This window comes from Lycium barbarum, chromosome 5 (assembly GCF_019175385.1).
Source record: "Lycium barbarum isolate Lr01 chromosome 5, ASM1917538v2, whole genome shotgun sequence".
Classification (NCBI taxonomy): domain Eukaryota; kingdom Viridiplantae; phylum Streptophyta; class Magnoliopsida; order Solanales; family Solanaceae; genus Lycium; species Lycium barbarum.
In genome coordinates, this window is record NC_083341.1 from 26,462,124 (window position 1) to 26,528,514 (window position 66,391).

General features: G+C 37.2%; 1 pseudogene; it reads right to left on the reverse strand.

Moving 5' to 3' along the window:
- Window positions 1-39,038: 39,038 nt before the first annotated feature.
- Window positions 39,039-59,943, reverse strand: LOC132639351 (crocetin glucosyltransferase, chloroplastic-like; annotated as a pseudogene).
- Window positions 59,944-66,391: the final 6,448 nt, after the last annotated feature.

Here is a 66,391-nt window from a genome sequence, read left to right on the forward strand (position 1 = left end):
GTACACCCTTAAGGGGGAAGCAGGTGAGAGAAATGTAGGTGTAAGATGGAAACATTAGACACTGAAATATAATTGATATATATGCTTAAACCTCAAGTGAGATCCCTTGCTGAAACAAGTTAGTAAGATTTGAAAGCCAGCAATAAATGGATAGAAGTCAGGATGGTATTTGAAACAGTGCTGAGAATCATTCTTAAAGATCTTGAATAATATGACATTAGAAAGTGGTTGCTTATAAAAATAAATAATACGACAAGAGAATGGAAATGAGTAACTTAAGAGATATTATAAAGGATAGCAATGCTATACTGGATTAGAGGCTACGATGTTGGCAATAGAGTTTGTTGCTAATGATATTATGACTTACAAGTAGCAAAGGAGAAGGGACAGAAAATCTCCTATAGTAGGATATGAAAAAATCAAGGGGTGAATAAAGGAAGGGAAAGGAGTATGACAAGATAGGCAACGAGTGAGTTTTAGTACAAATGAGATATGTAAAGCAGAATGAACCAGGAGAAGGAAAGACTGACTAAGATTGGATATACTTTATACAAGTTGTACAAGAATAGCTATGCAACCTAAAATATTTATATGTTAAGAATGAGACCAAGTGAGTACGTGATAAGAAGAATAAGGATTCAGTAATAACAATGTGGTTACAATATTTTGGGTACATTAAGGAAAGATGTAAAGATGGTTTAAGCCAAATTACCGAGATAGAATTAATACTAAGGGCAAATAGGACATGGCCATGGTTGAGCCAAAGATTTATCCCGATACCGACTGTAAGATAAGAGAGGAGAAGGCAAGGTAAAGCATGAAGACTACTGAGGCAACGCTAAGGTATTTCTTGGGCTAATTTGAGCACTTACGCATATTCTGATGCGTGATAGGAGAACTAAGAGCAAAATCTGAGTAAAGAGGCAATAGAAGAGTTTGAATTAAAGATAAAGAAACAACACGAGATAATATGCCTAAAGTGTTACAAGTTGGATTAAGGGAAATTGTGGAATGGTTTAAGCGAGACAACCAGAATGAGCTGGTTAAGACAGTGAATTTATATGTCAAATATCAAAAATTCTTTCAGAATTATACCAGTTAATGATAGACAGATTACAGAGTAGCTATGTAAAGTTATAATATGAGGGAACTCTAGTGCTACTTGATAGCCAACTCTAAAGATCGAGATTAAGAGCTAAAAAGTAAAGTGACAGTTAAAGTTTCTTAAAAACAAAAAGTTATACATGAGGCTGAAGATTCTAGAATATGGACTGGAATAGAAGAGCAATGTAAGGTTATTGAAGTAAAACAATGTTACACCTTGGGAATTGTTTTTTTATTCGTAGAGTTTGTAAAGGGTCTACAGGTTACCGAGAGGCATGAAATACTCCAAGGATTGTAAAGTCTAATGAGTCGACGAGGGACCCCTACGACAGGGTATCTCGGGTTGAATTTACCTAGACTCTACAGATGTGAATCATTACCATTATTACGGTCATATGGAAGAAACGAAGTGGGATATATTTGCAAACTATGGGAGACCTAATACCATTATTGAGCAAGAAAAAGGATCGACGAGTCCAAGTATCAAGGAGGGTCATATCAGGAAAGTGACGCACTTATACCTTTTGAAAGGATATTCCTGAGGAATCAAGGGAGTATTGCAACCGAGAGTCATTACTAAGAAGGAAACTCATTTTCAACTATTCAAAGGGAATATTATAGATAATGCATGTCAGAGGATTAAAATGATGACTCCAAGAAGGGGGTACGCTGTGGACTAGGCGACCTACATAAAGAGTGGAAGTAGAGCTATAGGAATTAGAAGAGAGAACAAGAGGAACAAATATGCAATGGTAAACCTACCCAAGGGAAAGACAGCTCCTATTTTACAGTGTTACTGAAAAGATGACTCCACAACAAGAAAAACTCGACTTAAGCTTCAAGTATAGATGGATATAGTAAGTCCAGTCAATTACGGAAGTAGCTAGAGTATGATCACTTTCTTTGAAAATTTAATATTAACTGGTGTCAAGTGGAGAATGGTATTAAGTTAAGAAAAAAGAGGCACAGCATAATAGATGAGTTCTAGTTTATACAGGACTAGTTTACATTCGAGGACGAATGTTCTAAAGGGGGGAAGGATGTTATATCCCGTACTTTTGTACATTGGACTAGTCGTAAGTTAATCGACATAAGTCCGAGGACAAGGTTAAATTTTGAGGTTATAAGTATTTATGTGATGCTTAACAAGTGATAAGTAGGTGTCGTGAAGGTTGGAGATTACACAAATCGAATAGTATAAGTTTCATCAATACTATACCGGTACCTTCGGACTATGATTCGAACCGTTTGCACCGGAGAATTTTTATCATATTCAAGTATGCAAACAAGAGATCGGTGTATAAAAGGATAAGCTGCTAAAGTAATTTAGGACTTAACAAGTGTGACGATGGTGATGGGGAATAATATTTGGTGCATGTATAAAGAGGCTATGGACTAGAGCTATACCACATGATTATGATATTGAAGGCATGAAGTGTGTTAAAAAATTATTGTTATTTAAGTGAATCGAGATTAAGTAATTAATTATGGGTATAATTTTTACGTGGGGAATTATAATGGAAGTCTAGGAATTAATTAAGGTTGTGGGCTAATTCTTTGACTGGCATGGTCAAGGTGAGTGGGGGTGAGGTTGCAGCAATGGATAAGTGTCATATTTATAGAATGGGTGGAAATATTCCATAATAAGTGTCATATGGGTGGGCGAAATAAACCTTACGTGTAAAACACAAGGGGAAAGCACTTTTACATAAATCATCTTAAGTGAATGTAATGCATTTTTTTGGGCAGAAAGTATTATGGGATCAGCAACGTTTTCATCTCCCTTTTGAAAATAAATTATATACTTTCCAACAAAATAATGGTACTACGTTCCACTATGGAGGAAACATGAAGAACAACGTAGAAGTTATGCCATATCGGTTATGTAATTCAACACCGATTGCTCTTTGGATTTAGCAAATCGAAGGGTTCTTCAAAGTGAAGTAAGGTGGAGGAAGATCATTTCTTGGCATATAAGGTAAGAAATCCTCTCTCCTAGATGTATTTGAGTTATCCGAGTCGTATCTACATTGCTAGATGAAAGAATTACGAAAACTATATCGGAAATCGGATAAATTGTTGTTGTTACCATGTGGAATGTTTGGGGGTTGTTATCAATTGTTTTGTGTGCTGGAATATCATGGGATTGGCTGTAGTTGTTTTTGTTGTGTTTGTTGTTATACTATGTATATATGAAAATAAATAATTGTATACATGCATCGGTATAGGAATGTATATTGGGTTGTTTTGGAGGTGACCTAAGAATGGATTTGATTCTATTTGGATATGTATTTGTTGATATTGTTATTGGTATTGTGATTGATATTTTGGCTTCTATATATATGTAAAGCTATCCCTTCTTTAATGTTGGCATGAATTACATAAATGAGCGAACGATGAACATACATGACTCCAATGAATTCTAGTTCTCAGCTGTACTTGACATGACAGTTGTCTTTGATTCTCAAGTGTCGGTTCATTCTAATCATTCTATTAAGTCCCAGATGATGATATTGTTTGCATATGGTTGCTCATGATATTCTACTCATGCATGCTGTTAATATATCTTTCACCGAGTCCCGAGCCGGGTATGTATTCGTGCACAGTTTCATTGCATTGTTCACAGAGTCCCTCACTAGAGGGCCGGGTACGGTATATATATGATTATTTCACCAAGTCCCTCACTAGAGGGCCGGGTACGGTATATATATGATTACTTCACCGAGTCCCTCACTAGAGGGCCGGGTACGGTATATATTTATATTTCATCGAGTCCCTTACTAAAGGGCCGGGTATGGTATATATTTACATTTCTAGTCATTGCCTTTTAGGCTACTTACATGGTTATTCTCTCCCTTCGGGGCTATTCATATTACAGGTGGTTTCTCATACTTTCATTATGGCTTATATCTCATTCTTTATGATTACTACTGCCTTACATACTCGGTACATTGTTCGTACTGACGTCCCTTTGCCTGGGGGCGCTGTGTTCATGCCACACAGTCCCAGATTGTTTTGCATGTAAAAGTATTCAGCTAGGATGGTTGGCTATCAGCTGGGATTGGCAAACTCCATTTTCTTCCTGGAGCAGTGTCGATTCATTATGGTTATCATATGTGTGTATGGGTACGTCGGGGCCCTGTCCCGACTCATATGATTCAGGTGTTTGCTCTTAGAGACTTTGCAGACAGTGTCCTGTGGTTAGTATGTTGAGATGTCATTTGTTGAGTAAAGCGACCATGTAGGCCGATATGTCAGTTTGACTTACTCGGTTTTTGATTAATTGAGTATCGTTCACAAATTTCTATGGTTTGACGGAAAGTAATTTATTATATTTTCGAAATTTTTCTATATGTCCAGTTTCAGTATGTGAATGCCAGAGGGTTTGCTCAACTCTAAGTAAGAGTTGGGTGTGCATCATGCCCTATCGGAATTGGGGGGTGACAATTATAGATAATTACACCAATGCGAAATCATCGCTCTACTCCCAGTTATTTCATCTCTCTTATTTACACAGTTATACCAGTTATCTAACTCGTTGAGAGTAGTCCTATTTCGAAATCCCTTTAGACCCAAGTTAATAAGTCTTATCTCTTTGTTACTCTAACGCCTACTACCTGGTTATTAGCCTTAGAGCTTCCTACCCAGTTCACTCGCTAGGGTATGACACATCTACGGAACATACTAACCACACCTCCACTAACCACTGGAACTCTCTAAGCTCATCAAACGAAATGCAGAACTCTAGAACTTAATAATTCACTCTTACACCAACACCTTACACAGCTTAATAATTCACTCTTACACCAACACCTTAATAATTCACTCTTACACCAACACCTTCATAATGATCAACACCTCAATAATGATCAACACCTCACACAGCACAACATAATTATAGGAGATGCACAATGCAATGTGATAGACTGGCAGCACATAAATATAAGGATATGAAAGTATGAAATGCAATGCAATGCAAATGCGGTGCGAAGACCAAATACACGTTGTACATACATGCTAACTGATGTCATTGCTCAGTAGTCATGACCTGCAGGGGACCAATGGCATCCATGTACCACTCGTTCTGGATGCACTCCTCGGACCCGAGTCACATTCAAGGCCACATCCTCACCCCGGTCAACTGTGCCTTTTCATATATGTAAATATATTTACGTTTACATCAGCTCTAATGCTAGATTATCAAGTAGTACCTCATATTCATCCCAACTCGGCCATAAGTCGGATAGCACAACTGATGCTTACTCAAACTTCCTGCTCCATGCATTACCTCGTAACTGCATGCAATATATGCAACGATGCCAATGAATGAAAACTATGTCATGAAATATGCCATTGATGGGCGTAGCACTATTATGCCTTCCCTTCAATTCACCCAATGCAATTCTCTTTATTGACAAGAATAAACAGACATATGAATATTTCAATTTACTTGACAATAAATGCAGAAATTAAATATGCCTGGGAATAATTACTCTGAACAACGGGATACCCACTTGTTAACAATGACAAACAATCACTTCCTATCTGTAATGAATAAACATCAACAATTGTAGAACTTAGTACCCAATTATATACTCGTTGTTACCCCAGTTATTATATACACATAAGACTTCCATTAAATTATAAACATATCCATCTAACTCCGAGTCCGAAGACCTAACCATGCATTCTCCCGTCAATTATATACGTATATAGATTCACTAATCAAAGTCTAACTCAAGTAAATCGTAACCTACCTCAATGACGAACAACTATTCGAATTTACATGAAGTGCTCGCCCTCCTAGCCCTTATTTGAATCCATGAGCGATGATAGTTGTAGGGAAAGATGTGGAGAATGTTGGAGAGGCCTGTTTTTCTCGGTGTCAAGGGTTTTTCTTCATGTAAAATCTAATAACAGCCTTAGACGGTCTTTTATTAAAAAGGAGGGTGAAATATAACATTAATATGCAAAATATGTGTATTCTTGTCCGGATGTCCGCTGTGGCGAACGATGGGTTCGCTATAGTGGGATTGTTGTGGCGATACCCTGGCCGCTATGGCGGACAAACTTCTGCCCGGGCTCAAGATTTTTAACTCCTTTCGAAACTAATTTTTCCCACTATTAATGATTTATACACCCCATAGGGCTTACCAATTAAGATCATAGGCCTAGATCGGGTACGGATTTTGTAAAATATTAATTAACGACCGGGCAGGTCATTACATGTATACTGCTCTTATGCTACTAAACTTGGCTAGGGTTAAGGATTAATTATGTATTATCATTGAATACTTAAGTTCATTTGCATCCCTTCTTGCTGGTGTTGTATTTGTCTGCTTAAATTACAAGCTTTACACTTTTGCATCCTGTTTGTGTTGACATAGTAAACCCCTGCACATGGCCCCTCTTGTTTGTCTTTCTTATGTTTGGTTCTCTGTATGAATATAGTATCTCTATCATTGTTTTGAAATAGTAGATACGTTTAATTGAACTTCCCTATGTATTGTTATGCAAACTGGTAGTGCTTGACGACCTGATGCTTAATTGGTTAGCCTAAGTGTGCCTTAGTTCTAGACTATTATCTTTAATTGAAAATTGAAAGATGATCAAGAAATTAATAAGTAAAGCATAGATAAGGTTTGGTCTAAGTTGAAAGAGAGATACACATGAATAAAGATGACAAGAATACATGTGCCCATACAGGGATGTGTACATGTAGGGTATATCACCAAGTATACTGCACGTATATAGAGGAATATGAGGCTTTGAGAATCATATGATGAAGGAAATAGAAATACACTTGGGCGTTAGTATGGGATTTTCCTTAAAAATTAGAACCTAATAGGATACTGGGCTTGGCCTATTTGAAAATCTTAAGGAATAAGTCCATGGGGCATACTTAGCCCAAACAGAAAACAAGAAGTAAAACTTACACAAATAACTACCTTTTAACAGCTTCTAACAAGTTATAGCTATAAGTTGAAGATTTACATTTCGTAGCTGCTTTTAGCTGTATTTCAGTTGTATCTCCCGTTTTTGAAATACAGTGAAATACAGCGAAATACAACGTGGCTGTTGTATAAAAAAAGGCTATATTTATGGAAACAAATATCTTTTTCAAATTATATGGTAATTTGTATTAATGGTTCCATGATTCACACAAATCTCATGAGGTTCCATTACAGCTAACGTCTCTCTATCAAAATCACTCCATTCAAAAGTTTTTTGCTGGTTTTTGTTGTATTCGGTTGTATTTCGCATTTTTGAAATACACGAAAATACAAAATTTGGATGAGTAAAAATAGGTTGTATTTATGGAACATATTCTCTTCTTTCATTTTAAATGGTAAGTCAAATTAAATCAACCATGTATCACGCATAACGGCTGAAGTTCCATAACAACTCACGTTTCTCTCTCCAAATTACTCCATTCCAAACTTTTAGAAATACTTCCAAATACAGAAAAATATACACTCGAATACAACGAAATATGGTTGATGGTTTAAGAAATATAAAATTGTAGTATGCGCATATACAATGGAATACAATGAAATGTATCAAAAACTGTTTCGTAAATTAGAAATACATTGAAATATAGCGAAATATACTGAAACAGTACACTGAAATATACAGAAAGATACTGAAACAGTACATTGAAATTGTTACACCTGGGAAAATTCCCCGTTAACGTATAGTGAATAAGCCAGCGAAGGACGCGACGTGTACGACGATTTGATAAGTAAGAAATAGTATTTGATGATCCTAATCGAGGTTCAAAGACATTAGACGTAAAGAAAGAAGTTTGACAAAGGAAGTGAAGGATATGTTATGTGTCGGGTAGGAATTATGGACGACGAATTAGTGATGCCGTAATGACTTCTTAGAGAAGAGTGGTAACATCCCTTAGATTGGTATTGATGTGCTAAACAAGTGTCAAGAAACTTTCATAAGAATTGGAGATCAAACGAGTCGACGAGAACGAAAACGGAACAGCTGGGTACTATACGGCCCAACATACGGACCGTATAAAATATACTCGCCGTATGTTAGGCTGTATATTTAGCCAAGAGGGACACCACCTACTGGACCAAACATACGGCCACACAGACGGTTCACATAAAATGTACGGACCGTATGTTGGTCCATATAAGTTGGTCGGGACAACTTTCATGATTTAATATAAAGGACCCTTTCTCATTTCATTTTCACTCCACAAGTCAAGAAACCTCTGGAACACTCTCTAATATTCATCCACAAGAAAATCAAAGGAAATCCATGATCAACTACTTCAATCCATGAAAACAAGTGTATGAAACCGAGTGAAAGTCATCTAAGCCAAGAAATCCCAAGAGAAGTAAATGAAGATTGTTGTTTGCGATATTGTGAATGTTGTTATGAACGTTTGGGAGTTGATATAGAATATGGGAAAAGTAGTAGAAACAAAGGAAATGCTGCCCAATTTTCCCTAGAAGTAGTAACACTTCTTATAGCCGATTAACTATCGTTAACGCGAATTCTCTTGAAGGTAGAAACGTGGGTATTGAAGGAGAACGAGCAAGCGATAGAGTAGTTAAACGAAAAAGGTATGTGAGGCTAGTCCTTTCTTTCTATGGCATGAATCCTAAAGTATGACTTTCCTTCCCCTTTATGAATTTCTAACATTTCGGAAAAGTTATAAGCCTATGTTCGTGAATAGTTATATGAGGTAAGAGATATGTTATGAGCCCAATAATGATGATGACGAGTTAAAGTATAAAGATTATAGAGTTCATGATATGATGTTCCCATAACGTTAATGATGTCATTTATTGCTTACACTCACCCTATTTATTATTTCCTTCAAGGTGAGATATGATGGTAATGATTACTCCATAATATAGTTGGGGGCTCACGACCCTATGTCACCCCAACATAGCCATAGTTGCCTTCAAAGTCTAATGTATGCTCTCAATGATAAATGTATCATAATGCTAAGCCATGATATGTCTATGATACGATCAATAACGTAAGATTATGTTATGCCTATGAGATGTGTAAAAATAATGAACTTATGATTGATTATGTGATGATGTGATTCCACCGTGCCAAAATGGTCGGGCATGTCACCGCTAAGGCGGGCTGCATATGATTCCACCGTGCCTCAGTGGTCGGGCATGTCACCGCTAAGGCGGGCTGCTATGTTTACACCGAGCCTAGAGGGTCGGGCATGATCACCACTAGTGGCCGACATATGATGGTTACCCGGATGCGGGTTAACGATGAGGATTATGATGTGATGGCATGACATATGTACTATAGTTATATAAATATACGATATGTGTATGAAATGTATTCATCTATGAAACTCAGGCAGGTTATATCTTCCTCTTATGGCTCATTATCCTTCTATTATATTTATTTCATTCTTGCCTTACATACTCAGTACAATGTTCGTACTGACGTCCGTTTTCTTTGGACGCTATGTTCATGCCCACAGGTAGACAAGGAGGTGAGCTTGATCCAGACTTGTAGGAGCTGTTAGCTGATTTAGAGCACTCCTTTGTTCCAGAGGTGCTTGATTATTCTTTTGTGTACATTTGTATATGTTGGGCACGACGGGGTCCTGTCCCGTCCATATGTCTAGTGCTCTAGTAGAGGCTCATAGATATGCAGTGTGGGTCATATGGTCTCACAAGGTTACTACTGTATGTATATTATCATTTTGATAGCCGAGAGGCTTATGTATATAAAAATATTTATGTTCTCAAATGGAAACTGATTTTCTTATAAATTGAGTATAAATTTGATAAAAGAGCATTAAATGAGTATGATGAGCAATAGAATGAGCGGTGCTCGGTGGTTAGCCCCGGGTACCCGTCGCGGCCCCCAGTCGCGTCGTGACAGAAGTGGTATCAGAGCAGTTCAGTCCTAGGGAGTGTCTACGAGCCGTGTCTAGTAGAGTCTTTTTTATGGTGTGTTGCGCGCCACATCAATAAACAAGAGGCTACAGGGCATTTAGGAAAAACGACTACCTTTCTTCATATGAGATCGTGCGATAGAGCCGTGTATAAGATTTTATCCTCCCTAATAGTGTGTTGTGATTTCAGAATGCCGCCAAGGGAAAAGCTACAGCTGCCCAGAGGGGCAAGACTACGACAAAAAGACAGGTATAAAGAGAGTCGCCCATGAATGTAGAAGAGGGCGAGTCACATAATGAGGCTCTGTCTAATACTTCCTCTACCCCATCCAAGGTAGAAGAACAAGGAGGAGCTTCAGCTCCAATTCCTCCACCGGTTGCTTCGGGTTAACAAGTGACCGAGGCCATTCATTTATTAACATAGTTGGTTGCCGCCCAGGCACAGCGACAGAATGTGAGTTCAAGTGATCGAGCAACTAGTACAAGAGCCCGTGATTTTATGAGTTTGAATCCTCCGGAGTATTTCGGGTCAAAGCCGGATGAAGACCAGTAAGGTTACATTGATGAGATGTTGAGGACATTGAAGATTATTCATGCTTCCGAGACTGAATCCGTGGAGTTGGCATCGTATCGACTCCGAGATGTGGCGGTATTGCGGTATAATAATTGGATAGCATCGAGAAAAGAGAATGCGCCTCCTCCCGTGTAGCAAGAATTTGTAGATGCTTTCATCCGTCACTATTTGTCACCCGAGGTCCGCCGAGCTAGAGCGGATAGATTTTTAAATCTAAAGCAAGGAAGTATGAGTGCTCGGGAATATAGCCTTCCATTTAACTCATTGGCCAGGTATGCCCCTTTCTATGGTGGCCGACATGGGAAATAGAGTGCATCGCTTTGTGAGTGGCATAGGGCCACATTTATTTAAAGATTGTCTGATGGCTTCATTTCAAAAAGGGATGGATATTTCCCGAATACAAGCACATGCCCAGAATTTAGAGGGACGACAACAACCACAAAGGGGTGATCGCGACATTGATAGAAGGCAAAGCAAGAGGGCCAGATCTATGGGGGCAGGTAGCGACTATAGAGGGGGATCGAGGCAGACTTATTCCCGACATTCAGGACAGTCAGTGACTAGTGCGCCTCCACGTTTTGCAGATAGGAGATTTTATCGCTCCTTTCCTTAAGGACAGAGTCAGAGTTCGAGAGCTTTGTGTTCTCAGTTTGGGGGTGATTATAGTCACAGGAGACCACGAGTTCCACGATGTAGCCGGTGCCAAAAATTACACTCAGGGCCATGACGCCAGGACACATATGCTTGTTATGTTTGTGGACAGACTGGGCATTTGATGCGAGATTGCCCATCGATCAGTGGTATAGTTGGGGTTCAGCCCATAGGATCAGTGGCTGGTTCATCCTCAGTACGCCCGGTAGGGTAGACTTCCCAGATTTCAGCAGGTCGAGGTAGAGGCAGGGGGTAGCACCTACTTCAGGTGCCACTCAGCCCCGTGTGTATGCTTTAGCCGGATGACAGGATCTTGAGTCCTCCCCGAATGTGGTTACAAGTACATTGTCCATATTTTCCCATGATGTGTATGCATTGGTAGATCCGGGTTCTACTTTCTCTTATATTACTCCATATGTTGCTGGTCGTATTAGGGTGAAACCTGAGCTAATCAAACCTTTTGAGGTATCTACTCTGGTTGGTGATCCCGTGATAGCGAGACAAGTGTATAAAAATTGTGTACTTGTGATACGTGATCGCCAGACCAAAGCTGAATTAATTGAGCTGGAAATGTTGTGTTTTGATGTGATTATGGGTATGGATTGGTTGGCATCATGTAATGCTAGTGTTAATTGCTGAATGAAAGTGGTTCGATTCCAATTTCCGGGAGAGCCCGTGCTTGAATGGAAGGGTAATGCAGCATCTCCAAAAGGTAGATTTATTTCCTACCTCAAGGCAAGAAAGATGATAGCTAAAGGCTATATTTACCATCTAGTCCGAGTTCATGACACAGAAGCAAAGTCGCCAACTTTCCAATCCGATCCGGTAGTGAATGAGTTTCTGGATGTATTCCCAGATGAACTTCCAGGCCTTCCTCCAGAAAGAGAAATTGACTTCGCTATTGATGTGTTGCCGGACACCAAGCCTATTTCTATCCCTCCTTATCGAATGGCTCCGGCAGAACTGAAAGAGCTAAAGGCATAGTTCAAAGACTTGCTTGAGAAAGGGTTTATTAGACCCAGTTCATCACCGTGGGGAGCACCAGTATTGTTCGTGAGAAAGAAAGACGGTTCCCTACGAATGTGCATAGATTATAGGCAGTTGAACAAGGTGACGTTGAAGAACAAATATCCTCTTCCAAGGATTGATGACTTATTTGATCAGCTACAGGGTGCCAAATGGTTTTCTAAAATAGACTTGAGGTCGGGTTATCATCAAGTGAGAATTAGAGAAGAAGATATTCCCAAAACAGCCTTTAGAACAAGATATGGTCACTATGAATTTCGGTTGATGTCGTTTGGATTGACTAATGCTCCGGCAGTGTTCACGAATTTGATGAATAATGTATTCAGGCCACTCTTGGACCTATTCGTGATAGTATTCATCGATGATATTCTGGTGTACTCTCGCACAGAATCAGAACATGCAGATCATTTACGTGTTGTTCTTGGAATTCTTCGAGCCCGAGAATTATATGCAAAATTCTCAAAGTACGAGTTTTGGCTGAATTATGTAACATTTCTAGGCCATGTTATCTCAAATGATGGTATTCGAGTTGACACTCAGAAAATTAAAGTTGTGAAGACTTGGCTAAGGCTTACGACGCCTACAGAAGTCCGTAGTCTTCTGGGTTTAGCAGGTCATTATAGAAGGTTCGTAGAGGGATTTTCCTCTATTTCCGCTCCATTGACGAAGCTAACCCAGAAGTCAGTTAAATTTCAATGGAATGATACTTGTGAACGCAGCTTCCGAGAGTTGAAGGGCAGATTGACCTCAGCTCCAGTCTTAACGCTCCCGGAAGGGCCAGATGGTTACGAGGTGTATTGTGATGCTTCCGGTGTTGGGTTAAGATTTGTGTTAATGCAGCATGGTAGAGTCATTACTTATGCTTCAAGACAGCTGCGGAAACATGAAAAGAACTATCCAATTCATGACCTCGAATTAGCTGCAGTCATTCATGCGTTATAGATGTGGAGACATTACTTGTATGGAGTGCATGTCGATATTTATACAGATCATAAGAGTCTTCAGTACATTTTCAAACAGAAGGAGTTAAATTTGCAGCAGAGGCGGTGGTTAGAACTATTGAAAGATTATGATGTGAATATTTTATACCACCCCGGAAAAGCAAATATAGTAGCTGATGCGCTTAGCCGCCGATCAATGGGCAGTTTATGTGATGTTCCTCCGGAAAAGAGAGAGATGATTCATGAGCTCCACCAATTAGCTAACCTTGGAGTACGTGTAATTGATTCGGGTAGCGCAGGGATTGGTATTGATGATCCCATAATTTCTTCTCTGAATATAGAAGTGAAAGAGCGTCAGTATGAGGATCCTCAATTGCGCCATTACAGAGACACATTTTATGAAAAGGAGAAGTCCCCATTTGATGTTTCTATGGATGGAATTCTTAGATACCGAGGCAGGCTATGTGTGTCGAATGTCGCAGAATTGCGCCGTCGAATTCTGGAAAAAAGCCCGTTATTCTTGGTATTCTATTCACCCAGGTGCAACAAAGATGTATCATGATCTTAAATTAATACACTGGTGGGATGGTATGAAGAGAGCCATAGCAGAATTTGTAGTTCAGTGTCCAAATTGCCAACGGGTGAAAGTCGAACATCAGAAACCATGAGGATTATTGCAAGCAATGGAAATCCCTACATGGAAATGGGAAGTGATCAACATGTATTTCATTGTGGGATTACCTCGTTCCCGAGGCAAGTATGATTCCATATGGGTGATTGTGGACAGACTCACGAAAGCAGCTCATTTTCTTCCGGTTAAAACTACCTACTCAGCAGAAGATTATGCAAGGTTGTATCTTAAAGAAATTGTGCGACTCCATGGTATTCCACTATCTATTATCACAGATAGAGGAACACAGTTTACAACCAAGTTCTGGAAATCTTTTCAAGAAGGCTTACGTACCCAAGTGAAGCTTACCACGGCATTCCATCCGCAGACTGATGGACAAGCCGAGCGTACTATTCAGACTTTGGAAGATATGCTGTGGGCATGTATACTAGATTTTGGTGGTAGCTGGGATAATCATTTGCCTCTGATCAAGTTCGCATACAACAACAGCTACCATTCCAGTATTCAAATGGCTCTGTATGAAGCTTTATACGGAAGGAAATGCAGGTCCCCAATCGGATGGTTTGAAATAGGAGAAGTACAGTTAATAGGCCCTGAATTGATTCAGCAAGCGGTAGAAAAAGTCAAAGTGATCCGAGATCGGTTGTTGACAGCCCAAAGCCGCCAGAAAGCTTATGTGGACAACCGCCAGCGAGACTTGGAATTTCAGGTTGATGATTGGGTATTTTTGGAAGTGTCGCCAATGAAAGGGGTGATGAGATTTGGCAAGAAAGGGAAGTTAAGTCCTAGATACATTGGACCTTACAGAATTATCCACAAGGTGGGTCATGTAGCCTATGAATTGGACTTACCTTCAGAGCTTGAATCAGTCCATCCAGTCTTTCATGTCTCAATGCTCTGCAAATGTGTTAGAGATCCTACGAAGATTGTCCCAATCGATGATGTACAAGTGACAGAAAAGCTAACCTATGAAGAAGTGCCTATTGCCATCTTAGACAGGCAAGTACGAAGACTTCGAAACAAGGAAGTGGCTTCAGTCAAAGTCTTGTGGCGGAACAACAACCGGGAAGAAACGACTTGGGAAGCAGAAGAGAATATCAGGTCCAAGTATCCACATTTATTCCAACCCCCAGGAGATATTCAAGATGAAACGCCAACAATATCAGGTATGTATGCTTACTTTTCATGCTTTTGGTCGTGCGTGGCCATCGATATGTTGATATCATGTTGTATTCCTGTAAGGCAATGTCATTATGGGTTGTTGTTGTCACACCCCGAACCTGGGCTTGGTCATAACACGGCACCCGGTGCCTGACTGCATGTGACCGAGCGAACCAACTGGCTAACTGAATCAACATGTTTTATCAAAAACATAACTAAATGTGGAAACAGCTAAACACATGTTGATACACTAAAGGTCTGACTGAAATCATAATGCGCAAAAACTTAGACAATCGGAAATATCTGAACGTAGCCAACATGGCTTAAAGCAAAACAACTGAACAACTGCCAACAAGGCTAACATAATAAATATCTGACTGTCTGAACTGTGTCTATGAAGCCTCTAAGAGCACTGAATAATAAAGCTGTCTATAAACTGAAATGACTGGATAACTGACAACACCCCGAAGGAAACTGGGCTCACCACAGTAGCTGATACGAACACTCCTAAGTAGCTGGATCGTCAACCTGTATGTCGTTACCTGCATCGCGAGATGCTGGCCCCCAAGCAATAAAAAGGGACATCAGTACATTTGAATTGTACTGGTACGTAAAGCAACTGAAGCAATAAAATACTGGAACTGAAACTGAAACTGAACTAAACAGGAAAGCAAGAAGCTGAAGTACTCCCTGTTCTGGATGAAGAATCACCTGTAAAACTGTAAATATAACTGTGGCCTAGGGCCCAAATAATGTGCACAAAAACTGTGGCCTCTGGCCCAAGCAATACGTATGCATAAACTGTGGCCTAGGGCCCAAAAATACAGATACAAGTGTTCAACATTAACAATTTACAAAACTGAGACTGGCTATAGTTGATAGCATGATAACTGTTTTTTTGTTATGGGACTCATGCAAATAACTGGTTATACACTGACTGAGACTTATGTGATAATAAGGCATAAGTCTATAAAGATTACGTGCTGAGTTCATGATGTTCAAAGTGACAACCATGAACGAATTCTGTAACTGCAATCCTAGAAGATAACATTTCTATATCATATCATGAAACTAGAGCTAACTATATTCTGAGTCAAGTTGCTGACAAGTATGAAGAATGAGGCGTAGGGAGAATCATGAACATTCCCTAATGTAGATAGTTAGCCTCACATACCTTAATTCCAGCCTTTGAGTGTAATACAATGTTCGCCAACCCTTTCAACTTTGATCGATATCGATACAAGTCAAAGGGATTCTATATTAGCAATAATATTCATGCTTTGGTCATCTAAGCATTTTATCAACACTTAGTGGGCATGAAGCTCCACAGTCTCCATTAATGGTGATTTCTTCACCCAATTCCCATTCTATTACTTCTAGGTGATTCTAAAATCTCAATTAGGTGTAATCAACATCATTCTTCATCACCCACATGAATACAACAATCCCAAGTCAACAATCCAAAACTCTAGCATAGTTCATATAATCCTCTTTATCAAACCCATTTACTATTCTCCCAAGAACTCATCAATTCACAACTATAAATGTTTAGAGAGTAGAAACATTACCTTTTTGAAGTCCAATCCTCTTGAATTCGGGTTCTAGGGTTTCCACATCCAACAATAATGTTCCAATCCTAACTCTATGGATTAGAAGAGTTTACTCAAGTTAGAAAGGGATTAGGGATTTAAATTCAACCTAGAATCATGATAAAAACTTACCTTGGAAGATATTGAGGTTTGGGACTTGTTCTCTATGAGTTTAGAGAGAATTTTCGTGAATGGGGGGCTGGGGAAATGATGGTCACGCGATGCACGTTATGTGATGGTCACGAAACTGACCCTGTTATGTGATGGTCACGAAACTGACCCTGTTATGTGATGGTCACGCGATGCACGTGCAGCGCACGACCATACTCAGATCATTTTTCAGATTAGGGGTTTTTGTGCGATCGGCGTGCGGCGCGGGGCCATCGCACGCGCCCGCACACGCCTTCACAAGCGACGGGTGTCGGTTCTGAACAGTGTTCGGTAAAATAGGCATAACTGCTTGTACACAGCTCTGTTCAAGACCCATAATATACCGTTGGAAATATATTTCAAAGGGATATAACTTTTATCAAGGAGGTTTTCCCAAATTTCAAAGTAATAAAGGGGTTATGGTCGTTGGAAGTAAGACCTTCTATAAACTCACTTGCAAACATGCCCCGTAGAGTGGCTTCCAACTTTTCTTTGCCCAAAGACATTTCTTATGAATTTATTGGTTTTCAAAACACTTCCTATAACCCTCATATTGGTTCCATTATATTATCATATTATGAGTCAAACATTCGCCCGAAGCTACGAGGTGTTACAATATCTCCCCCTTGGGATCATTCGTCCTCGAATGATAAACATTCGGGATTCTACAAAAATTTCGCCAGAGTTTCCCCTGTAATATGACACTACCAAACTGTCACAACAACCCATAATATCATTGCCTCATAGGGATACATCACAATAGCACTATAAATTGGCCACACACGACCAAAAGTATGACTTTCCTTCCCCTTTATGAATTTCTTACATTTCGGAAAAGTTATGAGCCTATGTTCGTGAATAGTTATATGAGGTAAGAGATATGTTATGAGCGCAATAATGATGATGACGAGTTAAAGTATAAAGATTCTAGAGTTCATGATTTGATGTTCCCATAACGTTAATGATGTCATTTATTGCTTACACTCACCCTATTTATTGTTTCCTTCAAGGTGAGATATGATGGTAATGATTACTCCATAACATAGTCAGGGGCTCACGACCCTATGTCACCCCGACATAGCCATAGTTGCCTTCAAAGTCTAATGTATGCTCTTAATGATAAATGTATCATAATGCTAAGCCATGATATGTCTATGATACGATCAATAACGTAAGATTATGTTATGCCTATGAGATGTGTAAAAATAATGAACTTATGATTGATTATGTGATGATGTGATTCCACCGTGCCAAAATGGCCGGGCATGTCACCGCTAAGGCGGGCTGCATATGATTCTACCGTGCCTCAGTGGCCGGGCATGTCACTGCTAAGGCGGGCTGCTATGTTTACACCGAGCCTAGAGGGCCGAGCATGATCACCACTAGTGGGCGGCATATGATGGTTACCCGGACGCGGGATAACGATGAGGATTATGATGTGATGATAGATGTGATGGCATGCCATATGTACTATGGTTATATAAATATACGATATGTGTATGAAATGTATTCATCTATGAAACTCAGGCAGGTTATATCTTCCTCTTATGGCTCATGATCCTTCTATTATATTTTTTTCATTCTTGCCTTACATACTCAGTACAATGTTCGTACTGACGTACGTTTTCTTTGGACGCTGTGTTCATGCCCACAGGTAGATAGGGAGGTGAGCTTGATCCAAACTTGTAGGAGCTGTTAGATGATTGAGAGCACTCCTTTGTTTCGGAGGTGCTTGATTATTCTTTTGTGTACATTTGTATATGTTGGGCACGACGGGGTCCTGTCCCGTCCGTATGTCTAGTACCCAAGTAGAGGCTCGTAGATACGCAGTGTGGGTCATATGGTCTCACAAGGTCACTACTGTATATATGTATATTATCATTTTGATAGCCGAGGGGCTTATGTATATAAAAGTATTTGTGTTCTCAAATGGAAAGTGATTTTCTTATAAATTTAGTATAAATTTGATAAAAGAGCATTAAATGAGCATGATGAGCAATAGAACGAGCGGTGCTCGGTGGTTAGCCCCGGGTACCCGTCGCGGCCCCTAGTCGGGTCGTGACAGAAATATAGCAAAAATACTAAAATATACTGAAATATACTGAAACACCACAACCACAACTGGAAAAAAACCCTCCTCCTTCCACCGCCGACTTTCTTGGATCCACCACTGTCCTCCTCCACTCCAAAAACCATACCGAACCACCACCAAAAACCATTAATACATGAAGTATATGGAGTTCAGATCTGAAGAACTAGAACCTTAAGGTTTTTTTCGAGTTTGGAGATGAAGATGGTAGTAATAGTGGTGGTGGTGGTGGTGGCTCCGGTGAAACCCGCTGCTTCCTCTTTTTCAGATCTGAGTGTATTCTCAGATTTGGCGTCAATCCACCACCGTCGCTGCCACCTCATCATCATCAACAACAGGAGCAATGGCAGCGGCATCAACGGCTTTAGCAGCCGCCGGAGTAAAGTCATGGTTGTTATTCAACTAGGAAGCAGCAACAACTTGTGCAACAACGATGTTGCTACAGTTTCTACGAGCTTTAACACTCAGTTGCCTCACGAAATTTGGCTGAAGAAGAAGAGAGGCCAGAGATAGAGAAAGGGAGGGAGAGAGGCGGCAATGAGGGGAAGGGGAGAGGGGAGAGAGAATTTTTTTAGGGTTTGGAGAAGATGATAAATCTTAAATGTGTAGTGAGGGAGAATAGAGAGGTACATGTATTTCAAAAGTTATTGGACCAGTTATGAAATGTAATTTTGGAAAAATAAAACTACAAAAATTAAATAAAAATAAGGTAGTTATTATTCATAAATAAGTCTTAGAGGTAGTTATGGCAAGTAAATTTTCCAAAGGGTCTCGATAGCCTTATTTAGGTGCGACAATTGGTCTGTTAAGTCCAATAGCTTAAACCATGTATGTGTATAGGCTTTGATTCTCATATGAATGTTATATACATTCATATACGTATGTGCGTATGATAAGTTCAGTAGATTAAATTCAACCGGGGTCCTCTTATTTTTCTTCCCCCCTCCACCGCATGGCCCCTTGGGCCAAGTCACATACCAACCTATTGGGCTTTCTTTCGTGTCATGATCGAACCCAGAAAAGAAATGGAAAGTAACATATATATTAAATGCGTAGAAGGACCAGCCATCGGTGAAATGGCCAACTAGGGGATTTGTATTCCCCTAGCCTGCCCTTGTCCTTTTTATTTTTATTCATTCATGCTTTTTTTATTTGTAATTTTGTTGTATTGATACTTGTAAATACTTCTAAAAATTCTTGCATATATTGGACTCCTTGTTGTATGAACTAGTCATCTTAGGGCAACGGTGTGTATGCCGTTTAGTCGACTTTAGGTCCCCAAAAAATTTTCAAAACCCAAATCTAACATGACAATTTCCTCAAAAATAAAATAGGTAACTAATAAAGTCATTTTGAAAGACAAAAGGATTTTAAGGATATAAGTGTTATTTATTTTTCTAAACTGGATCAGTTTTGACTCGAGGAATGTATTTGTAGTTTCAGACTAAAAATCTAAGTTCAAATAATTCTGGCCAAGCTAGTGATGAAAAACGAAAGTCTTCATTTGGAAAAATAAATAGATGGTTTCTGGGCTAAGCCCAAAGAAAAAGCTAAGGCATTTTTTGACTAAGTTTCAGTTGGTTTTCAGAAAAGAAACCGAAAAAATAAATCTGGGCCAAACCCAAACTAAAAACGCTCTTTTAAAGACTAAGTTACACTTTTTAGGATTTAAAACCCAACTCCAATGTCTATTGTACATGTAAACATATCTATGAATTGTTAATAACAAAACAAGTTATTTTATAAGCCAAAACTATTTAAATAAATGAAAACATTCATTAACACGAAGTATTAGGTGAGGCATTCAAACGTATTATATGGATTGGCCCGAATGAAAGTGTATGATTAAAAAGTATGTACAAACATATCTGTTTGAAAACTAGAATATTTTTTACACTTTTATGTATAAAATATGTTACCCTTATATATAAAAGGGAAGCTATTCTTATCCGGATATTACAAATCCAAACCTAAATATCCTATATATAAGGGGGATATATTCAATTTCTTTTTCCAAAAAACCAAACGTTATGCAATAAATGACAGATTTTATAAATGCGGGAATAAACGCTAAATAAACAGTTAAAGCAAATAATCATACATTGGAATTCAAAGGTCAACCGTATAGCACAGATCCTTAATACTAGGGTGTCTAACACTTTTCTTAGGGGATCACCAGAACCCTTATCTACAACTTTGGATTATGAAGGATTTTTCACAATATTTTAATAAACCCTTCACCTTGGTCTTATAAATTAGGTGGCGACTCTTTTTCAAAACAAAGTCCAAAAGAGCACCAACAAGTTCGAAATAGCTTTGCGAGCGCTAACCCCACCTGCGAAATGCAAACCGTAACAGTTGTCCCGGTAAACACTTAGGATTTTAGTATTCTTTAGAGTCTTCATAGACCATAGTTGCAATTTGTCAGATTTTTAGCAGGCTTTTTGCGTTAGCCTTGTTGGATACTTATTCAAACTTTCAGGCTTATTCAGTATTTCTGCATTTATGCTATTTTAGTCAGACTTTTAGTAGACCAGCATGTGTCACTGTTATTTACGCATTCAATATGTTTTGATGTCACATATTGATTCAGTCAACCAGTTAGTTCGCTCGGTCACATGCAATTAGGCATCGAGAGCCGTGTTACACTCAGGCCATGGTTCGGGGCATGTCAAAGCTTGCTATCAGAGCAGTAGGTTCAAGTGTCCTAGGGAGTTAATGAAGTTGTGTCCAATAGGGTCCCTTTTATACGTATGTGCGGGCCACACATGTAAACAGTTGACCACCAAAACATTTAGGATTGTCTCATTCTTTCATACTCTAGATCATGCAATTAGAGCAGTACTTTCAAGAATTATTCTAACTCGTGCGAATTACGTATTTCAAAAAATGTCTTCTAGGAGAATGGAAGCTACAAGCCCAAGGGCTGCTACCCCAAGGGAGGACTATCAGACTCAAGAAGTTCATATCAAGGACTTGCACTGGGTTCTTTACCCCCTATATCATTGCCCACCAGCTATAAAGAGGCCTATTGAGGTTCATACTACAGTCACTCTACCGCCTAGTTCCACTGATATGGATGTTAGGGAAGCTATCCAGTTGCTCACCCAATTTGTTTCCATGCAAGATCAGCTTCAGAGAATGACTCCAAACACTGATGCTCATGAGGGGTGGGTCAGTTCCAGGGTTGGAGAGTTCAGCAAAAGAGCTAACTCTGTAGGTAACGTTCACCCTGAAGGATCTCAAGAAGGTGGAGGTGGACAATTCTTTAATAGAAGGTCATCAGGGCCTGCTCCATTTACTGCCAGTGCACCAGCTCAGAAGTTCAAGTATGATCAAAAGGGTCAGTCCAGCCTAAAACAGAATTTCAGGCACCAAGTTCCAAGTCACAGGTTAGTGTGGGCAAAAGGGTTTTTCAGAATCCTATCTGCAGCAAGTGTAGTAGGAGACACCAAGGCGTGTGCAACCGCTCAGGCATGGATGGGTGTTTTGGTTGTCGCCAGTGAAAGTGCAAGAGGGGGTTGAATTGTAACTTTTTCGCTCAGATAGTCCACCAACTTAGAATACTAGTAGACTATAACATAATGCAGTAATAAAATTGCATAAAATAAATGACACCAAATATTTTATACTGGTTCAGATTCAATGTGAATCCTAGTCCAGTCCCCTTGGGTTGCAAGGGTGTTCTCTGCAGCTCTTTGTAAATGGATTAGTATAATGGTTTGTTTGAATGGAGCTCCTACGTCTACACTCAAACACTAGTAATCGTTTTTTGATACAATGCCTCACAAACTATGTTATATCTCTCCTTTCTTTTTTGTTTACACTATATTACTCAAGAATACAATGTTTGTGAAAAGTAAAGCAGAGAGCTTGAGAGTATGAGACCAAGGTATATTTTTGTTCGTCTCTGGAGTCTTGAATATATAGTCTTCAAGTGACTAGCCGTTAGACTCTTTTCTAGCAGAGAAGTCAACCCAAGAGAATTGATCCTTGTAAATTAGGAATATTGAGGATCCTAATTTCCAAGAATAAAGCAAGAGCTTATTAATGTTGTAACATTTCTTTCCTTCTTTGTCATCACCCTTATTTAGTAGATACTTGTTTCCTTGTACGTTCTTGATGCATAATCAATGTTGTACAGCTCTTGATATCCTTATGCGCCATTTGCCTTGTTGAAATAGTACTTGTTTCCTTGTATATGCCGATTTGATTTAATACTTGGATTTCCAAAATTGTGCTGATTTGATTACTTGAGTAAACTTTGCTCCTTGTTCCAAAAATAAGCAAGAGCTTATTTTCTTCGTGCCTGGAAGTCCTTTCCTTATGGAGCCGACTTGAGCTTATACTCTTTTGCAGCCGACTGAGCACTTTTTGTCTATTGGGCTTTTCTGTCCACTGGGTTTGGTTGAACCTTTGAGTATAGTACCTACACAACAATTTGTCATCATTAAAATCATAACACTAACATTCAGCATGGTCAGTATCTGAGGGACTACCCATCAGTGAGACAACGCTCCAGAGATAATGTGGCTCAGTCCATAAATTCAATAGTTCTCCGTAGTTCTCAATCCCAAGTAGGGCGCAATGAAGCTAAGGCTGGTGATACAGAAAAAGGTCAGAACCACTTGTAATGCTTTAGCAAGTCATCAGGACTCAGAAGCATTCCAAGATTTTGCCACAGGTATGATGATGATAACTTTAATATCAGATCTTACAGGGCAATATGTTATGATCTTAGCCACATCGGGCATAAATTGATTACCATGGTTCTAAATGGAGCCTAAGGGCAGAATACATAGGAGTCTGAAATGTTTTACAAAGATATGATTTTCATACGACTCATGCACATGACTAAGAAGATATGGTGTACAAAATGGGAAACAAGAGGAGACGATATTGAATAAGTTTAATTTGTTCAAGTTTATTTAGATTAGAACTAGAAAGTACTACATTAGTAAGTTACTACAAGAAGCAGATATGACTATGAGATAAAAGATACCACAGTTCCCTCTTAGGTTATGTGACTAAGTGTTTATCCCAGACGTCTATAGTCTGATATGATTTTGAAGTGCATAGAAAGTTTGGGGTTAGTTGTTCCAATGTTTCTTTTAAGATATATGAAATTTCCCTAAGTGTGATAAATGTCTATAGTTCAGAAAAGATAGTGTACAACCGTAGAATAGCGTCGGATGATGAGGGAAGTTAGAAATAACCCTATGCTTCACTTTAGTTACTCAGATTAGAATAAGAGGACATGATGATAGAAGATGGTTAGTAGAAGAATAATGAGTAAGTTCTGAGTAGATACAGTGAATTAGCGATTACAGCAGGACTAGTAGAGTACGGTTTGATTTCCTTAGTCAGGTTAACACTATTGAGTGAGTACCAGTTTGAATACACCAAATGCCTATTAGAACCCAAGGGTTTAAGTTAAATTCAAAGTATAATGATAAGTGGAAGAAGAAATCAGCTAAGCCGTAAGAGAGAAAACTACAGATGAATAGCCTTTAAGAGTTATCGAAAAGGGATTTCCCCAAGATTGACAGTGTGGGCAGAGTTAAATCATTAAGATTGTGTATGATAGTTGCGAATACATTAGCTTTCCGTTTATGTAAGTAATTTGGTTTACCTAATGAAAAATATTGCTCAGTAGTAAGTTGGAAGATGAGTCGTTAGTGACGTAAAGTGCAAAGAGTTGCAGAAGATAAGGAAAATTGTTCGGAACCTAACAAAAGAGAAGGATCCACAAGTAAAAGACCTTAACCTTTGGTCTAAGGGGAAGATGTGAAAATCGTCAGTAAGTCCAGTTGGAGATTTGAAACCCGAATAGTTAGCATGGAATATAAATACGAAATGAGTAGAATGATTTCTGAGCTTAGCTATTGTTGATAAAGAAATCACAGAAAAGCTATGAGATCATGCCCAGTAATGTGCCACAAGGGCAGTGTTATTGCACGAGACTCTAACCTTTAGGGTGCTGGTCAAAGATTTAGCACACAACAGTACTATGAGTATTTTAGGAAGTATCTCAGAAAGAAATCAAGTATGGGTAGTTTAACTCACGTCGAGGCAGATAAGAGAACTATGCTGAAAGAAGTACACCACTTAAAAAATCTTAGAGTTCGATTTTTGGACTCTAGGGATGGTGACACTGTTATTCAGAATAGGGTTGAATCCTCCTTAGTAGCCGAAGTGAAGGAAAAGCGGTTTAGTAATCCCTACTTATTGCTGTTAAATGAGGGGATTCACAAACACAAGACTGCATCTTTTGAACAAGGGGGAGATGATGGTCCTTTGAGGTACAGAGGCAGACTTTGTGTTCCAGATGTAGATTGGCTCAGAAAGCGGATTACGTCTGAAGCCCGCAATTGCAGGTATACCATTCACCCAGGTTCCACAAACATGTATCATGATCTTAAGAAGATTTATTGGTGGAACGACATGAAAAAGAACGTAGCAGATTTTGTGGCTAAGTGTCTAAATTGCCAGAGAGTGAAAGCCGAGCACCAAAGGCCTGGTGGGTTGGCTCAGAATATAGACATTCCTATCTGGAAATGGTAGATGATGAACATAGATTTCATAACAGGTTTACCTCGCTCTTTTCAAAAGCATTATTCAATTTGGATGATTGTAAATCGACTTACCACGTCAGCTCACTTCTTGTCAGTGAAGACTACAGATTCAGCAGAGGATTATGCCAAGTTGTATATTCAGGAAATCATCGGATTGCATGGGACGCCTTTGTCCATCATTTCAGATCATGGTGCTTAGTTTACAACGAACTTTTAAAAATATTTTCATAAAGGATTGGGCACAAGGTTGAACCTCAGCACAACTTTTCATCCTCAGACAGATGGCCAGGCAGAGCGTACCATTCAGACTCTTCAGGATATGTTGAGGGCTTATGTTATCGATTTTGTAATTGGGATGATCATCTACCCCTCATTGAGTTTACTTATAATAACAGTTACCACTCTAGTATCCAGATGGCACTGTTTGAGGTCTTGTATGGGCGGATATATAGGTCACCAATTGGTTGGTTTGAGTTTGGTGAAGCAGAGTTATTAGGGCCAGACTTGGTTTATCATGCTGTGGAGAAAGTCAAGTTGATCCAGGAGTGGTTGAAAATGGCTCAGAGTCGCCAAAAGTCCTATTCGGACGTGCGGCGTAGTCACGTAGAGACCCAGAGTTCCAAGTTGATGATTGGCTGTTTCTGAAGGTTTCGCCTACGAAAGGCGTTATGAGATTTGGGAAAAAGAGGAAGCTTAGTCCCCGCTATATTGGGCCATATAAAATCCTGCGAAGGATCAGGCAAGTGGCTTATAAGTTAGAATTTCCACAAGAATTAGCTATTGTACACCAGTGTTTCATGTATCTATGTCGAAGAAATTCATGGGAGACTCGTCCCTGGTAGTTCCTACGGAGATTACAGGGGTTAAAAATAACCTGTCTTACAAAGAGATTCCAATGGCTATTCTTGATTGTCAAGTTCGCAAGTTGAGAACTAAGAAGATTGCTTCGGTGAAAGTATTACGGAGAAATCAGAAAGTTGAAGAAGCTACGTGGGAAGCCAAAGAGGATATGAAGCCTAGATACCCCCATATCTTTGAAGAGTAAGCAGAAAATGTTGAAGGTAACTAACCTTTTCTTTCAGACCTTATAGTAAAATCTCCATGTCTTTCAGTATTTAGTCAGTCCAGTATTCAGTTAGCTCATTATGCAGTCAGTTCAGTGGATATTCTGTTTAGTACCTCAGCAGTTTAATAATCATGTATTCATTCAGTTCAGTAAGCATGTGCTCACGTCAGCTTAGTGATCACATGTCCCAGCTAGTCAGTTTCAGGTATCCAAAGTTATAGAGCAAACCCTGTCGAAGTTTCCATAAAATCTCAGAATTAGCCGCAGTTATAACTAAGACCATCATTCAAGGATGAATCCTCCCAAGGGAGAGATAATGTAACACCTCGGTTCCCCAGACTAAGGTACGACTCATATTAAGAGAGTTAAATGAAATTTAGAAGGTGTCCCATTTTGCGAAAGTGGTTGAGGGTCCTACTTCGGGCAACCATAACCCCATGATTATTTGGGAACTTGGAAAAGTTCCCTTAATTAAAGTTGTAGTGCATGCAAAATACCTTTACATCCATAAAAATATCAGGCCAAATGGAGATCATAGTAAAAAGTTATGAGCATCACAAAAACGCTCAGAGAGGCAGTCCACCCCGCAATGGCCATGGGCCAATGACACAAGAGGTGTTTGTGCATCGGCCATGAATCGTGGGCCCATAGCGTGCAAATATACTCTCTAACCAAAGTTTGACAGACACCCCCCTATGGCCATGCATCGCAGACCCAAAGCGCTTGGGGTGGGTTTTCGGGTCAGGTTTTGGGTTTTTGCGTTTTTATGCATATTTAAGCTTGGGGTTCATTCCCTAACATCCCTATACACGAAAAATCATCCTAATGCAAGAAAGAACAAGTCCCAAGCCCCAAGAGCCCTCCAAGGTAAGTTCTATGATGATTCTAGGTTGATTTCAAGTCTCTAATCCCTTTCTAACTTGAGTAAACCCTTCTAATAGATAGAGTTGGAATTGGAACATTATTGTTGGATGGGGAAACCCTAGAACTCGAAATCAAGAGGATTGAACTTCAAAAAGGTAATGCTTCTACTCTCTAATCATTTATAGTTATAAATTGATGAGTTATTGGGAGAATAGTAAATGGATTTGATAAAAAGAATTATATGAACTATGCTAGGGTTTTGGATTGTTGACTTGGGATTATTGTAATCATATGGGTAATGAAAAATGGCATTAGTGTCACACCCCAACTAGAGGAACGTGCAGGCACCGACTATTTCTCGCCTCGGTAGGCAAACCCGTCCCTTATGAACAACCAAACAATAAATAAACTAAACCTAATCACCCAGAATTACATAATAAGTCTAACATAAATAGGTAAATATAATAAGTGCGGAAGATATATCGAATCCCAAAATCTGGTCTGAATAGTACAAAAGCCACTACATAATGTCTAGGAATTACAAGTCTCAAATATCCATAACTATCTAAATGATGGAATATAAAGACATGAATAGATAGAGTCATCCAGGCTGTGAATCCATCCAAGTGCTCACCCTAGAATGCTCGTGAAACGGCCTCAGGACTCAGTCACAAAGTGCAGAAGTCGATCTGGTCACAATTTCTACACTAAAAAAAGAATGCAGCATGGTAGAATAAGTATAACAACACGTACTGAGTAGGCATTATAGGCCAACAATAGTTAGATAATCATATATATAAGAAAGAGACTGAAAAAGTAGACATGCTCACAATCAAATATAACTCGACACAGTCCAAAGTATCAAATCCAGTACCAAATTACTAAGTCTAGTATATCACCTCAAATCCACTATAAGTCTAAAACACAATCCCAAGAACCACTATCAAGTACACGTATCACCAAAGATTAACCAATAAGTCCAATACAATGCCAAAAGTAAATATGAGATGAATGCAATGCAAATGCAGTGATACACACACGCTTCGGGCGGAATATCTTGTCGCCTCGACAGTCATGACCCATAGGGGACCGCTAGGTCCATGTACCTGTTGTGGCGCATAGCCCGATCCAATAGTCAATGTTGCGGAACGTGCAACCCGGTCCCAATCAATGTTGCGGTACGTGCAACCCGATCCAAGCAAGTGTTGCGGCGCGCAACCCGATCCTAATATAGGTATAAATGAGTGAATGCATGATAACAATGCCAAAAATAATATATGAATCAATGGTGACACACATGGACACATATCTCAATCACCATATCAATTTCATAACCTTTCTTTCTTTCCCAACAACCTTAAATAGTGATAAAAATGCTCTCCGAAACATAAGTAATCACTAAGCATCAACTCTAGAATCAATCACGTGGCGACAAGCCAACAACTCACAAATAAGCAACATCTCAATAGAACACAATAAGGCGACAAGCCATAATCAACAACAATACCAACCTAGGTATTCCATCCCAACTCCATACCCAAAGGTTTAAATGCTTTCTCCAATAATCACTAACTCTACATATGATTCGCTAACTAAAGTCTAACCAAAAGGTAAGTCGTAACCTACCTAGAAAGCTGAACAGGAGCCACGAACAGTCACACCTTGGCCTGCCCTTTCGTAGTGCATCTAAGTACTCAAAGTCTATTTAGAATCGAATTTTATATTAAAACCAAAAATAACAACACCCATATTGCTAGACTTCTAGTTAGGTCAAATTATAACCCAAGGAATTGGAGAAGCGGGCCCACAAGAGAAAAATGGGAAATTGAAGGATGGCTGCAATTCAAACTCTAGGTGATCAAACCCACTAATTAATTGCTAAAACAACTCAAGATTAAGCCTAATTCGGATTTAAAGCAAAACCCCAACCCTAATTCTTTAATCCTTATATTAATCACTAATAATATAAGAAATAAGCTCAACAACAAGGAATCCATCAAGTTCTATGGTTATACTAGTTAATTTTACCATCAATTTCCATTTTAGAAGTTTAAACCCATTTCAAGAAACTTATCATAAGACACATCTTCTTTATTTTGATTCTAATGATTCTAAGCATAGATTAGGGATCTAGGAAGGTAAATGATAAAGTCTAGGGTCATAGATCTTACCACTAAGAAGATTCAGTCCAAAAGCTAATCAATTCTCCCAAAGTGTGCTTAGAAAGTGATGAAGGGAAATGACAGGGTTTAAGGGTTTTAACTTGAAAAAATGAAATAGAAATCTGCCCGACATCGGTTGCAGTGGTCTGACCACTACAGCATACCAGCTATGGTGACAAGGTAGCAACTACAGTGGTCCACTCACAATCCTCTAAGTCGTTGTAGCATCACCCACTACCGCTACTGCGAGTCCGCTACGACAATTGGTCGACTGCTATGACGGCTCGTCACAAAATCACTACACCCATTATAGCTATCGGTCCCTTGCTACCGCGGGACCACCAAGGCAGTTCTGGTGTCGCTGTGGCGGACACCGGACACCAAAAAATTACTGGTTTTTGACAATCTCCAACCCGAAATTTGACTATCACCCGAGGCCCCATAGATTCAAAACAAACAAGTATACAGGTATAAAAACACGTTATAAATTCATCTACGGCCTCAGAATTTCCAACGGAGATCTATTTGACCAAGTCAACCCCCAATGGCCGAAAGCCAAGTTTCCAACCCAAGTCCCAAAATGCTACCAAGTGCCTTGGGAACTGAACTAACCTTGCTACCATAGTCATAAATGACCATCCAGACCTCTCAGAATTGACAGAATTTCAAAAATGTCGGTTTACCCAAAAGTCAACTTTAGGTCAAATAAATCCCACTTTAAGGCTCAAACCTCCAAAAGTCACTTTAAAACCCGCCCGATGACCTCGAGAATGGGTTAACAGGGGTAAAAGTGTCAATAGTACTATAACGACCAATCAGTTCGTAACAGTTAGTTATATCTATTTGGGATTGTCGAATCACCTAGAAGTAAGAGAATGGGAATTGGGTGAAGAAAAACACCATTAGTAAGGGCTATGAAGCTCTATGCCTATCAAGTGTTTGATAAAATCCTTAGATGACCAAAGCATGAATATTATTGCTAATATGGAATCCCTCTGACTTGTATTGCTATAGATTAAAGTTGAAAGGGTTAACAAATGTTGTATTACGCTCAAAAGCCACGATTAAGGTATGTGAGGCTAACTATCTACGTTTGGGAATGTTAATGATTCTCCCTATGCCACATTCTTTTACAGCGTTACGAATTGCCTCAGAAATATAGTTAAGCTTAGTTCCTTGAATAGTTGCAAAACTTCTATTCTCTAATTTCATAATTCGTTCATGACTTTCATTCCGAACGCTGTGAGCTCAGTACGTAATCAATATAGACTTGTGTTTGATACCCATGAGTCTCAGTCTAGAATACCCAGCATGTTTATAAATAGTAAATCTTCAAGTCTCATAATCAATTCATGAATACATGTCTCGGTCTAGTAATGTAAGTATTCTAGAGTTATGCATTACAGCATGATCCTTAGTTCCTTAATATAAATTGTTGAATGTTGAATGCCTATAAATAGGCATAAGGCCACAGATTTTCATGCTTATACTTACGCACAAGGCCACAGATTTTGCATGCTTATAGTTAGGCGCAAGGCCACAGATTTTGCATACTTATACTTTGGCACAAGGCTACAGATTATGTATGCACATATATATTGTGCCATAAGGGCACAGACTATGATTTTAAACAGGTGATTCTCTATTTAGAACAGGAAGTATTCATATTTTTACCTCTTTTGTTCATTGCAGTTATCATTTTCAATTTCAGCACGTATTGCATGTTTATTGGTTTGGGCTGCCCTTTCCCTGAGCACCCCACTTACAGTTCTTTCTTTCATTTGCTTTACATATCAGTGCAATTTAAATGTACTGACTTCCCTTTCGCCCTGGGCTTGCTGTAACGATTTATAGGTTGACGATTCTGCTAGGTAGGACATCTCGTATCAGCTATTGGTGAGCCCCAGTCTTTCGGGGCATCATCTCTCTTTTCAGTCTTTATAGTATTCCAGTTAGTAAGGTATGCCGGGGGCATTGTCCTAGTAAACCTTTAGCATTTCAGTATTCTTTAAGGCCTTCATAGACCATAGTTACAGTCAGTCAGATATTTAGCAGGCTTTTTGCATTAGCCTTGTCGGCTACTTATTCAAACTTTTAGGCTTATGCAGTATTTTCGCATTTATGATATTTCAATCAGACTTTTAGTAGACCAGCATGTGTTAGTGTTATTTTCGCATTCAATATGTTTTGATGTCACGTGTTGATTCAGCCAGCCAGTTTGTTCGCTCGGTCACTTGCAGTCAGGAACCGAGTGTTGTGTTATCGCCAGGCTATGGTTCGGGGCGTGACACTTTACATCTTTTGGCTTTGGCACAAGTTCCCAACTTTGATTTTGTTCTAATGCAGATATATCTTCATCCATTGCTCTAGTTCATAATAAATTTGGAGATGCTTCTTGAAAACTTTCAGGTTCTTTGGCAGATTCATCCTCTGTTGTTATTGCGTTAGCATATGATTTTGCCTCCGAATCCGTTCTGACTTTCTCGGCTAAGATTGTGGAGCTTGTACTTCTACTTCACTTGTCTCAATTCTCAAATTGTGGCTAGTGAATAACTGATTGCCCAAAATTATGAGTTGCACCTTGTTCAGTATCGATGTCTTCACTTGAACAAAAATAAGCAATTTGCAACTTATTTTTCAGATCAGTTTATTCTGGTAATATCTCCTTCTCCGAAGACCTCCATGAAGAGTTCTAATCAAATACAAGATGTCGTGATGTATAACACCTTCCAGTTGTAGGGTTGCAACATTTCCACCCTTATCTTTGATTATCATAGCATACAAAAATACATCTAACAACTTTCTTGTCCAATTTGCTACGTATTGATCTAGTATAAAAACATAGCAGACAAATTTAAATACTCACAAATAGCTGACATTAACTTTCATATTCTAAAACTTCTCATAAGGTGAAAGAAAACTTAACCTTTCTTGAGGAAGTTTGTTGATGCTAGCAGGTGTCTGTTGATGACAAATATTGCAGTCCTCATTTCTTCTACCCAAAATCTTCCGAGGACATTCTTGGCATGTGACATAGTACGACACATTTATGCCAAATGCCTATTCTTTCTCTCTACTACGCCATTTTGCTGAGGCATGTAGGCGCAAGTATATTGATGACGAATTCCACATTCTCTTAGGTACTGGAAGAACTCGATTGAGCTGTATTTACCTCCATTTTATGTTCTTAAACAATGAATTTTTTTTCTTCTCTTTTTTTTTTTTTTTGGTTAAAACTCAACGAATTTTCTTGCCCACTTCTCCCTTAACTTTTTCTTCAAACTCTTTAAATTTACAAAAAGAATCAGATTTTTCTTTCATAAAGAAAACCTATACATACTTGGAGAAATCATTGATGAAGGTCACCATGTAATTCATTCCACCAATTGATAATTGCTTGACCAGTCCAAACACATCAGAGTGTACTAATTGTAATGGTCCATTAGCTTTAAATTTGGACTTTTCAAACGGCACATGATGCTCTTTTTCGTACTGGTATCCCATACAAACGGTGTCTATTCTTACTTCAAGTAGAGTAAGACCCTTGATCATCCACTTTTTCATCATCACACTTAGTTTGGAATAACTCACGTGAACCAATAACATGTGCCACAAATCTACGGTCTCATTATTTCTTGTCTTTTGTGCATATGTAGACATCGCATAAATTGAATCTGATCTACGCCTCATCATAATTAGATTTTCTAAGTTCTTGAGATCCCGATATACCTTACATCATGAGGACCCAATAGAACATAGTTTCTAGATCTTGTTAATTGTGACATTGAAAGTAAGTTTTTCTTCATACCCGAAACATGATAGACATTTTGAAGGGACCTCTGGTTGTCACCTTGTTGAAGAGAAACTACCATCTTAACAATATTACTTATCGTTATCCTTGAACTATTGGTTGTCATCACAACCCGACTTCCTTTATACGCTGTCAAGTTCTAAACTTTTGCTTATCACCCGTCATAAATCAACGATGCAGTCATTCTCATGATCAATTGATTCATATATTGTTGTTGTGAGTGTTAAATCCTCCTCTTCTATGGAAAAAAATGCTTCAACATCCCAAACATCTTCGCTTTTCTCATTTGAATTTGAGGTCACAACATTACTTTCCACAAACATCCCTTGAACCAGCAATCGTTTTCCATATGACCCTTCAAACATCTTCGCTTTTATCATCTGAATTTGAGGTCACAACATTACTTTCCACAGACTTCTTCTTAGACCAGCAGTCTTTTTCCGGATAAGCCTTCTTCCCACAATTGTAACAGTTCCTTTCAAATATTCTATTGTTCTCATGGCTCCTCAAAGCTCTCTTTGAGCGAGAATTTCCATCTCCTTGAAAATTGCTCTTCTCAAATCCACCAGCAGCATGTTTCTTTGACATTCTTGCTTTTGTTTGTGTAGAGTGCATCTTCTTCATTCTTAACTGAAGCTTCTGCCATTTTCTTCGTCGTTGCTTCTTGGCTAGCAAGCAGATTTTTCAAGTTCAACAAGTGATGGTTGATTTGGCCATCCCTGCACTGCAGTAACAAATCCTCTGTATTCAGTCCTCAAACCATGGATAATAATTTTTTTTACCCTGGTTTCCCCAGTTGGAGCTGTTGAATCTAAATCTGAAATTTCACGGCATATTTCCTAAACTTTGTGGAAGTATTTGGCAATCTTCATATCATGTTGAGCGGTTGATAATAGCTCGATCTCCAAAAGTTGCAGCCTTGCATCATTCTTCTTTGAGAAAAGTGTAGCAGGTGTGTCCCATGCTTCTTTCGACATTTTAGCATCACGAGCATGCTCCAACACATCTTTACCAATTGGTGTTTTGAGAGCAAACATATCTTTGTCTGCTTTGATCTTCCACTTCCTCAACATTCCATCCGCATCCTCTGCCTCTGGTTGTGTAACTTCACTTCCGTTGACAACTTCTCAAAGATCTTGATCTTGCATATAGGACATCATACACGTTGCCTTTGTATTGTAATTCTGGTTACTGAGCTTTTTTATTCCGCCAACTACTTGAAGATCATTCATAGTGCTGCTTTGATACCAACTGATGAACTCGACACAATAGATATTTCAATTATTAGAAAGAAAATAAAGGGAAGAAAGTAAATTCTGTTGGCAAAGAAAAGTGGCTGGATAATTTATTCAATATGCTTTTTGGCCGTATATAGGATTACATTTTGTTGGAAACATAATTCCACTAAACCACTAACAAGATTTCACTAAACAAACTCCCATAAATTTTAGGAAGCGTTATCTGCAACTCTAGAAACTAGGAAAATTACGTGCAACAAATTAACAATCCAAAGCTAAAAAATAGCTTTACTGGAGACTTAGGAAAAATCAAATTGGGACTGATGTTGTACGACTTCAATATGATTCGCTACGTGAACTTGTCTGCTCTATTTTACATAGCAAGTGCATTTTAGGTGCATTCAAAGTTTTGCCCTAGGTGCTTTTAAATGGTTGACGCTTCGATAAAATCATTTATCTTATTTGAACCAAAAGTGAGAATTTTGATAATTTTGTGATGTTTTGCATCAAAACTTCCTGTTGTGAGCTACATCACCACATACTAGAAGAGTTATTCGTGTATTAAAATCTACATAACTTTTGTCACGACCCATTTTGCTTAAGCTGCGCGGGCACCTATCCTTCCCACCTCGGTAGGCGAACCCTTAACTCAACATTCACAACTAATTAAAAATCGCAGAAGAAGTAAAATAACGTAAGTCTCATAATATGATATAAAATAAACAAGTGCGGAAGTAAATGAAATCCACCTCAGTATCTGGTCTGGTCATATAAGAGCATCTAAATCCAAATACTAAAAGTCTGAATAATGATACATAAGTAGTCTCAAATCATGTCTCAGAATGGAAAGCAGGACATAAGTAATAGGAGAGTCTTCTAGGCCAGCGGACGTCATGCTTACTCTGGAAACTCGAGTGGAAGCTGAAGAGTCGATCAGCCACGGGCAGAGGCGGATCCAGGATTTAAATTTTATGGGTTCAATCTATAGATTTTTAGCATTGAACCCATTATATTTTTAAAGTTAGGGGTTCATATCTACTATTTATTGCAATTTTAATAATTTTTTACACATAAATTTAGGCTCCGCGTCTAAAGTTTGGGGTTCAGTTGAACCCCAACCTTATAGGCTGCATACGCCTCTGGCCACGGGTCAGAGAAGTAGATTCGACCTGGTACTCTGCATTCATAAAGAAATTCAGCAAGTGCAGGTCAGTACAAACAACAGTACTGGTAGGCATCATCGGCCGACTAAGCATAGTTAACACAATTCAGAAGATAAGGCAGATAAGCAAATAAACCAACCAAGCATATGACAATATAATCGTAACTGAATATCCATCATCACCTATGTAAGCATCTAAGCCCCAATATAATAAGTCTGAGTATATCTGATCTGAACCAATCACCACAATAGAATCATCACAGTGCAATCATCAACAACACAATCGTCACAATACAGTCATCACAACATCTCACTCAAGTCATAATGCAATGCAGTGCAATAATGGTATGAATATGATGTCATGCCATGCAAATAAGGTGTACACATGTACTCCGGACAAAAATATCGACGTCTCGGTAGCACAACCCAGCGTGACTCGCGAAGTCTAAGTGCCACCCGTCCCGGATCTTTGCCCAACAAACAGACGGGACCCTGGCTTATTACTCATAGGGGAAGTCTTACCTACACCACCCTAGGGGACCCGCGGAGTCCATGCACTAACAACGATTCCGGGATAACATCGGAATCAGCCATGCAACAATGATGCCCGAATATAACCATCGGACATCGGCCTCCTCACAATCACTCAAAAGAGTCTGTCAAATATCAGTTTCACAAATCAACGATTCCGGAATAGAACCTCGGACATCGGCCTCCTCACAATCACTCAATTAAAAGAGTTCATCAAAATATCAGTTCATATAATCAACGATTCCGGAATGGATCTTCGGACATCGGCCTTTTTACAATCACTCAAGTAAAAGAGTTCATCAAATATCAGTTTCGCTCAATCATCGATACCGGATCTTCTCCAGGTATTGGCCATTCATGATAAATATGAAAGAATGCGTGCACTGCATATGTCAATCACCAACAGTCGAGTTCAATATCACAAATACAACAACGGGTATGCCAACAACGTATCACATCACAATACCAACAGTGGGTATGCCAACATATATCAATAACTCAAGTACCAACAGTGAGTATGCCAACAATATATCCAAGTACAAATACCAACAACGAGTATGTCAATCCTATCCGAATCAGGACAACAAGCAGAATTCGCTAACTACCAACTACACATGGCATCAAGCCAACACAATTGAACAATCAAACACACACAACGGGGTGGCTAGTCCCAACACACATCAGGGCCCAATCTAAGGAAATATCCATCCCAACGTCACACCCAGAGGTTCACATGCTGTCTCCGACATTATAATCTAAATATGTGATTCGCTATACAAAGTTTCACTAAAGGTAAACCATAACCTACCTGGACTGTCGAACCGCAACACCAACAAGCCACTTTTTTGCCTTGCCCTTCTTCTAAAGCTCAGAACCAAAGTAGTCTAAGCATAATTGAACTCTATATTAGAAATCATGATGAATGATACTAATATTGCTATGATATCAATTAGGTCCATTTTAACCCTAAAAATTGGGGAAACGGGACCACAAGGGCAAAACGGAAAATTCGCGGGCAAAATGCAAAATTAAGTACTAGATGATCATAACCCAATCACTAATTGTTGATTTATCTCAAGAATTGGCCCAAATCTGATTTCAAGTAAAAACCCCAAAATTGGGTATAAACTCTAAGTCTTAAAATCCGAAATTCAATGTTAAAAGTGAAAGATATAGGATCAATAGACTTAGATTCATCAAATTTTAGCATTAACGTCATCAATTTATCATGTATGACCCTAAGGAAAAGTTTCCCAAAACCCCCTTCCAAATTCCATTTCTAAGGAAATGTTAAAGTGAAGGGAAGAATCTAAGATGGTTGTGATTAAGGAAAAGTAAAGGATTGAGCAAAGTTTACCTGCAAGAATTTCTTCAAATTATCTCCAAGAACAGTTTCTCTAAGCTCCGATATCGAGACATAAAATAATGAAGGTCTAAGACTTATTTAAGACATATTTAATGAAATGTCATTGCCCGTCACCGCCACAGCGGTTGGAGTGCCGCTACGGCGGCCGGGATACCGCCGTAGCGGTATGGTTCCTACAGCATATCACCGCCCCAATGGTCATCACACCGCCACAGCGGTGCCGCTAGGGCGGCTCTGGTGCCGCCATTGCAGTCACCAGACACCAGAATCCCTCTATTTTTCTAAGTTTTCAACCGAATTTCTGGGTTATTCCCGAGGCAATCTGCTCACAACCCGACCACCTAAACCTATACAAAAATGCACTGCGAATGCGCTCGTGGTCTCGAAATTCCCAACGGAGGTCTCGTTGGCTCGTTGACCGAGCCAACCCCCGATGCCTTAATTTTCATTTCCCATCCAGTGTACGAAATGCATCCGAATGCATTGGGAACCGAACCTAATGCACAAACAGGTTCTAAACGACCCTCCGGACCTCTCAAAATTGACAAAATTTCAAAAAGGTCTATTTGCCCAAAAGTCAACTTCGGGTCACTTTCACTTTAAAGCCTATATTTTCACCAAAGTTTCCCGAATCCGGTCTAGACACCTCAGGAAGCATGTCAACGGTCCCCTCAGGTCAAAAGGGAGCTAATCAATGCTCGAAAACGGGCGAAAACGCCGAAAGGACTATAATTCGTTACAACTTTATACATTGTTTAGTCACAAAAATAGGAAAAAGTAAATTGCACATAAGATCAAGCATAAATTATACAATGTTTGGTTGGTCTTTTTTTTTTTTTTTTTAAGATAAAACATAATATTGCTAATAAAATATTTGATTCATGTTTTTTGTTTTCCGCCAAACTAATACATATGAATAACTAAATATATCTATGAAAGAGAATGGAGTTTATTAAATAAATTGCAAAGAATTGATTCGCTCGTGTGTACACACACATTATAGGAATTGTTATGCTCATTAGCATATATTTTAGACTAGAACTGCGTCTTTCGGATAACCTACCGCCACTGGTGAAAAGTGGTTTGGCTGGTTTGATAAGGAGATTTAATCTCCATTTAAAGTCTAGCATTATGAAAACAATGTTTAATTGTTATATTGTTTTTAAAGTCAATTAGAAATTTAGATATTCTAATTTTATGCATTATATGCAATAAAAATATTAATATTAGTGATATATGAATTAAAACAAATAAGCGGCAAAAAAAAAAAAAAACCATAACGTAAGCATAAATTTTATTTATACACGGTATACTAATTTTTTTCCAGACCCCACTTGTGGAATTACACTTGATGCGTTGTTGGTATACTAATTTTTCATACATCAATTATCAACTATTGATAATCCTTGTATTGCAATAGTCGTATTATTAATCTTTGCATAACTTCTTTATAAATCTGACGACCCTAAAGGTTTGTGCATCTTTCTTAATCCATGGCTACAAAGAACCTCATGAACATAAGCTTTGACATTCACATTAGGTGAACCATCTTCCTTCATGGCATCTTTAGCCAAGTCCCTCTATTTCTTAGCATTATTTCTCAATTAATCTCCTTCCTTTCCATCCCCCATTACAATTTTTGTGCACCTCTTGAACTCATCCCCTTCAATAGTTCCCTCTTCATTCGCATTCACTGTCACGCCAGTCTTACAGACATCTTGAACAAGCTTAGAATTGCAACCTTGGTCCGTCCTTCTGGGACATGCTACAACGGAAATACCAGAAACTAAACTCTCCAGAGTCAAATTCCATCCACAATGCTAAAAAACAACCCAAAGAAAGGTGGGGTGTAAAACCTCTACTTGACAACACCAAGACACTATTCTTCTGTAACATCCCGTAAATAAGTATAGAGTGTGAAAGCATTGTATGAGTCCTTTGGAACCTTATATATTGGGTTACGTGCATGGCTTTAGGCTAAAGACCCGAGAGGAGATGGTCAAAATGAAAATTCTCTACAGTTTCACGAAAAGGAGGTTTGACGGTCGTCCTTTGTACCGTCGTTCTGTTCGACGCCCCGTTCTTTGCACCATCGATTGTGAGGAAGAGAAAGTTGCTCACTGGAAATTTCATGACTTTGACGGAACAGATCGATGCTCCGTCGATCTGTTCGACGCTCCGTCATTTGTACCGACGAATTGACCTAGCACAAAGACCATTCGACGGAGCAGATCGACGCTTCGTCGTTCTGTTCGACGCTCCGTCCTTTGTGCCTGGCGGGCTGAAATTATATAAGTTGCAAAATTTTAGTTTTTCTTCCATTCTTTTCACTCTCAAAAACCCTAAGGACGAAAACATCTCTCTAGGGCTCCAACATTAAGATAAGAACATCTTAATCATTGATTATCAATCCTAACAACAAACCCATGATTCTTAACATGATTCTTGTGACTAAAACCTAGGGTTTGCAACATAATTCTTCCTAAAGGGATTCAAGCTAGGGTTTGAGTGTTCTTCACTAGGAAAGTGAATTGTTAAACTTTGTTTAACACACTAAGGTATGTCTCTCTTTTAAAAACCTTATCATTGATATATGTTTTCTTCTCAAAGGTTCTTTATTGAATAACAAGGTGAACTTCTCATGCAAAACCCTAATTCATGTCTTTGCTTGTGGTTGGTGTGCGTGAGGTGACAAGCCCACATTAACCCTTGATTGTATTATCTCTATATACGTATATGGAATCATAATCGTTTTCTTCTATAAGAGATGATCAGTGATGATGGTTAATTGTTGATATGGATGACTTTACAAAGAAACTAAGACAAAGGAATCTTGTTTAAAGAAGTGGAAACGTTTTCACGATTATCTATGAAATTATGGATTTTCGTAATGGCATAATGAGCTTTAATGCTATTTGATGGTGTGACTACTTTGAGACAAATTGTGAATCGGCTTCTATGCTATGAACTTTGTTGTTGTGTTTCTCCTATCTACTCGGGAGGAAGGGTAGCCACTATGGATCCTAGTGTGTCATTGCCTAGCCATTCGGGAGGAAGAGTGGCCACCGCTGGGTTCGCTACCCGGGGTGTGATTTATGCCTAGCTATTCGGGAGGAAGGATAGCCACCGAGAATTGTGTTCCGGTGTGGTGCGCTATGCGTGGTATGCTTGACTCTTGGGCCTGTATTGGCATGTGTGACATTCTTATTCTCTTACGGGATTGTTGATGACTATCTTAATCGATTTAAAAGGCATATTTGAAGTTGTAACTTAACAAGAGGCTTTATAATTGGTTTTGATACTTATTATTGAGATACATAAACTGAATAACTGTTCTTACATTGGGTTCACATCATTTGCAGGACTAATTTCTTTATGTATTATGTACTCTATTTTCTTATTACTTATTGTCCCCGAGGCACTCACTGAGTACGAAGTACTCAGGCATACCATTGTTGTTTTTTATGGTATGTTAGGTAACGGAGAAGAGCAGGTTCTTGATACTTCAGGCGTTTAGGAAGGACTTGTTGTTGCTGCTGATTTGGTGAGCCCACACATTCATTCGTGGTACACTCTATTTATTTAATTCCCTTTATTTATTCTAGTTTTCGGGCTGCGTCCCGATGGGTTAGACATTTATTCGTTATTCTTAGAAGCTCCATAGTATATATTCGAATGTGGGTAGAAGAATAGTTGTCGTTTAACTCTTTCAGGCACACTATCATGTTTTGGGTGAATTATTTAAATTATAAAGACTTCCACTGATTTAATTCATATATTCATGATTTGTTACATTTATTTAATAAACTATTGGAGGCGAATGTTGAACCTGGCGGGTTCAAGTATTATTATCGTGTTGTTTAGGTTCTTCCGATCACTACTAAAAAAATTGCTTTTCCCGACCTCAAAAAACCGACCTCAGTTGAGGTCGGAAAAAAACCGACCTCATGAGGTCGGTAAATTCGTAATATTTTTTTTTTTTTTTTTTTAAATAATCCGACCTCATGAGGTCGGTAATATTGCACCAAAATTTGAACAAATAATATACCGACCTCACTAGGTCGGGAATTTATTTCCTGATAAATATTATAACTTTATTTTTAATTTAAAATAATACCGACCTCACGAGGTCGGTAATATTTTAAATAAAAATAAACTTATTAAGTATACCGACCTCATGAGGTCGGTATTATTTTTAATTAAATATACCGACCTCATGAGGTCGGTATTATTTTCAACTAAAATACACCCAGACCCAATTCGTTCCCATTTCTCTGCTTCTCTCTTGTCACTGTTCTCGCCCCCTCTCTCACTAACCCTAGACTAACTCTGGCGACGTCACCATGTCTCCCGCCCTTCTCTTCTTCCATTGCTCTCCACCTTCATTTTCCATCTTCTAGGTAAGCCCTAATTTCTCCTTTTGATTCACTAATTTCCTTTCTCATTTTAATTCCCAAAGTTACTTCCCCTTTTTTTGTTAACTCTTACTAAAATGTTAAAGCCTTGGCTGGAATTGACCCAGTCTTTCCCTTATTTTAGTTGCCATTTCAGCTGAAGTTGTTTGTGCTTGATTTAGGAGATCATTGTGCTGCTGCCTCTATTGACAGCTTTGACGCTTAATTAGTAGACAGCCTCCTTAAACTTTCTGGTGTGTATTTTCCTATCTCAAAATGTGCTTTCTCTATTTTAATTGTTTAATTGATGCTTAATGTAATTTGGAATTAGAAACACTGTAATTGTTATCTTGCTATCTTTCATCACGTAACTTGGAATTAGAAACACCGTAATTGTTATGTTGCTGTCTTTTATCATGTAATTTGGAATTAGAAACACCGTAATTGTTATGTTGTTGTCTTTTGTCTTCCATTGTTTTGTACAACTTTATTTGGGGCATGATGGCATCATTAATTTGCTAATTAGGGCAACTGGTGATTTGGGTTTTGAATATTGAATTAAATTAAACATTGAATTTGTTCCGTAACAATTTCAAATTTGGTGTTATTTGTGTAGATGGAATCTCGTAATTGGATGTATAATAGGACAAACGAAAACCGAGGGGGGATGAGGCAAGAATTTGTAGACGGTGTCGATGCTTTTGTTGGCTATGAAATGACACTTGAAACTTTTCTAAGTCATGGCTTGGTTAGGTGCCCTTGCGTGAAATGTCAATGTAGGAATTACGAGAATCCAGAGATTGATAGGCTTCATCTCTATAAAGACGGCTTTCAAAAAGATTATACAATGTGGACTAGTCATGGAGAAATGAATAGTAGTTTTGGTAGATTTCAAGACTTTGTTGTTGGTGAAAGTAGTAGGTCGGTGGAACCTAATGTCCAAAATTCTAGAATGCACGACATGGTTCAAGATGCTTATGGGATGCATTCTGATTTTGAATCCTGTAACCATGGTGAAGAAGCTCCAAATGAAGAAGCTAGTCGTTTTTTTGAACAGCTGAAAAAGGCTAGTCAGCCTTTATATGACGGTAGTCCCCACTCTCAATTGTCTATTGCTGTTAGATTATTAAGCATCAAAGCAGATTGGAATGTTCCTCAAGGTGAAATGGATGTTGTGATTGGCCTTATACATGAATTAGTTGACCCGAATTTAGAGATACCTGAAAATTACTATAAGGCAAAGAGACTAGTGTCTAAGTTAGGACTGTCGTCGATGAGAATTGATTGTTGTGAAAATGGATGCATGTTATACTATAAGGATGACGAAGGTCTAGAATCTTGTAAGTTTTGTGGAAGAGCTCGTTTTAAGCGGACTCGTAGCGGGAAGAGGGTTGTCGTTAAGGCGATGCTTTACTTACCTCTTACACCAAGGTTAAAGAGGTTGTACGCATCAAATAGCCCCGCTCCTCATATGAGATGGCACAGTGAAAATAGAAGGCCGTCTGGTGTTATGTGTCATCCATCAGACGGAGAGGCTTGGAAACATTTTGACACAACATATCCAGACTTTGCGGCTGAACCATGAAACATTAGGTTGGGTTTATGTTCCGATGGATTCACTCCACATTCTGTTTCTGCTGCACCATATTCTTGCTGGCCTGTTTTTTTAACACCATATAATCTTCCGCCTGAGTTGTGTATGACTAGTCCATATATATTCCTTACTTGCATCATTCCTGGTCCACGTAATTCAAAAGTTTTGATTGATGTATACTTGCAACCTTTGATTGATGAGTTGAAAATGTTGTGGGTTGAAGGGGTTGAGACGTTTGACGTTTCTCTTAAGCAGAATTTTAATTTGCGGGCCACTTTAATGTGGACTATTAATGATTTTCCTGCCTACGGGATGTTGTCTGGGTGGATGACTGCTGGAAAGTTAGCCTGTCCTTACTGCATGGAGAATACTAAATCGTTCACTTTAAAGCATGGCAAAAAAAAATTCATGGTTTGATTGTCACCGTCAGTTCTTGCCACTGGATCATGAGTTTAGGAGTATGAAAAATGGATTTAGGAAGAACAAAATTGAACGAAACTATCCACCTCCAAGACTTTCAGGAGAGGAAATTTGGGAGAGGGTTGAGAACTTTCCAAAAGTTACTGAAGAACCACCGTACAAGTTCGATGGGTATGGGCTTGCACATAATTGGACCAAACAGAGCATATTTTGGGAGTTACCATATTGGAAGGATAATCTTCTCCGGCATAATCTTGATGTTATGCACATTGAAAAAAATTACTTTGATAATTTATTCAATACAGTAATGGATGTCAAGGGCAAGACAAAAGATAATCCAAAGGCAAGATTGGACTTACAGGAATATTGTATGCGTAAAGAGTTATGGTTGCAGGACAAAGAGAACGGGGTCTTCAATCCTAAGTCTAGTTATTCATTCACAATGGATCATAAGCGAAAGATTTGTGAATGGGTTAAGAACTTGAAAATGCCTGATGGGTATGCATCAAATTTGGAAAAACGTGTTGATATGGCGCAAGGGAAATTACATGGGATGAAAATCCATGATTGTCATGTTTTCATGGAAACTTTACTCCCCATTGCATTTAGTAGCTTGCCTGCCCGAATTTGGAAGCCTATGACAGAAATTAGTTTGTTCTTCAAAGACTTATGTTCCAGTACGTTGAGGGTAGACAACCTGGATCGGATGCATCAGAATATTCCTGTAATAACAAGTAAGTTGGAGAAAATTCTTCCACCGGGGTTCTTCGATGTGATGGAACATCTTCCAATTCACCTTGCGGAGGAAGCTCGACTCGGAGGCCCAATTCATTGTCGTTGGATGTATCCCTTCGAGAGGTAATAGGTGTAAATTTTTGCAAATTTCTGTCTACTAATTTATTTTAAAAAAATCATGCTTAAAATAATATTATGCAGAACTATTGGAAAGTCTAAACGGGGTATCAAGCAGAAACATAGAGTTGAAGGATCAATTTGCGAAGCCTACCTTGCTAAGGAAACAACTCATTTATGTTCTTACTACTTTGGGAATGATGTGCCATGCTTGCGAAACAGACCCAATCAGCATTATGAAGGAGGTGAGAATGATGCTTTAGCGAAGCCAATATCAATCTTCAATCAACCGGGTTCAGGTTCAAAAAAACGTACAAGACAATTTAATGATATGGAGTCTAAATCTGCATCGATACATGTCTTGCTAAATTGCCCGGAAGTTCAACGATATTATGAGTAAGTTATTATTATTTTGCACTAAATATCCAAGTACAAAGCATAACAACTAACTCAAACTCCATTTTGTCGAACAGCTACTTTGTGCATCTAAATGGCATTGAAAAAGTGTACGACTAGTTTGGGAAGTGGTTTAACAATTATGTAAGTGTTAAAGCCTTTTCACAAAGCTAATATAATTTAAAAAGTGCGCATTATATTATTGCTAACTTACTATTTCTTAACTACTAATAGGTTTACAGTACAGAGTATGGTTACCATGACCAACTTTTAAAGGACATATCCTGGGGACCCGGTATGGTCTATTCTATGGACAAATATGTGGTAAATGGTTTTAAATTTACTACCGAAGAACGATCTAAGCATACAAAAACTAACAACAGCGGGGTTTGGGTTAAAGGTGGCGATGGAAACCAAGCCGGGGTCGATTATTATGGTGTAATTAAGGAGATCCTAGAACTGGAATATTCTGGTGGTGGGAAAAAAAGAATTGTACTTTTTCGGTACAAGTGGTTTGATCCAACCCCAAATAGAGGTACAAGGGTACTCAAGCAGTATAACATCATAGAAGTAAATCACACGAGGGAGTATGCGGCTTATGATCCTTTCATTATTGCACAAAATGTTAGACAAGTGTACTATGCTCCTTATCCCTTGCGTCCAGATAAGTCTGCTTGGTGGGTGGTAATTAAAGTCAAGCATGTGGGTCGAGTGGAAGTGGAGAATGTGTTGCCTGTTGCGTTCCAGGATGATGACATATCAGTTGTTCACCAAATAGTTGACAATGAGTTAGAAGATGATTTAGAGCATGCAGAACACATATTGGAAGAAATAAATGCAGAAGATATTAATGCAGAGGTGAACGAATGTAATAATGGAAATGAAACAACTGATGAGGAAGAATGGTCAGAAGAGGCAGATGGGGATGGGGATGAGGATTAATAGCAATTAGTAAGTATTTTTTTAAGACTTACATATTTTCTTTACATGTTTAAAATTAGTAGCTGATTGTTTACTTCCTATTTATAGGTTCTATCTGGAATGGTTTAGCTTTATTACTCGATTTTCGAATACTATCAGTGTTTTGAAATTGGCAACTTTTATGAAATTACATTTTTGTGCGTCTTTATTCTTCCTCCTTAGCCTCTTAAAAGCATCCTTATGTTGTTTCTTTCTCTTTTATTTCCTTTCAGATACCTCAACGAAGACATTCTTTGAGCCATTTCGACATTTTAGAGATCTAAGAGGGGTAATGCACTTTACCATCTTGACGGTGTAGTGGTACGTTTTATGCTTTTTTCCCTTTTGTAGAATTTGACCTTACTAATCCTATTGAGGCAAACTAATATATTTGTGTACCATGTATACTACTGGTATATCTGTGTATATGAATCTGTTGTTCATATGCAAACTACAACCTGCATATTCTGACCATGCCTTATTCAGAAAAAATGAGAAATATTTTTCTCCTTCTGAAAGTATCAAATATTTACACTGGTACTGATTTTGAGAAGGCTGAAAAATGTAGTATTTCTGATACACATTTGGAGCTTTAAAAACTACCTCTACATACAGTTTGCTATTGCTGCATTTGATCAGCTGCATTGGTTCTGCTTTTTGCATGACTTTGAGATTATATGGATTTGAGTTCCATGAATTTGCTATGGACTTGCAGGTGGTTTGTTAAATTCATGATGTACTTGCAGTAGCTAGGGGTACTTTGGTTACTTATTCATGTCTTTTACTAGTTGTAATCTTTTTTCATGTTGTTTGACTAGTCCTGCTTAAAAATTTACCCATAAATACAAAAAATCACTTCCTAGTCCATCATCACCTCATACTGAATTTTAAAAGATCATGTCTTGTTCCTGAAATGACATTGGCAAAAACAAAAAAACAAAAAAAAAAGGTTTGTTGGACTGTTGAAATTTAACCTATGTCTCTGGACATGATCTGTGGTATTATCCATTTTTTTTTCCTAAGATTTAATGAATGAAGGAAGTTCAGCTAGGAACATGCATCTGTGGTATTAAACCTTTAAGTGTGATGGTGAAGTGACTCATTGCTTCTTTCCTTTAAAACAGTCCTACACTTGAAATAAAATAGAAAAAGACCAGTCTATTTGTTGTTTACTGCCTGATAATGGAATAAAAGGTGAATCAGGATCATTGCCCCCTTTAGATTTGTGGTTTGCTTGTTTTGTCCATGACTATGATTGTATTGGTATTATCACTTGGAGTAGGTTATGTGTGATCAATTGTGATTTGTGATATATGAATGCTGAGTGTCCATGATCCATGGCAGAAGTCGTAGAAGCTGTTGAGAACAGGATACTTAAATATCAATCATGTTTTTCTTGGTCTGCTCAAAGTTGTTTTACCTTGTGTGAACTTGTCTGCTTGTGCATGTGGCACATGATGCTTAAAGTGCCAATCCTGTTTTCCTTGGTCTGCTCAAATTGTCTTACTTGTGTGAACTTGTCTGCTTGTGCACCTGGCATTCATAACTTGACTCAATAGTCTATGTCACAAGCTCATATCTAGTAGTAGTTTATCTGCCTAAGTATGTAGAACTTAATGAGAAAATAAGAGCAACAGGAGAAAATGACTAGTGAATTAACTGCCAACTTCACCACCCAGTCATGCTAAAGCTAAAAAGAGTACAGAATAGAAAATGGAATGAGAATAATGTTAAAAAGAGGTCTGCTTCTCTTATTTGTGACTCTTTGCTAACACTGCCTTATTGATTGGTTTTACTTAAAGAATGAAGTAATAAGGCAAGGAGAGTAGAGGGTTGATATCTTGCTTTTGAATCTCTGACTACTTTCATCCATATGTGAGTCTGAATTTGGTAAAAGGTCATGAATGCCAGATTTGAGAGTTTGAAATATTGAAAAAAGAAAAGGGAAAAGAAGCAATATGACCTTTTTTTTTATTTGCTCAAGTTCTGAACAACCTAGACTAAAACCTCACTCTATAACATGATTGTCTTCTCTGCTATTCTGTGTGTATAAGGAAATTGGTATAATAGTGATGATCATTTGTTTTTAACTGTCTGGGCACAAAAGCTAGAAACAGATGGAAAGAAGTTTCATGATAGCAATCTAAGTAAGAGGAGTATAAAGAAATGAAATAGGGGTAAACAGTCTTTAAGAATGAAAAGGGGAAACAATTTGACTGTTTGATTTGTGAACTGCCTAATGTTATCTAATCTGTGATTGAAAAAAAAGTAATAAAAGGACATGATTGCATGATATAAGGTTGAAAGCCACTTAACTAGACAAGGAAGGTCTTTTAAAGACATCTTGGAAGAGATTTGGGAAAGGGTCAATCCCTTGCTTGACCCATAGTACCTTTTCATGAGAAATATTTTTCTCCTTCTGAAAGTATCTAATATTTACACTGGTACTGATTTTGAGAAGGCTGAAAATGTAGTATTTCTGATACACATTTGGAGCTTTAAAAACTACCTCTACATACAGTTTGCTATTGCTGCATTTCAGCTGCATTGGTTCTGCTTTTTGCATGACTTTGAGATTATATGGATTTGAGTTCCATGAATTTGCTATGGACTTGCAGGTGGTTTGTTAAATTCCTGATGTACTTGCAGTAGCTAGGGGTACTTTGGTTGCTTATTCATGTCTTTTACTAGTTGTAATCTTTTTTCATGTTGTTTGACTAGTCCTGCTTAAAAATTTACCCATCAATACAAAAACTCACTTCCTAGTCCATCATCACCTCATACTGAATTGTAAAAGATCATGTCTTGTTCCTGAAATGACATTGGCAAAAAGTTTATTAGTTCACTCTAGCTTTTGCAGAGAAGAAATGTCCAAGAAGTTGCACTAAGCATTAAACTTTAAGAAACAGATTCCATTGAAGAATTAGATGCAACATGGACAAAGCAAGTATATCTACTGTTTGTTTTAGAGGTAAAAATATCTATCTATTAGTTAACTGGAAATAAAACTTCCTTCACAAATAGTTCGTTAAAAGTTATAGTTAGATTCTATAATCTAAGAGTTTCTGTGTGACATGACAACATAGCTTCTTTGCAACCACTCTTGCCAGTCATTGCAGATTAATGTCCATAAGATTGTAAAGTGTTTAAAGTCTGAAAACTACCAAACATATTTTAGTTTTTGACGAAGGATGTGATCAGGTACAACAAAAGGACCATTATATTAGTTAGAACTCCTAGATGATTTACTACATTCAGTGGATCCAAATCTGAGTTGGATGTTAGATTTTCCTTTTGGTTATCCTGAGTAATATGTACTGTCACTTTCCACCTTCATTAGATGCATTTCCCAGAACAAAGGACCTCCACAGAACCATTTCAATCCTATCATAAAAGCTGAAACTTTAAGGGCATCAGAACCATTTCAATCCTTTTTCTCTCAAATTTAACTGAAAAGCATAGTTATGTAAAGTATCTGCTTGTGAATATATCTGCTCAGTCTGTCTAAAATGTAAGCAGTTAAGTTGTTCATTTGATCATTCATATGCAAACTACAACCTGCAGATGTACAGAAAATAACATGTTCTTGACAACTGAGGTTAAGATTCCTGAGGCTTCTGCAGTAGCAAAATGGCAACTAAATGCCAGCATCTGCAGTAGCAAAATGCCAATAAAATGCCTGAGCTACTTTGTTGCACTTTTGACTGAGTAGGAGTCTTAAGTTATAAATGTTGATTATGAATGAGTGCTGAAATCAATAAAGCCATTTAAAACCATCTGAATTTCTTGTACATCCATTTGTCCATGATTCCATTGAAATCAAAAGCATGGATTATGCAGTATCTTTCATTCATTTCTTTGAGTTATTGTCTACATGAGAGCTATATGTATATCTGCCTGTGTATTTGTCTCATTCTTATAGTTAAGGACCTGGTACATGTTAAAGTATAATTAAGTAGCCTTATATCAAAGAGAAGGAGAGTTTAACTAAAGGATAAGACTTGAGTCCTATCATAAAAGCTGAAACATTAAGGGCATCAGAACCACTTAAATCATTTTGCTATTGCTGCAGTTAAGTTGTTCCAACATCATTTCTTTGTATCTGCAATCAGTGATGCAAAATGCCTTCTCACCTCTAAAAACAACACAGTACAAAATTACAAAAGGGAAAAAATGTGAGTAATGTTTAAGGTTCTAAAATGTAACTCTGTAGGATAAAATATGAAGGTTTAAGTGTTTAACATGAAAGATAACTTGAAGATTTAGTCTCTTAAAATGTTACTGCCATGTTACTGTCCCTTTTCTATTAATTTATATTTGCGATACTTACATATATTATTGTGTAGATGGCAGGTGAAAAGAGGGGTAAGAAAACAAAGAAGGATAAAGAGACAGCGGTTCCCCGGAGACCACCAGAAAACCTTGCGATTAGAGATAGAAGCCCGTCGCCATGTCTCCCACCACGCGGCGCTCCATTGCCTCATGATCCCGTCATGAATGGCATTGCATATAGTCTTCCACCTCCGTACAACTTTGGTCGGCCCTATATGGCTCCACGCCAGGGCTTTACTGAGGTGCCTCCCCAGAGCCCCTCGATGATGTCCACACCAGGTTATGCTACCCCACAGGGCTTCACTCGGTATACTTCCGGGTCTCAGCGGGCTTCGTATAGTGGTACTCCTACGGCCACTCCCAGTCCGACTGCATCACATCACTCTTCATCATCTACGGAACAGTACGAGATTACAGGTCCTGACCTTCGAGCAAGTAGTTCTGTGCCTGACGCTCCTGCTGCGAATGACTTACCTGGAGGTGTAAGTGCTCCACAGCTTGAATCTTATGACTCATCAGGGCGACTCATCGTCGAGCCTGTGGGATACGGGTAATTTTTTTTTTCTTCATATTTTTAGTTTTTCATAAAGTCCACTAGGCATGATGCCTAGGGCTGATTAACATATATTTTCTTCAAAGCAAAACGATTAAAGAAGCTTTACTAAGTGTTTAATTTTATATTTTTGATAGTTGGTTACCGTACAAAGCTTCATCTCTCCTTACAGAAGACATACAAAAACTATTTAAAGACTCACCTACTTGGGGCCAGATGTCACCAAATCGCCAGAGACAAATCTATTTTTCCTTTAAGGTATATGCTTATTTTTATTTACACAATCCACTTATATTGATCGATTCCTTATTAATAAACTCATTTACTTTTCGTTGCAGGACAAATGTGTCTGGCGCCCGGAACATGAGACGCAGATGGCTCAAAACTTCAAGAAGAAAGCTCAGCGCTTACTATGTGACATGTTAGGAAGGGTTCGTCAATCTAACAAGAAGCCTGGGTGGATCCTTCCTGAAAACTATAACAAGCTACTTCATTACTGGGCAACTAATGAAAGATTCTTACAACTGAGTGACATAGGGAAGAAGGCTAGAAATTCGACGAAGGGTGGCTCCCTACACACTAGTGGGGCTATGAGTCAAGAGGCCGTGAGTAGGAAGCTGGCAAGTCTACATTAACTCTACTTGAAGGATTGTGAATTTACTTTATTTTCTTTTAGTCTTATCATTTACTTATTCTTTTGCAGGAACTAAAACGGTGGACGCCAGTTCCTCAAGATGAGGCGTTCAAGATCACTCACGTGAAGAAGAAGGCAAACGCTAATGATCCAGATGACTGGTGTGACGAACGGGCTAAGCAGACCTACGTAAGCTTCTTTTTATTTTTCATATTTTGTTTGTTAGACTATGAAACGGGGATCCGGCTCCTATCTCATTTTTATGCTTGATCTTTATTTTTGGTTTGACAAGATTCAAGTTATAGTGATGTTTCAATAATAGATCCACTGAAGAAAATTATGATACATGTATTACGCATTGCAAGTCGATGGTATACCTTATGAAAATGTTGGTTAAGTTTTGAGAAACAAATTTTTCGAAAGAATCCAGGAAGCTAGTACTCCTAGTAGAAAACTGTTTTGTCCTCATCAGAAATTGAAAGGAAAACAATGTGGTATCCTCATTGTGCTCAAAAGCCCTTTTTTCCTCTGCTGCTTACTGATATGGGAAGGCATTGCATTGGCAATTTGTCAATAAGACAGGTAAAGCCAGAAGCGAATCCATAATTTAGCATCTGTGGTTCCTATGTGTGTAATCTTATTGAGTCTAGGAAATCCTTCGCTGCTAGGAAATTAAGCAACTGAAACCAGAGTCGGACCTTCAATCAAGTTGATCATGTCATGTGCAACGTTAATGAATGGTGGTTCATTAATGTTCATTAATTTTGATTGGTATGGGAATGGAAATAAACTTTGTACCTTTCTTTTGTTATGATTGTTCAATCTCAGTTCTTTCTTGTGTTATGATTGTTGCCTTGGGTCTGATTCAGTTTGGTTTCACTGTAACCATTCTTTTCCCCTTAAATTTTCTAATTCAGATTGTTTCTTATGGTTTGACTATATGCTTGAATATCTGTTGACAAGCTGCAATTTGTGTTAATGATGATGTGTTTTATGAGAATGAAGTGTTTTGGTTTTATTTTTTAGTGGTAAAAGGGATCAATTTGGATAAAAGGTTGAGTCTTTGTTGGCATTTTGTGACCTAAATCTGTAATAATTCTATTCTTTTCTCTGCTTTGACTATATGTTTGAATATCTGTTGATAAAAGTTTGAATAAAATTGAAGTGTTTTATCTTTCTTGTTTAGTGGGGGATCAATTTGGATAAAAGGTTGAGTCTTTATTGGCATTATTGTTACCTAAATCTGTAGTAATTCTAGAGATTGAAGTCTCATTCAAATTATTTCTCTGCTTTTATTATATGTTTGAATATAAGATGCATTTTTTCTTAAAGATGATAAGATTGAATGAGAATGAAGTGTTTTGCTTTTCTGTTTTAGTGGTAAAAGGGATCAATTTGGCTAAAAGGTTGAGTCTTTAACGTCATTCTTGTTAACTTAAATCTGTAGTAATTCAAGAGACTGAAGTTTCCGTTATGCAGTCTGCACTTTCTTGGTTGGTATGGGGATGAAAATAAACTTAGTACCTTTCTGTTGTTATGATTGTACAATCTCAGTTCGTGCTTGTGTTATGATTGTTGCTTTGAGTCCAATCCAGTTCGGTTTCACTGTATGTATAGCCATCCCTTATCCCTTAATTTTTCTCATTTAGATTGTTTTTCTGGTTTGACTATATGTTTGAATATCCATTGACCCTTAATACTCCGCTTAGAAAACATATTTATGTAGCAATTTGGAAGTAGCAATAAGCAGCGCAGCACTTCATGCTAAAGAAGTACATACACAGTACAGGGAAAGAAAGGTGCATCTTGATTGAAAGTATTTTTGCGTCTACTGTTTATGGTGTAAGATATTTAATTTATAATAAGTTAATTATAACAAATTATATGATAAATACACAAGGCCAGATATAAAGTTCACTGTATAGTGTAAAAAATAATGACACATGCACTTGGAAGAATCAAATTAGTAAGTAAACAAGCTACACCAAATTTTTATGTATCTGCTAGATTAATATATTGTTAGTGTTAAAACACTTGAAGAATCAGATCAGTAAATTAAACAAGCAATTGGCAACCAGTTACCAAAAAAAAACAAAAACTAGTGACTACACCTAGCTAAGACAATACATAGATAAATTCTATCAGCTTGCTAGGTTGCATCCGATTGTCAAACTACATCATTTTCTTTGCGTTTCCTCCTTGTTCTACCTCTAATATGCAGATGGACAGCAGTCTCTTTGCATAATCTATCTTCATAGTAGTATTGATTTGAACCATGTTCTATTTTGGTTGTTTACTAAATATTTGATAGCTTTTTCTATTGAATGTGAGATTTAAGTTGGTTGCTAATGTTACCTTTTTATTTCAGAATCGGGTTCAACAGTCAAAGGCAGAGTTTCTTTGTACTCAGCCACCCAACACACAGCTGACACAAGAACAAATGGAGGAAATGTGGCTTGAGAGTGTTGGTGGTCCCACTAGGTTTGGCACAGCTTACGAAATGCCACATTGTGCATTTCGTCAATACCGGTCGCCCTTGGAAGGCCTACATTCTTCCAATACTGAGTCGTTCGATAGAGTGAGTGCTATGGCCATGGAGCAAAAGATTGCTGAGCTATCTAGCCAGCTACAGGCCTCAGAGGAAAGGGAGAGGCGGAGAGACATGCAGTTTGACGGTATGAGGGCCCAATTAGACGCATTACTAGCTTCGAGGGGGATTCCCTCGTGTCCTGATGATGCTCGTAACCCCCATACTCAATGTAGTGGTGCGGATGATGATGGGACTCACGTGTCAAACACAGAAAGGCATGTTTGAATGTTAATGTTATGGTGAATTTGTGGATTTGCGAGGGGTAAAGTAGTCAAATGTTGTAAACTAACTTAATGTTTTGTGGATGTTTACCAATGTTGAAGTAGTTTAATGTTGTTTTGATGTTTGCGAAGGTTGAAGTAGCTTAATTAATGTCTCTTGTGAATGTTTGATTGACGTTTTTATTCAACTTTGAAGTAGTTTTGAATTGAATTTGATGTTTTGGTCGTTGTAATATATGTGTTGTAATAGTAGCTTATTGTTTTATGTATTTATAGTAGTTTGGTGTATTGTTGGCAGCTATTTGGGCTCGTTTTAGTTGAAAGTAAAATTATTTTCATCTTGACAGGGAGGCAGCTGGAATAACAGCTAGGTGCTACATTTTTTTTTTTACAGAATACCGATCTCATGAGGTCGGTAATGGGCAAAGTTTACCCAGAAAGTGCTAATTATCGACCTCATGAGGTCGGTTTTCTGGAAAAATTTCCCACAAATTACAAATTACCGACCTCATGAGGTCGGTAATATGCAAAATTATTTAAGATATGGCTAATTACCGACCTCATGAGGTCATTTTTCAGGAAAATTTTCCCAGAAATTGCAAATTACCGACCTCATGAGGTCGGTATTCTGTAAAATTATTCAACATATAATTAAAATACCGACCTCATGAGGTCGGTTTTTTGGAAAAATATATCATATATTCATATAAATTACCGACCTCTCGAGGTCGGTAAAATCATATGATTATATAATTAATATAATTTACCGACCTAATGAGGTCGGTATCTTAATTAATTAAAATCCGGCTAAAAAACTTTACCGACCTCATGAGGTCGGTATTTTAATTAATTAATGGTCGGCTAAAAAACTTTACCGACCTCATGAGGTCGGTTTTTTGCGATCTCATGAGGTCGGTAATAATTCCGACCCACTATATTCCGACCTGAATTTGAGGTCGGTTTTGAGGTCGGTTTCTGGCCAAAACCGACCTCATGAGGTCGGAAATAGCCATTTTTTGAGGTCGGGAAAAGCATTTTTTTTAGTAGTGGATGTTGTTCATGACATCGGATGCCGGTCACGTCTAGAGTGGGTTTTGGGGCGTGACATCTTCCTTGCTTTCCATGCTCCTCTTTGCAAATGGCCTTTTACTCTTTACCAATCCTTTAGCAATCTCTTCCATCATTTGGTTTGATAATTCAAAGTAGCTACCAAATGCTACATAAATTACGGACGAGTAAGGCATAGAATCCAACCAGTCCATATAATCTTCCGAACAATGTCGTAAATGACCTCCAAAGAAGTATCTAATGGGTCCTCTCCATCAAGAAAATATGCAGGAATTAAAGGGCCAATCCTAAACCCGTCAACCGGTTCAGTTGAACCGGTTAAAACCGGTAACCGGAACCGGAACAGGAACCGGTAGAACCGGTTAACCGTTAATTATTTACCGGTCCGGTTCCCATTTTTTTGAAACCGAAACCGGACCGGTTAAACCGGTTAAAACCGGTGAAATTAAAAAAAACAATTATATATATATATATATATATTAAGTTATACATATATATAAGCTATATATAACTTAAACATATTTATATATATTAAGTTATATAACCTAAGTATATTGATACATATATTGATATATATATATATATATATATATAAGTATATTCTTACTACATTTTAGGTATATATATATATATATATATGTTTAAGTTATATATAGCTTATATATGTATAACTTACATATATATATATAGATATTAAGTTATATAACCTAAGTATATTGATATATATATAAGTATATTCTTACTATATTTTAGGTATATATATATATATATATATTAAGTTATACATATATATAAGCTATATATAACTTAAACATATTTATATATATTAAGTTATATAACTTTAGTATATTGATACATATATTGATATATATATATAAGTATATTCTTACTAAATTTTAGGTATATATATATATATATATATATATATATATATATATATATGTATAACTTACATATATATATATAGATATTAAGTTATATAACCTAAGTATATTGATATATATATAAGTATATTCTTACAATATTTTAGGTATATATATATATATTAAGTTATACATATATATAAGCTATATATAACTTAAACATTTTTATATATATTAAGTTATATAACTTAAGTATATTTATACATATATTGATATATATATATAAGTATATTCTTACTAAATTTTAGGTATATATATATATATATATTAAGTTATACATATATATAAGCTATATATAACTTAAACATATTTATATATATTAAGTTATATAACTTAAGTATATTTATACATATATTGATATATATATATAAGTATATTCTTACTAAATTTTAGGTATATATATATATATATATGTATAAGTATACTATATATTATAAGTATATTCTTAGTATATTTTAGTTATTTTAGTTATATATATATGTGTGTGTGTGTATGTGTGTGTAAGTTATACATATATAATGTTATATATAACTTAAACATACTTACACACACACACACACACACACACACACATATATATATATATATATATATATATATATATATTAAGTTATACATATATATAACTTAAACATATTTATATATATTAAGTTATATAACCTAAGTATATTGATACATATATTGATATATATATATAAGTATATTCTTACTATATTTTAGGTATATATATATATATATATATGTAAGTTATACATATATAATGTTATATATAACTTAAACATATATATATATATATATATTATATATGTATAACTTAAGTTATACATATATATAAGCTATATATAACTTAAACATATTTATATATATTAAGTTATATAACCGAAGTATATTGATACATATATTGATATATATATATAAGTATATTCTTACTATATATATATGTGTATGTATAAGTATACTATATATTATAAGTATATTTCTTAGTATATTTTAGTTATTTTAGTTATATATATATATATATATATATATATATATTAAGTTATACATATATATAAGCTATATATAACTTAAACATATTTATATATATTAAGTTATATAACCGAAGTATATTGATACATATATTGATATATATATAAGTGTATTCTTACTATATTTTAGGTATATATATATATATGTATACGTATATTCTGTATTGCTGACTTGCTGTTAGCCTGTTAGTCAGTAAATATTTAAATTTTACTTATAAACTTGTATAACATATGTAAATATACCTACAATATACTAATAAATACTATAATATATATATATAATACAAAAAAAAAAAAAAAAAAAACATGTTTTGGGCACTTGGAACCGGACCGGTTCCGGTTTGCGATTTCAAACCGGTTAAACGGTTCCGGTTTTTTAACCGGAAACCGGCCGGTTCCCTAACCGGTTACCGATCCGGTTCCGGTTAAACCGGTTGCCAGGTATAGCCAATCCCCACCATATTAACATTCTTTATAGCCTTTAAAGCATCAAGTTCTAAAGCATTAAAAGTGTTCACAAGTACTTTTTCATTAGTTTCATTATTTATTGTCTCAACGTGCTCTTTCATTGTCTGAATTAAACAGTCCATAACGTTACCACTCGAAAGTAAAAATGATGGAATTTCACGAGTACCCACAAGAAAAGGAAGTCCAGGAAGCTCAATTTCTTGTTCATCTAATAAACAATTCTTGATATCATTTCTATATACCAGTGAAGTAATAGTAGTAGATATCTAAAAGTGCGGCTGGCTGTATCCATAGAAGTGTGGCCGGGGCATTAAGCTTCTTAGCCACTATGCCAACCCAAGAGAGTACGCTCATGTAGATAATACGCGAGGTCGCCCCTCCTTCACCCTACAAAAAAAAAAAAAAAAAAAAGACAAAAATTAGCGAGAGACAAATTTTGTTGCTATATAGAAAAGAATTCGTTCCTAATCATATTGAGCGACAAATTAACGATGAAGTATCAAAAAATCTATTTAGCGTATTGTCAAGGGTGATGAACATTGAACGAAGTTGTATCATCCGACACCAATTCACCGTAAAGTTATCATGTCAAATATATATATAATATTATGCTAAAATCACATAGATAATTAAAGAAATACGCTGATTTATGCAATTTCTCTTCTTCTTTTTTTTTTTTTTTTTTTGGGTTACCGTTTAGATTTTGTCTCTATTGTTAAAGGTATGGTGCAAATATACTTTTTTTTATGTGCAAATATAACCCTCGAATAAATGACCTTTTAGACAATGTTTGACTTGGGTCTAGTGTTTGCTCCTATATTGCTCAGCCTTATAGACAAAATACTAGACTGTCGTCTAACGTTTGCAATAAATTACAAAATTTTAGATCATGGTCTAATATTTTGTAATAAAATTTTCAGTTTACTTAAAAGTGATCTTTAAACCGTTGGGTAAAAGGTACGTGAGTTTCAAAAGAAATAAAAAACGAGAATCATTTATTAAAGTAAACACCTCCCCCCCACCTCCCCGCGGGTCGAAGCTTCCGGGTTCATTGGTAGCTTATGGAGATTAAAGGGAAAAGAGATCGGATAGAATTGAATCTTGACCTCTTTTGGCACAAGATTTAACTAAAACAATACGATTATACCCCCTATGGGTATAGTTAAGCTCATAATATATTAATATATAGTAATAATCATCAAAGTGATTTACTCATTAAATCTTATTATCGCTTACGAAAAATCCTAGATATGCTGGCCATTACTTACTGTAATACCTGGCTACAGAGATTTTAGTCACAAACTCGGACCTGAGAGCGACGAGGAAAGCATTGAACTTTCAGTACTAATCGAAACAAACATTTCAAAATTAAAATTAATAAAATCTAACATAATATCAACAAAGATATATTAAACTGATTGAATTTACCATCAATTGAAAAGAACACTAAATAAATTGACTAGAAATAATTCTTAATTTTGTATCTCAAAAAGCTAGAAAATAACTTTAGCAAAAATATGCATGAATTTTGTTAAATAAGTTAGAGGTCTCTTGTTAAATTTAGCTTTAGGCCAGAAATTTTAGTGAGCAGCCCTTGATTATTATAGTACCTGTTTGTAAAGATTTTGGCCACAAACTCGGACCGCGAGCGATGAAGGAAGCATCGAACTCGCGGTAATTATCTAGGGATTTGCTAACATTGGGGTAACCAGTGTCATAGCCATCAGAAAATGGAGCAAATGTTAAGCCTTCAATGGAGGGACAATTAGACATGCAGTTCATTGCTGATAGACTTGTGGAGAAGGTGACTGTCACTCCCAACTTGATTAAACGCTTAGCAAATTGAAGAGATGGATTAATTAGGCCTAGAGCTGGGAAAGTTAGAAGAAGAACATGACACTTATCCTTCATGTTTGCCATTTATTATTGGTGTCTTTGGATATTTAAGCTAAAGAAGTGTATGAAGCATGCATATATAAGTATAAATTAGGGTGATTTATAAGAATTGCCTTGGTGGTGGTAATCTTGAATTTTTGACCCCGTTGTCTTGTGGGGTGATTTATAAGGTTTGGTTTTTAACCTTGAAGGTTTGTCCATGGGGTAAGTGGGGATCAAAAGTTCAAGACCACCCATTCAGTTCAAGAGCACCCATTTTCAATGTCATTGGGTGTAATTTGATTTCATGGGCAGTTATAGGTGAATTCTAATGTTTTGTCCTTGTGATATATGTCTCAACATATTTGACCTTCAATTAATCAAAATGTGTGTTTTTGGTCTTTTTATATAGGAATTATGTTATATTTTGACTATTTTCATAAGTATATTATCCTCAATTATAGAGTAATAATAAAGTTTAATATAATATATGGGTAATTAGCGATAAACAATTAATAATTCTGAAATTTTGTGAGTAATTACAAGCAAACGGATCAAAAATACAAATTTTAAATAATTGATAATTAAATATCATAAAGACTAAAGTATACCAATAGCCGAAGAACCGAAAGTGTTATTACTCTCTCTATGCACACTTAAGAGTTCAATCCCAATTTTTAAAAGTGAATCTTTGAAGTGATAACACGTAACTAAGAACAATAACTGTGATTTGGTAACTTTAAGTAGGCATATATTCATTTAGCAACTCATACAACCTATTTAACAATCCAATTTTGATATATAAACTTAAATAAATTAGCTAGGGTGGCCTATGGAATCATGACGAGGAATATAGGCAGGAGAAAATCATTTAGGCCTTTTGTTTTTTTTATTAAGCTTAAGATGTCTGAATCTGAATGTACATTTGAATAATTAAAATGTTATTTTTAAATCTGAACACTGAATAATTAAGATTGTTTATCTTTCAACATCTGAATGTTCATAAATTATTTACTTGTAACCATAATAAATATACAATTCAAAGAAAAAGTAAATAAATATTAGAAAAAGATATAAATTTAATATAAAAAAAATTATTTGATAAAAAAAAACATTTATGTTAGCTAGTAATGGTGGAGATGGCTTGTAGTGGTGATGGTGGTGATGGTTGGTGTTAGTGGCTAGTAATGGTGGTGGTAATAGTTGTGACGGTGGAGACGGTTGGTGTTGTAGTGACTGGTGCGATGGTGATGGCTGGTACATAGTGGTGGTTGTGACACTACTAAAAAAACAGGATTTCCCGACCTCAAAAAACCGACCTCATTTGAGGTCGGAAAAAAACCGACCTCATGAGGTCGGTAAATTCATAATATTTATTTTTCAATTTTTTTAAAAATAAACCGACCTCATGAGGTCGGTAATATTGTACCAAAATTTGGAAAAATAATTTAACGACCTCACTAGGTCGGAAATTAATTTGATGCTAAATATTATAATTTTATTTTTAATTTAAAAGAATACCGACCTTGTGAGGTCGGTATTCTTTTAAATTAAAAATAAAATTATTAAATATACCGACCTTATGAGGTCGGTATAATTAGGATAAAATTAAAACGTCCGGATCACCCAAATAAACATTTCTCTCTCTTTCCTCTCACCTTTTCTCTTCCCCTCTCTCTCTAACCCTAACCTAATAACGCCGTCGACGTCGCCAGCATTCCTGTCAGTCACCGTCGTCGCCGACGCCCCTACCCAGTCCCGCCATTTCCCTCGCCGTCGACGGCCAACCATTGGAGGTATGCTTTCTTTCTTTTCTTGGCTAAGAAATGACATTGAAAAAAGAGTTTGCGTAATATATATATATTGTTTCTGATTTACAAAGTGAATTCCTATACTTAGAATTAGAGTTATATGGAATTCCTCAGTATTACTAGTTGTGGAATTGACAATATTACTTTTTCTTGTTTGTCTATTATTAATTTGAGTAAATTTTCAAACTTGTTCAAACAGAGGTGTAATTATCAAGCTTGTTGTGATTTCTACAGTTGGAGATTGAGTCTTGTAGAGATTGGGTCTTGTAACTATTTCTTTAGCATAGTCATTTTCTTACATTTTTCTATATGTTATTTGACTATTTTGGACAGAAATTTGTTGCATATAATATTCCTGATTGTAAAATTATCATTCGCATTTCTTTAAATACTTTGATTGATATCACAAAAATAGAGAGAAAAACTGTAGCTTGATTTAGCTCATATTAGGATGAAAAATAAAAACAAATTAAGTCTGCATAAACCTGATTTCACTCTGCTTTCTGATTCATTTAGGTGTTTTGTGAACTTTCTGGTTCATTACATAACAGTTCTACTATCTTGATGTTTGGGGTCACCATTTCCTTTGTTTGGTTATGTTATATTGCTTCTTAAAGGGAAAGGTTTTTGCTTTCCATTTTTCCTTTGGTTCTTTCCATTTTTCCTTTGGTTCATTCTTTCGTTTCCTTATGTTTCTATAATCTCCATTATAAAAAACATGTATTTGATGCTAATTACTTGAATGATTAAATTGATGACGTTAATTACTAAGTGCATTAGTTTTTGTTGAGTATTCTTTCTGCATTTGAAAAAAATCTTGCATTTTTCTTATTTATAGAAGTATTTTTGTGAATTCAGAGACTTTCTTAAGCGAGCAAGCCTCAGGTCAAGGACCCACTTTCTTTTGTCTATAGACTCGTGGCTTTGCTCTTATACTCTGAAGTGGGAACATTTATGATGCTAGCCCCTTTCTTTTGCTTGTAATAACCATATGCTGACTTAAGGTGTTGTTTGAGATTCAATAATTAAGCCATAAAGAAGTGTAGATTAAGATTTAGACTGAATCTTCAAGTTGTTTTAGGTTGATTTACATTATCTTTGTCACCACTGTCTTCTTTTTGGCATGTTATGTTTTCTGAAAAAATTAGTGGCAAAAATCTCATTTCTTTATTCATTTGATCTTTTATATTTTGGCAAGTTCGATGATAAAACATTTGGAATTACATATCTAGATGATACTCTTTACCCCCTTGGCACTGGTCTGGCAGCTACAGCACATTCCAAAGTTTAGCTGTAGAAAATTACTACTAATGATGATTCAGGGCTCCATATAAAACTACTATTTCCCTATTTCTACTTGAAGCAAGACACTAAAATCTTTCCCAAAACAATGAGAATCAATAGTTTCTTTTCATTATTATTTTTGGTTTCTTCTTTCTTCACTTATTTTGTTGAAAATAACATTGATAGCAAGTGTTAAAGAGGAGGCGTAAGCCTTATCTTTCTGGTTTTGAGATTTGTTGGTTCTCTTCCATATTTGATTGGCGTTTCCTATATCAAGTATCAACTGTTTCCAGGATTATAGATTAGTGTATGATTTAATATTCAATGTAGTACATAAATTTAGTTCCATCGAGTCAAACAAATTTGAAGACAGTTTCTGCATTTTAGGCCCTTTAGTGCTCCTTTTGTTTTCTACTATTTACAGGATTATACTACATTAATATTTTGGATATATATTAGTGTTTCATTTTCCTTTATTACGTAATAACGATTACTAAAATTACTTTTCTTTTACCCTTTAAAATTGATGTTCTGATGATCAGTTGTGTTCCATTACACCGTCACCTTGTTCTACTCCCTCTATTCCAAAATTGGCTTCTCGAGTGTTAATTCTACTAATCTTTCTCATAAAAGCATTTTCCGGAACAAGGATATTTGGCAATTTGTAGGTATCTTTCGTATAGTTCTATAGTGTCCTTCACTGTCTCAATATAACAATGTTCTTGTTACACCTCGGAAATTTCTCCGTGAACGTACAATGAATAGACCAACGAAGAGTATGAGTGTACGATGTTTTACTAAGAAGGGGATGACTACTTATGAGTTTTGAAAATGCGAAAATTGCAGATTTGCACTTCGGCCCAGTTGGTCGTAAAATAGAATACGGCCCGTAAAGTGGTTTACGGACCGTAAACTGCTATCGTCTTTCAACATTCCAAAACTTCAACTTTCTGCCAAATGTCTAAATGGTTAAATACGACTCAGAATACGGACCGTAAATCGAAGTACGGCCCGTAAACTGTGACCGTAAACCACCATGACCTCCAGCAAACTTTTCTGGTTCTGTTATGCTTAAATAAGGTCGTGAAAGACGGACCGTAAACCAGAATACGGCCCGTAAACTGGGTTTACGGCCACTGTGCACTTCGACTACTGTTCATAAAAAATCAGATTTTAAGTTAAGTATAAGGGACCCTTTTTCATTCCATTCATTTCATTTTCACTCCACACTTCAAGAAACATCTAGAACACTCTCTAATATTCATCCACAAGAGAATCAAAGGAAAATCAAGATCAACAACACCAAATCCATGAAATCAAGAGTGTGGAACTCATCAAAGTTCATCTACACCAAGAAATTGCAAAGGAATTGAAGTAGGGTTTTTGGTATAGAAGAGTATTGCTACTCAAGGCTCGTTCCTACCACATCTAAGGTAAGTTTTATGACTTTCTCATAATGATTGAAGTATTTATACGTTGAAACACTTGGATTATAGAAGAGTGTAGTAAATGAGTCATAAAATGTGAATAGTGCCATAGTTGAATGATAGTTGGATTGAATTATGAATGTTGATGAGTTGGGAGTATAAATATGTTATAAATGACGTGTAGACCATGAAATATGCGTGATGTATGAGAAAATGTGATGATGAGCTAAAACCCATAAATGTGGAGAAATTGGAGAAAAATGGTGGAATGTGGTAAATGTAGATAAATGACGATTGTTGATACGATATTGTGAGTGTTGTTGTGAATGTTTGGTAGTTGAAATGAAACATGGGAAAAGTAGTAGAAACAAAGGAAATGCTGCCCAGTTTTCCCTAGAAATAGTAGCACGTTCTTCTCGTCGATTGACTAACGATGGTACGAATTCTCTCTTGAAGATAGAGACGTGACATCAAAGGAAATCAAGCAAACGATAGCATAGTTAGATGACAAAGGTATGTGAGGCTTATCTTTTCTTTCAAAAGGCATGAATCCTTCAAGTCTTATATAATCCTTCTACAAAACGAAGCCTATGAGTCCTTCAATATATTGAATTACATATGAACATGATGGTGATGATAATGAGCTAGAGTATAGCGATTCAAGAAATTGTGGCATGATGTTCCTATAACGCTAAGGATATTATCTTCGTTAACACTCGCCTTATGCTCTATTTCCTTCAAGGCGAGGCTCGATACTCATAACGTTCATAATATAATCGGGGGTTCACGACCTTACGTCACCCCGACATAGTGTGGTTGCCCTTAAAGCTTAACGTATGATCTTAATGCTAATATATGATATGTCTATAAGATGATTAACAATGTTAGTTTGTAATACGATGATGATATGTATAAGATACCAAGAAATGATAAGATGATGCTATGTTATGAGGTGTGTAATAGTGATGTGTTATGATTGATTTTGTGATGATAAGATTCCACTGTGCCTATTTGGCCGGGCATGTCACCGCGAATACGGGCTGCGTATGATTCCACCGCGCCTATATGGTCGGGCATGTCACCGCTAATGCGGGCTGCTATGTTTACACCGAGCCTAGAGGGTCGGGCATGATCACCACTAGTGGGCGGCATATGAGGATTACCCGGACGCGGGTAATGATGCGGAGTACGATGTGACGATGTACGTGATGATGTATGTGATGATATATGGGATATGACAAAACATATACTATGATGATATAAAATATGATATATGTAAAATGTATGTTGCTTATAACACTCAAGCAGGTTATATCTTTTCTTATGATTCATGATGCTTCTATGACACTGTTCATTTCATTCCTGCCTTACATACTCAGTACAATGTTCGTACTGACGTCCGTTTTCTTTGGACGCTGTGTTCATGCCTACAAGTAGACAGGGAGGAGATCTTGCTCCGGACTCTTAGAAGCTGTTAGCTGACTGAAAGCACTCCTTTGTTCCGGAGGTGCTTGATTATCCTTTGTGTATATTTATGTATGTTGGGCTCGGCGGGGGTCTTGTCCCGTCTGTGTGTCTTGTATTCCAGTAGAGGCTTGTAGATACTCAATGTGGGTTATGTGGTTTCACGACGTGGGTATTGTGTAAATATATTGATATATGTTATTGTATAAAAGCATTATGTTTTGTAATGAGAAGCAGTTTCTTTTGTAAAATGAGCATGTAATCGATAAATGATTGTTGAATGAGTCTAAGAAGTAATAGTACGAGCGATGCTCGGTGGTTAGCCCCGGGTACCCGTCGCGACCCCTAGCTAGGTCGTGACAGTTCTATAGTGTAAATTTGAAATGAAATAGACCACCCTCTACTTTAATCCATCCTAAAACTATTATGCATCCTAGAATAAGTTTATGGAGCAGCTTACCAATCCTTTAACTTATTTCTTTTGTAATGTTCTTATTATGGTTCTTT